Genomic DNA, 72089 nt, shown 5'->3' with positions numbered 1-72089 from the left:
TTTATATGTACATTTCAATATTTTTTGGATAAAAAAAAAACAAGATTAGATATGTTATAACTAACAAGATTAGATCATTTATTAGATCAAATAGTTTTTTGCAATTTTTTTGAATAAAGACAAAAATTACAAAGTATTTATAGTTGTTCTATGATACATAGCACATAATCTATATAAAATAAAGAATCTTTAAGTGCCTTATATAGAAAAATACTATTGTACAAAGAGATATTGAAAGTTATTAGTAGAAGAAACAACAATGACATAGATGGATATTTTTAATATTTCGGTAATAAAAAAAGATATTATTTGAGGCTTCTATTAATTCAAGTTAAAGATCCATAGTTATTTGACCACTTAAAGATTATTAATAAAAATTTCCATTCAATATTTAAAAGTGTATGTGCAACTTTATTAAAACAAGACTAGATTATCTCTAAGATCTAAGATCCTTCCAATCTATAGCAATATAAATCTCGGTATAATATAAGATAAATTAGAGCAAAAAAAAATCGAACAAAACTAGTTAAAATAGAATATGAAAGATAGAACAAAGTAAAAGAGAATGGAATATAAAAGTGCAAAATCAAACTTTACTAAAAAAAAGGTTCGCAGTCATATATGATCAGATATCCAAATAGTACTAATCACTTTTATTTATAATTTGTCCAATCATTTTAGAATTTTTTAGAATATTCTTAATAATAGGCCTTAATTATATAGTCATCTTAAGTCTTTTTTAAAATGTTTCATAGTAGATCCGATATAGACCATCAATATAGCCTTAATTTTAGAAACTTCTAAAAACTTCTAAAAACTTTTCAAACATGGCTCCAATTACCTAACTCTATGCATCAACAATGCAAATATCTTATCAATATCCGATTATAATTAATTTCTCTCTGTTAATGCAAAACGTCCTTATTTTACTCCCTATGGTATTTTCAAATTGTTTCTTAATAATGAGTGAGGTTCTATGCAGGTTCTCATACTAAATAAAATTTAATAATGTGGCTTTTATCATATTATATAGTAAATTATACATTAAATATTTTTGTACATTATTTTCATATAGTAGCCAAACCTCAATATAACAATGCTCTATTTGTCCATTGGTTTGAAGATAGAAAGCTATTGACATGGCAAGTTGTATATCCAATAGCTTGAATAAAGCTTATCAAAAAAATTTCCTGAAACATGGATCTCAATTTAAAATGATAATACAAGATAATCTATAGTGACAAAAGATATTATTAAAGAAGACTTGTGCAAATATTGGGTATTAATACTAGACTACACTATAGCAAAGTAAAGTTGCTTTGAGAGTCAATCCATAAAGATAGCAGTTGCAGTGTGATTGTGAGGTATCTAAAATAAATATATAATAAAATTCATAATTACCTGCTTCCAACATACCATATGTAGTGGAATTGGTTGAAATAGTCTAAAAGATGTTATGTTGCGTGCTTTATTATATTAGCATGACTCATAGGAGCGCATAAAAGCTTGAACATCAAGATCCAAACTTGCCAAAAATCATATCCTCAAGATCTATTCTATAGTCTTTTCATACCTTAGATGTCTAGATGTTAGAATGTCGTGACTTTCTTGAAGTATGCACGTTCAAAGTATAATATTATTAGATACATAAATCTTCTTTTTGAAATAAAACAAGCCATCACTAATATAATAATCTTGATATTATATATTATCCATCTTCAGCTAATTGATAATCATTTTGAAATAAACAGCTTGATGTGTAGCTTCTTTTATTTCGCTTCTCTAGTTAGATTTGAAATGACACTACTAATCATAGCAACTTCTGCCTTATCTTTCAATTCAATCTTTAATGGTCGTCTATATAATAAAATATCGAGTTAAATGTATTACCACTCTTCCTTATATTTAAGCTAAATATCAAAAAGATGTAATTGTTCTTATCAACAATAATGTCATGATGTCATATTTTTTAAATGCAAATCATCTAATAAGAACCAATGGTTAGTTCAAATAGTCACTAGTTGCTTCAACAGATAGTATTGCCACATCTTTGTAGTATATACAATTATTTATTGCTCTCAATCATGAATATAGTAATTGCACTCTATCCTTATGAGCTTCTATGATTTATATGCAATAAGTTAAAGGCCCCTATTAAAGTCTTGTTGAAAGACTGTGCTGATGGCAAAGTCTGAAGAATCAATATCAAATATACAAGGAAGGTTGGGATCAAATAATTGTAATATTAAAGCAGTAATGAGTGCCTCTTTCAACTTATCAAAGGTTATTTTTTACTCCAATTTCTATTCAAATAGAACACTCTTTTCCAATAAGCTTATTAATGAAACAACAATGTGTACAAATTACCAAACAAAATAGCAATAATATCCAACAAGGTCTAAAAATGAGCAAACTTTAGAAGCATCCTTGGAGGTTGGCCAATCATCTTCTACTTTTACCTTATCTTATTTCATATACATACTTTTGGAGGACACAATATGTCCCAAAAAGATAACTTCTAACTTCTAAGATTTATTCTTGCAATAGAAGCAATTATCTTATAGTCGACATAATACTTCTTGTAGATATTGTTTATACACTGATGTCAGGGCTGAGAGAATTTGCCTCAAGAAAACACTAGGCTCTTAGCTGTCATTAATTACTCAATTAAGCTTCAAAATAAAAAAAGTCCTAAGTTTATATATAAAATTTCCCTTTTTGGAGCAATTACACTAAATATATAAGCCTCAAGTAACCAACAATATCCAAAATATGATAAAAACTCTAAATCCTTAAATATCCTTATGGGATATTATTCTTGAACTTCAAAAATTCATGTCTTCCAATCATAATGTTCAAACACATTCAAATTTTACATGAAGTACCGATGTACTTTTGAAAACTACCACAACAAATTTCAACTACAAATTCATTGCGGATCTTAAGATATCACCAAAATCCTAATAATAGCTTCAAACTCTAGTTTTTATACACTTGAATGCAATTTTCTTCATATTTCACAAATTAAGTACTCAAATTCCACAAAATTTATATATATAGCTTTTTAATACAATAATCTATCTTTTTCAAAAAGTTTGAGCCAAAAATTCTTCTAGAAACTCAAGATATGGCTCCAACCATTTCTATAAACAAAATCACTTACTTACTACCTTTGATTTGGATGCACTGACTTCAACCCTCTATAACCTCTTCATCTAAATTCTAAATTCATTAAACAATATATAAAAAATATGGTAAAAAAAAGTGTTCTTTCCAACCCCAGTCGCCGATCCTTCATTGTTCTCTGTAAACATATGTTATACCCCAAAGAGTGAGAGTAGGTATGAAATTGATACTTTAACCTTTGAGCGCCAATAATTCCTTCATAAAAACTCCAAATCATACAAAATTTATACCCAATTTATATCCAAAATCCTAAACTTGATGATTCTAGCCTCTAAAGCTCAAATGACTTCAAAAGACAAACACTAATCCCTGATACGGCCTTGGGCAGCCTCCTTGAAGCCTATTGGACATGGCTTTCGACCAATAGGAATGAAGGTCCCCATTCCTTGCCTTCATCCAACCATTTCTTGCTTTCATCCTTCTCAATAAGCCTCCTATTAGTTAAAAATTTCTTCTTTAGACTCTAATCTCCTATCAAGGCTTCATACTAAACATTTAGGTCCTATAATATTTTTAAATGTTATAATAAAAAAAGATACAACTCAAAATAAAATTTCTTAAATCCAATCTCTTTAAAATAATCTATTAACTATTCTAACATATACCAAGACTTATGAATATATTATATGTTCTAATTATTTTTTACATATTATATATAATCACAATACAACACATGGAAGGTTTTACTATAGATTAGGATTTTATTGATGAAGACAACTTCATACTTATCTACAAAATCTCAAAATAGTTATTCATATGATCCATAAAAGAGGTTGGAGCATTGATGAGGCCAAAAGATAAAACATGCCATTCAAAATATCCATAACGTGTGCAAAATGCCATCTTTTGTATATCTTCTTTTGCAATAAGTGTCTGCCAATAGCTACTTCAGAGATCCAATTTTTTAAAGTTGATTATACTTTGAAGTTGGTTAAAAAGATGTCACGGCCATAATCATGTAAGCTAATAATTACATATAGAAATAGGTAGAAGTAAGTAAAAGTAGGTAAAAGCAAGTTAATTTTATAATATTTAATATGGAAGCTTTTTAGAAGCTTTGTAGATACTGCTTTGACTTCATAGGTGTCTTTAATTGACTTTTTGGATTAGAAACGTGGTCAACAAGTTGGCCATGTGCCACACATGTTGTTAGCTTGAAGATCAAGCTAATTATGTCGCCCACACGTAGAAAAACTTGCCTTGTAAGTCAAGGCATGTGTCCTACAAAGTCAACACATATTGGAGGTCCTATAAAACGTCACCACGTAGCTCCTAGTTAGATAGTATATATATAGACAAGAGTGAAGGCTTCTTCACTCTTGTCAACTCCTTTCTTGCTTCTAGTCTAGTTTCAAGGGTCTCTAGTTTTCTTGTCTTTTGGCAATAGTCATTCTAGTTTCTCTTTCAATATATATACTTGTTTATATATATTTTGTTACCTCTCTTTGTGTGAAGGCTCACTTATCTGAATTGTTTTTTCATCGAGTTCTTGTCCTTCACAGATTGACAAGAGTACACCTACAATATCAGAGCTTTGTCTAATCTTGATTAAGAGTAGATTACCCCTTTTTCTTGATAAGATATAAGCGTATTAGAAGTTGCGGATTACCCTCTTCTAAACTGATATTGTCCTTAGTATTTTCTTTGTCCGCAAGTCCTCTCTTCTATTTGTCTTGAGCGATATTAGACATCTTCTCTCTTCTAAGTGTTATCATGGCAGAACTTCTTGAAATGAAGAGTGCAATGGCACAAATGCAAGAGCAATTGAGGGAGTTAATGCTTGCGATGCATCAACTCAATTTACCACTACAAGGAGCAACAAGATTGGCAGGAAGTGAAGATATAGAAATAGTTGGAGCTGCTTCAACATCTGCACCAAACCATGTCCTTTCTCCTATGGTGGAACGCCCTTCAAATGTTAGAGAACCAAGAATTGCCATACCCGAGAAGTTTGATGGCACCAGATCCAAGTTTCGAGGATTAATCAATCAAGTGCAACTTGTGATTGAACTTCAACTCCAAAGCTATCCAACCCCAGGATCACAAGTTAGATTCATTAGTACGCTTCTTTCAAGTTCGGCACTATCATGGTTTTCATCTTTTTTTGAATGAAAAGATCCAATATTGGATAATCTAGAGGCTATTTTGGTGGAGTTTCGATCCATGTATGGAGAACATGATGCAATTCGTGTTGCAACCAATAAGATCCGTATTTTATGACAAGGCAATCGATTAGTAACGTTATATGCTTCACAATTTTGACAACTTGCAACTGATATCAAGTGGGATGATGCTGCACTTATTAGCTAATTTTTCTACCGATTACAATATGAGGTAAAAGAATTAATGCTCAACTTACCTGATCCTCAAACATTGAGTCAAGCAATTGACTTTGTTATGAAGTGCGACAATCGCCTTTTTGAATTCCGATCTGAGAACCGTACGAGTAGACCTCAACGTTACTATAATTCAATGGCAACACCAACATCTCTTCAACACATACATTCGGAAGTAGAGGATATGCAAATTGATGCAGTACGTTTCAAACCTCTTACTGAGCAAGAAATTACTCGTCGTCGTCAAGAAGGATTATGTTTATATTGTGGAGAACCAAAGCACACTGCTCAGCATTGTCCAAAGAAACGACGTAATCACAAAATGAGGAGTATGGCTGTGAAAGAAGATAATATTTCAGAAAACGAGTTTGTCGAGCTATAATAGGGACCGTGCGGCTGGAACCTTGCACAATTTCTAGTAAAGGTCCTATTCTCTCTTTAGAGCCCTCTCCTTGTTTTACATTAAATGTTATTTTAGGACCTAAACATTACAAAGTCTCTGCCTTGTTAGATTCAGGAGCCTCAGCGTGTTTTTTAGATGAAGAATTTACTAAAAGACATAGCATATCTTTAGTAAAGAAAACTAAACCTGTTCATGTAGAAGTCATAGATGGTCGTCCATTGTCTTCTGGAGATATTACTCACAAAACCCTTCCTATAGAAGTAATAATCAATGGTCATAATAGTTTTGTAGTATTTAATATTATTAGATCTTCCTCTAATCCAGTCATTTTAGGTTTATAGTGGTTAGAAAAATACAACCCTCAAATAGATTGGACTTCCCGAACTCTTACTTTCTCTAAAAGTATAACTAACAGTGTAGTTAATCAAGTAGAGAGTCATAAGCCCAGTTCAATTAAACCCATATTTATAGGTGCAAAAGCTTTCTTGCTTGTTGCTATGAAAGAATCACCATACATTATTTATGCTACACCCATTTCTACTAGTGAAAAGACTTCAAGTGGCATTCCAAGCCAATATCAAGAATTTCAAGATGTATTCGAAAAAAAGAATGCGGATACACTCCCGGAACATCGTCCCTATGATTGCTCAATTGACCTTCAAGAAGAAGCACAACCGCCATTCGAATCAATCTATAGTTTATCACAAAATGAGTTGGCTGAATTCAAGGAGTATATTGAAGAAAATCTAGCCAAGAATTTCATACGCCATTCTAAATCTCCGGCAGGAGCTCCAATTCTATTTGTGAAGAAAAAAGATGGATCATTGCGGATGTGTGTTGATTATCGAGGACTCAACAAGATTACCATCAAAAACAGGTATCCACTACCTTTAATATCCAGACTTCTTGATCAACTGAATCAAGCTAAGATCTATACAAAAATAGATCTTCGGGGAGCATACAATATAGTATGCATCAAAGAAGGAGATGAATGGAAGACTACGTTTCGAACTAGGTATGGATTTTTTGAATACAACGTCATGCCTTTTGGACTTACAAATGCACTAGCAGCTTTTCAACATGTAATGAATGATGTTTTTCGAGAGATTTTGGATGATTTTGTGGTATGTTATCTAGACGACATCTTGATCTATTCTAAGAATCCAAAAGAACATGAACTTCATGTTCGTCGTGTGTTACAAAAATTAAGAGATGCAGGACTCTATGCCAAGATAGAAAAGTGTGTACTCCACACTACTCAAGTAGATTTCTTAGGTTACATTATTTCAAATGATGGACTTATGATGGATCCTAAGAAAGTTCAAACTATTATAGACTGGAAGATCCCAAAAATGGTAAGAGATGTCCAATGTTTTTTGGGATTTGCCAACTACTATCGGATCTTCATCAAAGACTTCTCTCGAGTTGCAACTCCACTTACACGTTTGACTTGTAAAGACAAACTCCAATGGAATCAAGAAGCGGAAGTTGCTTTTGAATCTTTGAAGACAGCGTTTATTTCTACACCAATCTTGTATCGTGTTGATTTTTCCAAAGCATTCTTTATAGAAACAGATGCATCGGACTTTGCTCTGGGTGAGGTTTTATCACAAATGGGAACAGATGACAAACTTCATCCAGTAGCCTTTCATTCAAAAAAATTCTCAGCAGCAGAAATCAGTTATGAGATCCACGATAAAGAACTTCTTGCAATTGTGGATTCTTTTCAAGAATGGCCTCATTATCTAGAAGGCGCTTCTAGTCCAGTCACCATGCATACGGTGTCGTGTTGTAACACGAGTATACAGTGAAAATAAAAAGAAAGGGGAATTTTATTAATATTCAGTTACCTCGAATATTGGGAGCATCGACCAACTCGAGTGCAAATACTGAGTGGTCAGGTTCAGTCACTCCGTTATAGTCAGCCGGGGCATACTGAAATGCTCCATTCGATTCCAATAACGGGAGTCAGCAGGAAGAGAAGGACAAATTCACACGACGGATTCGAAGAGCCAATTGGATCCAATTTCGAGAATACAATCCGGATCCTCTTATCCAATATGAGACCTGAATTGGCCGGTCAACCCAATTACGGGAAATCCAGGTCTTACTACGGTTCTTAACCAATCTGACGCGAGGACCAATTTGACCCAATTATGGGAACATCCAGGTTACTACTCGACTCTTATCCAATATGAGACCTGAATTGGTCGGGCGACTCAATGTGGTCCTGATTACGGGATTCGATTCTGTTTCAGGCTGTCCTGTTCTCAGTGCCGTTTCAGGGAACGTTGTTTTCGGTAAATGGATTTCTTAAAGATAAAAACGGAGGAGAAAGCTCTGACGACGAGAGCCAATTTTGGATCCAAGCTTGACGGTGGGAGCCAATTCCGGATCTAAGACGGAAGATTGAAGAAATTCAAAGGATAAGTTTGGGGGGATATAGTTTTGAGAAAAAAGTTTTTGAAGGGGGGGTTTTTTTTTCCCTCTAGGAATCGGGGGGAGCTAGTTTTCAGCTTTTGCAAGGTTACCAGTTCGGTTTTCATTGGAGGTTTTTGAAGATCAAGGGGATTAGAAAAGAGGAGCTTCATGCTTCGGGTCGGGGAAGGAAAGACATAGAATTTGGATTTTTCTTCTTCGTAGAGTTTTGGGAAGACTGAGGCAATCGCTGCTGAAGTCAGTATTGTAATAGTGAATCGGGATTTTTAATGAAGTGGGTTTGAATACTCTTGACTGTTTTGTGAAATCGAGTTACGTCTGTGATTGAAGGATTAAAAGGGCGTCTATAGGATTGAGTATGCGGAGTGAATGAAATTTATTGGGTTAATCTAACAAGACAGTCAGTGGATACAAGATCGTAAGTACAAAGCGGTATTGAAGATTAACAGTTTGGGTTGTTTGGGGTTCTCTATAACGTCTAGAGTCCTACCGGCTAGGGCAAAAAGGACTTCGACAAGCAGTCAAAGAGCATCCATATAGATTTACGGTACATTGTTGCAGTCGTTTATATTCCAGCAGTCAAAACTGATAGACTGCTTGACTATCGACGAATCTCCATACTACCTTCTACAACCAGATGCCCGGCGCGTTCTCGAGCAGGAAAGCATGTAATACGACAAAAGTGGTGAACCCGACGTGAAAGCTTGAGGTAGATGGTATTGGATTTCGGTTGATTTTATCTTTATTTTATGGAAAACGAAAATAAAAATTTTGAAGGATTTTTGGGAGGAGTTTCTGGTGGGGAGTCTTCTAAAGGACAAGGTATGCACATGGATCCATCTATTGCTAGTTTGTTTCAAGCCTTCTCATTGTCAATGCAGCAACAGCAAAGCAATGATCGAAAGGAAGCTTTAGCAACCAAAGCATTGCAAGCAATGGTCAATAAAATTGATCAATTTGATGGGAGGAATATTTCAAGGTACTTAAGATGTTATGTTCCTGAAATGGAATTAAATCGGGTTTCTGAGAAGAAAATGGTTGCACTATTTGGACTTGCCACGATACCGGAGATAAGGGACCACATTACATCGATTACGGATCGTTATGGGAATTCATGGGAGGATTTTTCACATGCATTGAAAGACAAATATTTCTTAGAAGATGCTGATCGCATTACTAAGAAGCTATTTTTGGGATGGATTGAACGGCCCAATAAGAATTTGCAAGCAACAGAGCTACTAAGAGAATTTGAGAGGCAGTACTCTCAATTATCGAAGGTAGAAAAATTGACATTGGAGCCGAACAAAGTTGATTTATTTCTTCAAGCTGCTGATGGAGAATTGCAAGAGAAATTAGAACCCCTTCTTGAAGACAAAGAAGAAGATGAAGGATTGACAACGAAGTGGAAGAACGTTGAAGATGCGGTGGGGTTGCTTACAAAAAAAGAAAGGAGGAAGGATAGGAGCAATATTCCGAAAACAATACAAGCACCCAAAGCTCCAGTACGTACAACACCACCAACAATGCCTATAGTTCAATCTTTGACATCCTTGTCAAAGAAAGCAGATATGGGTATAGAAGAAATTATACGAGGAATGCGAGATCTTCAAATCAAATTGGCAAGACTTGAAGAGAATACTTCTATAAATAATTCGAAGAATGTTTCAAAACAAGGATATGTACAAAGATGCATTTGGTGTGATGATGCTTCACACACTAGAAAAGATTGCAATGAATTTAATAATATGATACGGCAGGGAATTATTTGCTATAAAGATGGGAAGATAGCATTGAAAGATAGAGAGGATCTTCTTCAAACCAATTTTGGCAAGGGAGGAATGAGAGCATTGGTTCAAGATTACTTAAAAGAGCATGAAACAGTAGCACAAGAAAGTGCAAGTTATGGTACTAGAGTAGATGATGAAATTGGTGGAAGTACGGAAACTAGTGAGTTTTGGGCTTCTGCCGTTTCTACAATGCAAGAAGGGAAATTACCTCGAGAAGCATTATTGAGAACTGCAGCTACAATACGAGGAAGAACAGGTTGGGAGGATCCTGTTGAGTCTCTTTCAGTTCATGCATATATTACTAAGAGCCAACATAAAGCTTTGATGGAAGAAAAAAGACGAGGAAATTTTGATGATACTAGAGAAGGAAATTCTTTTAAGAGGCAAACTCGAGGAGACAAGGCTCGAGAGGCAGCTTCACAAGAATTACCTATAAAGGATACCTCAGCAGCATTGGGAGAAAAAACAACGGAGACAAAAGATAAGGGCAAATCAATTGCTTATAAGCTACTTTCTGACATTGAAGCGGCAACAAATTTGAAAGGGGTGTTGGAAGAACATATATTAAATGCTAAGGTGGAATTCACATTGAAAGAAGTCTTGGAAATTGCAAAGAAGGAGTTTCATGATGTTATCATTGACAGCATTAAGCGAAAGAGGCAATTAATGGGCGAAACTGGAATGAGTCATGCTATTGACGCAAGAATATGTAGAGATGAAGAAGAGGTTGATATTGGTTATAATCAACCAACAAATGAAAAGAATGGGTATAATCAGCGAGTACATTTGGAAGATTCTAGTGACAAGGAAATGGAAACTTTGAGCCATTATACTCGAAAGCATTGGGCAAGGGCAACTACTGAGGTATTGGTGAAGGTAGGAGATATAGAAGAACCAATAGTTGCTTTGGTGGACCATGGTTCTGAAATAAATCTCATGTCTAAAGATCTTTATAAGAAGCAAAAATGGCCAATTGATATGGAACATGGATGGGTAATACGAGCAGCTAATAACACACGGGGCGAATTATATGGAGCTTGTCCAGATGTCAAAATTCGGATTGGGGATGTTGCGACGGAGCAACATTTCTTCGTTCAAGATACAACGTCTTATCCGTTGATTTTAGGACAACCTTATATCACGGCAACACGGATGGAAACAAAGGTACTTGACAATGGTTCTGCTTATGCAAGGGTACGGAGCGAAGATGGGAGGAAAGCTGTACAATTTCTAACAGTACCTCCTAACCATGAACGGAATCGAGATAGGTTGAGGGAGAAACCATTGCCAAAGATTGTTGAAGGATTTAAGGATTTTGGGGAGGTACCACTGTAAAGCGAGATTATGGAGGTACAAAAGAGGAGGTACTCTCGCGAGATGAAGGTGCCTTTGATCGGAGTTTTATTGGTATATTGGAGAATGGAAATATTATGTATAAGAAAGTTGATGATTTTAAAAGAAAAGAAAGAAAAAGATTATATAATATTGAAGGACAATTACGCAAGATAGGTACATTGCAAGATGATGAGAGGATTTTGGGTGTTTATGAAGAAAATGGACTGGAAGATTCATTGGAATTGATTACATCTATTGGATTAGGGGATAATGATAAGATTGTTGAGATTCATTCGAGAGAGGTTTATACCATGCTTGAATCTTTTCAAGCACCAGAAGTCACAGTAGAGACGAGATATAAAACGGCAGATAAGAAGGTAAAGCCTGTTGCCGGACCATTACCAGAGGATTCTAAAGAACAAATGGGAGAAGCATCAAAAGAAGCAAGTTTAAGAGATCCAATGAGTATTGGACATCAGTTTACTGAAGAGACTTTTGAAGAATTGAAGATTGGTTCTGATGGTTCTTTATTGCCAGAGGAAATTACTTGCTTCAAAAAGATGTTGGCTAAACAAGGTAGATCATTTGCCTTCGAATCTCATGAAATTGGGTGTGTGGATCCAAATATTATAACACCTATGGTTATCTTCACTGTACCGCATGTACCTTGGAATCTAAGATTGATTCCAGTACCGAGGGCACATTTACCTAAATTGGTGGAACTATTGAAAGAAAAGATAAAGATGAAAATATTGGAACCTTCATTTGCGCCGTATTCTAGTCGATGGTTTACGGTACCTAAGAAGAATGGGTCACTACGGTTTATTCAAGATATGCAGCCGGTGAATGCTGTAACTGTCAAGAGTCAGTAGGAAGAGAAGGACCAATTCACAAGACGGGTTCGAAGAGCCAATTGGATCCAATTTCGAGAATCCAATCCGGGTCCTCTTATCCAGTATGAGACCTGAATTGGCCGGTCAACCCAATTACGGGAAATCCAAGTCTTACTGCGGGTCTTAGCCAATCCGACGCGAGGACCAATTTGACCCAATTACGGGAACATCCAGGTTACTACTGGACTCTTATGCAATATGAGACCTGAATTGGTCGGGCGACTCAATGTAGTCCCGATTATGGGGTTCGATTCTATTTTAGGCTGTCATGTTCTCTGTGCCGTTTCAGGGAACGTTGTTTTCGGTAAATGGATTTCTTAAAGGTAAAAATGGAGGAGAAAGCTCTGACGGCGAGAGCCAATTTTGGATCCAAGCTTGACGGTGGGAGCCAATTCCGGATCTAAGACGGAAGATTGAAGAAATTCAGAGGATAAGGTTAGGGGGGATATAGTTTGAGAATAAAGTTTTTGAAGGGGGGATTTTTTTTTTTTTCTCTAGGAATCGGGGGGAGCTAGTTTTCAGCTTTTGCAAGGTTACTAGTTCGGTTTTCATTGGAGGTTTTTGAAGATCAAGGGGATTAGAGAAGAGGAGCTTCATGCTTCGGGTCGAGGAAGGAAAGACATAGAATTTGGATTTTTCTTCTTCGTAGAGTTTTGAGAAGACTGAGGCAATCGCTGCTGAAGTCAGTATTGTAATGGTGAATCGGGATTTTTAATGAAGTGGGTTTGAATACTCTTGACTGTTTTGTGAAATCGAGTTACGTCTATGATTGAAGGATTAAAAAGGCGTCTATAGGATTGAGTCTGTGGAGTGAATGAAATTTATTGGATTAATCTAACAAGACAGTCAGTGGATACAAGATCGTAAGTACAAAGCGGTATTGAAGATTAACAGTTTGGGTTGTTCGGGGTTCTCTGTAACGTCTAGAGACCTATCCGCTGGGGCAAAAAGGACTTCGACAAGCAGTCGAAGAGCATCCGTATAGATTTACGGTACATTGTTGCAGTCGTTTATATTCCAGCAGTCAAAACTGATAGACTACTTGACTATCGACGAATCTCCATACTACCTTCTACAACCAGATGCCCGACGCGTTCTCGAGCAGGAAAGCACGTAATACGACAACGGATCACAAGAACCTCGAATATTTTATGTCAGCACGCGTATTAAATCGTCGCGAAGCTCATTGGAGCATGTCTTTATGAAGATTCGAGTTCATCATCACTTATCGGCCAGGAAAACAACAAGGTTTGTCTGATGCCTTGTCTAGACGTTCTTATCTTACACCAAAAGAAGGAGATGCAGCTTTTGATCAACAAAGAATGATTCTCTTAAAGTTGAAACTATTTCATCTTTGAGCAATAAAATCAACATTGACTGTTGATTTAACTTTCCTCAAGCAAGTCCAGTTAAGTATGTCTTCAGACCCTCTTGTTCATGATATCAAGAACAATTCTTCTAAATCTCATGATCCATCTAAATTTGAATTCAAGAACAACCTACTCTATTTCGAAGGACACCTATATGTTCCAGAAGGAGAAGCTTATTTACGTGTTCTTCAAGCTCGTCACGACTTTCCAGCAGCAGGACATTTCGAAAATGGACTTTGGACCTGATATCTAGGGATTTTTGGTAGCCTCAAATGTGGAAGGCAGTTAAAGATTTTGTACAATCATGTGAAGTTTGCTCAAGATCGAAAACTCCTCGTCATCGACCTTTTGGACTTCTTCAGCCATTATCCATTCCAGAACAACCATGGTCTTCTGTTTCTATGGACTTCATCACGGATCTTCTAATCTCACGTTCTTATGACTCTATATTCGTGATAGTAGATCGTTTTACCAAGATGGCACATTTTGTACCATGTACAAAATCTATCACAGGTGAAAAAACAGCTAAGCTCTTTCTTGACAATATCTATCGCTATCATGGATTATCCAAGGATATTATATCAGATAGGGGAACTCAATTTGTATCAAGATTTTGGCGGACTCTTTTCAAGATTCTTAAAGTGAATATAAAACTATCTTCGGCATTCCATCCTCAAACTAATGGACAAACGGAGCGTGTTAATCAAGTTTTGGAGCAATATTTAAGATGTACCATTAATTACCAACAAGATGATTAGACAGCTCTTTTGTCATTGGCAGAGTTTGCTTACAATAACACGGTACACTCTTCTACAAAACAAACACCTTTCTTTGCTAATTATGGTTATCATCCATGACTTGATACTTTTGACTTTTCAAAAGTTGATAATCCTGCTGTGAAAGATTTGGCAATTCATTTATCAGAGCTACATGCAACAATGAAGGCGCAATTAAAAGAGGCTCAAGAACAACAAAAGGCCAATGCGGATGTCTATCGAAAGGGACAACCATCATTCGTCTTGGGTGATAAGGTATGGCTACTTCGTCGCAATATCAAGACCACTCGTCCTTGTGACAAGTTGGACTATCGAAGGTTGGGACCATTTTCTATTTCTGCACAAATCAATCCAGTTGCATATCGTTTACATCTACCGGAGTCAATGAAAATCCATCGAGTATTCTATGTGTCTCTTCTTGAACCATACAAGATAGTGGACATACCAAGAAGACGACAAGCTCCACCTCCTCCTATAGAAGTGGACAATAATGAAGAGTTTGAAGTAGAAGAAGTCTTAGATTCAAGGCGACGCCGAAATAAATTAGAATATCTTATCCATTGGCGCGGATATGGTATTAGTGAATGCACATGGGAGCCAATAAAAAATCTTGCAAATGCAGCAAAGGTGGTGGAGGCTTTTCATCGATGACATCCATCAAAATGAAGATGAAAATCTTCTTTATAAAAGAAACAACATCTAGGCAAGATAACATTCTACTTTCAATTCTTGTTCATAGCTTCGTTGTAGTAGTGGCGCTCAAGAGATGGAGAACCAACAACCAACGGATTCAACTCAAGAGCCTTCATTTGCTGACCTGTCGAACGAGACATTACGATTGTCACAACCTTCAAGACGACGCAATCGAGATGAAGATCTTCAAGAATGACATGTTCTTCCTCGAATAGATGGTGAGGTACAACGCGTTTGGTATCACGATTTGGGAAGGGACTCTCGATGTTTGGTGATTTTTCTAGAAGTAGGAACAACTCCTGATGGTGTTCCAAATATTCTATTCGAAGGAAGTTACGAAGGCCTCAACAATGATCAAATAACTAGGTGGTCTTTCCGCCCTGGTATGAGACACTACCAATGGTTGAGAGGCCCTATCAATCATCTTCGAAGAAAACAGAGATCAGAGTATGTGGCGAATATAATTCGTCGCATCATAGATTTCCTCAACATATGATGACCGCTCCTCGTGGAACTCGTCTCTAGAAGGGGGGGTAATGTCATGGCCATAATCATATAAGCTAATGATTACATATAGAAATAGGTAGAAGTAAGTAAAAGTAGGTAAAAGCAAGTTAATTTTGTAATATTTAATATGGAAGCTTTTTAGAAGCTTCGTAGACGCTGCTTTGACTTCATAGGTGTCTTTAATTGACTTTTTGGATTAGAAACGTGGTCAACAAGTTGGCCATGTGTCACACATGTTGTTAGCTTGAAGATCAAGCTAACTATGTGGCCCACACGTAGAAAAACTTGCCTTGTAAGTCAAGGCATGTGTCCTACAAAGTCAACACATATTGGAGGTCCTATAGAACATCGCCACATAGCTCCTAGTTAGATAGTATATATAGAGACAAGAGTGAAGGCTTCTTCACTCTTGTCAACTCCTTTCTTGCTTCTAGTCTAGTTTCAAGGGTCTTTAGTTTTCTTGTCTTTTGGCAATAGCCATTCTAGTTTCTCTTTCAATATATATACTTGTTCATATATATTTTGTTACCTCTCTTTGAGTGAAGGCTCACTTGTCTGAATTATTTTTTCATCGAGTTCTTGTCCTTGACAAAAGATCATCTACGTATAAAAGTAGATATGCATTTTTAACAATCTGTTTATTGAAGCCTTGAATCATACCAAAGATAATATCATATCTTTAGTCATAGGTGTAGCTCAACCTCAAGGTTTTTTCTTTATACCTCTCATTCAATATATTCTTTCAATCTTTTGCTAGATATGTACTGTCTCTTTTGATTATCTTGGTTTTAATTCCAAGTCAATTAGCAATTCTAATCAAGATACAATCATCCATAAAGTCGTAATCCATAAATACTTGACATGGCTATTCTCTTAGTCGACTTGTTAGACACATTAGTCAATCTTTTTTATAGTTTTCTTAGGCCTTACAATTTGTCTTTGAAAGATAGCAACTATTCCTAATATTAGCTCTCAATGCCTTTACTAAAGAATCTTCTTTTTCTACTCCATTTTCTTATTGACTTAGTAAGTCTTAAGATTATGAATCCAGCTCGATTTATTAGTGCTTGAATTTTGACATTTTGAACAATCTCTAATTTGGTGGCCTAGCTTTTGATAATAAAAATACAATTCCTTTTACACCAATATTTGTTGTCTTTATTGTATTATTAATCTTTATATGGCATCAATCTCTATTGACATTGATTATTGTACCATAATATTGAATAGCAACATAAGACTTTATGCAATAGGTTATGCTCTATAATTTTTGAAATCTATAGCATTGATCCTCTTTGCAATCTTAATTGCCTCTTCAAATATTTGTGGATTCTTTAATTCCACCTCTTGCTACATCACAAGTTTCAAATCTTCTATAAATTGATCCATCATATTTGCCTCTCAAATATTACCAATTTTAAGATATAAAAACTTGAATTGGGAGATATAATCTTGTACTAATATAGATTGCATAAGATTAGCCAATTAATTTCATACTATCTTCTCTTCATTAATGGATCAAAATTGACTCCTAAACTTGGTCTCAAACTCCTCTTAGTTACAAAATCCACCTTGTGCTCTATAATTTTGAGCTCAATATTGCCACCAAATGATTGTCGTACCTCTCAAATATTTAATTGCATATATAATTCTTACAATGGTGTTAGTTACAAATAGTTGGAAGTATTTTCCCATGCTGAAGAGCCATTGGTATATATCTTCTTGCATTAAAGTCCAATAGTATGTATTATGCTTACTCAATTTTAACTTAGTAAATGTCAACTCTTTTATCATGGAGGCTTCTATTTATCCTTACAGAGTAGTTATTTGGACTAGGAGGTGTTGTATTTGAGTCTCTACCTGGGATTGCTTTGCCATATTTTTTATGTTGTAATTTCTTTACTAAACTTTGCTACTATAATGCCTTCTTCCTTTTCAGCTGACTTCTTAAAAGTATGTCATGGTAGCTCCAAAATAGTACTTGATGTGACTACAAAAATGACTTTCAACTAAACAATGGCTATTAATATACTATCAAAGAACATATTATGACTCACTCTAATACCAATGAAATAGGACTAGATTATCTCTAAGATCTAAGACTCTTCCAATTTATAACAATATAAATCTCATCACAACATTGGATAATGTAGACCAAAATAAAACTAAATAAAATTAAACAAATGGAATATGAAAGGCACTACAAAGCAAAAGAAAATAGAATAAAAAATTACAAAATCAAATTTTACTAAAAAAAAAAGGGACTATAGCCATCTCTATTCAGATATTCAAATAGCCCTAATTAGTCCTATTTATACTTTTTTCAATCATCATAAAAAAATTTAAAATTTTCTTAATAGTGGCCCCTATTTAAATAAACACCTTAAGCCCTTTCTATAATGTTCTATGGTAGATTCTACATAGACCACTTATTTAACTTTAATTCTATAAACTTTCCAAACATGGCTCTAATTACCTATCTCTATGCATCAACAATACTAATATCTTATCTATATCTCATTATATTTATGATTACTTAAAGATGACAAAGACTAGAAGCAATACTTAGAAGAGGCATCAAAAATAAAAAGTAGATTTTAATTAAGGGTGTTGTTTGTTATTTTATTATTTTAAAAAAAATTAATAAATCTAATAAATCTATGAATTTTTTTTTGAAAATGCATCTTATATAAATCTTTTTTTTTGTAAAAAATAAATAATAAATAATAATAATAATAATAATAATAATAATAAGAATTAAAAAGAATAACAAATTAAAGATTTTAAGATCTTTTTACTAAATAAGATTTTATGGCACTTCAGCAAAATGCTTGCAAATTTTTCTTCAATATTATTATTAAAAAAAAAACTACAATTCAATAGTCAATAAAATTGATATATTACTAAAAAAGAATATAAAATATTCAATAATTAGAAGCAAATTTAGAATAGTATGTTCTATAGTTGAATCTTGAATAAAAAAGTACATACAATGGTATTGTGTCTTCTATAATTAAAGAAAATAGACAATTTTTTTTTTGAATAAATTTGGTAGGACATTTGTCTACAACACTTTAACAACTAAAGTTTAATTGATGCAAAAAATTGTGGTATATATTCTATCATAAAAAATTATCACATTACTACTCAAGAAAAGAAAAGACCATCCATTCTTCATTCAAGATTTTTTTAGACTATAATAATGACTCTTTTTGTTCAATTAATAAGAATTCCAACTATATTGAATTTATTTGCAAAGCTTTGTTTATAATTTGGAATAAAATTTTAATATAGTATTTTTATTATTCTAAATCAATTAATTATTCTTTTAGAAATATTTAAAAGAGTAATATTAAACTTTGGTAAAGATTTTTTTCTATAAATTTCTAGTAATTATAAAAAAAAAATTGAGAGAAAATTGTTACAACATCTTTTTGACATTCAATATTTTAGCTTATAATAAAGATCTATATATTAAAGTAGAATAGGAGATTGAATTTGGAATTACCTAAAACAAATAGCAAGTTTGTTTATTGACTTCTTCAAGTATAGAATGCAAATAGATGTTCTAGATAATGGCGGTGTATTTGTATCCTTAATTATTGTATTATGATCAATTAATATTTCTATTTTCTACTTATCAAATTTAAAAATAATATAAATTTTTTGCCTAATAATGTAATTATACTCTATAATCAAATAGTTTTCAATTGACAAATAATATCATCAATGGATGCTATTTATCCAAGGCTAATAGAAGATGGTATAGCAAATGATGGCTTCTTAAGAAATAAAATCATTTTATTACAAAAAAATGATGATGAAAAAGAAATTAATCAAAAAATTCTAGCTATCTTTCTTTAAAAAAAAATAAGAATATCTAAATATCAATGAAGTTGTTTTTGAAGATGGTATCAACAATAATAATGTTTATTTAGCCAAATTTATTAAGTCACTTAATTCATTTGAAATGGCTAGATTAAAGCTTTGTTTCAAGATTAGATCTCTAATGATGCTACTAAAGAATATTGCCACTTAGGAAAGACTTTGCAATGGAACTTGATTAATAATTACACAACTAATAGATTAAGTTCTTAAACCAAGAATTCTTAGAGGTTAGTTTGCTAGAAAATTAGTATTCATTTTGCCAATTAGATTAAATTTTCCAACAAAAGAACTTCTATTCATTTAAAATAAAAAGTAATTTCTAATACATCTTGCATTTGCAATAATAATAAGTCCCAAAGACAATCAGTGAAGCACAATGGTTTGGATCCATGAATAGTTATTTTTATTTATAATCAAGTTTATATAGTATTTTTTTCAATATAATTCTTTTTATTCTATTAAGATTCTTTTTCTTCAAAATAAGAATTCAACTTCTACATTCAATATTTTTTAATTTTTAATTAATTAATTATTAATTATTCTTTTTTATATTTTATAATTTATTCATTCATAGTTTCAAAATTTGATTTTAATACATTCTTGAATGCTTTAACATAATTTTTTCTTTTTTATGGTTAAACTTTAAAAATAGTTTCTTGAACAAAATTAAATTTTTTTTTGCATATTTTCCATCATATTGGTACAAATTCCAGTAATTATTGCTATTTTATGTGCTTTGTTGTCACAATAGAGCTTGTGCTACAAAGAAAAAAAAAGCCTAGGTTGATGTGGCATAAGCTTTGATTTAAAGGTGAACCAAAAAACTTTAGATTTAAATTTTGATTTGCATTGATTAACTATTTAGATTAACTTATTTATTGAGAATCAATAACTTCATTTTTTAAATTTTACATGTAGCAATAGATATTTTATAAAAAATATATATATAAATTTATTATAAAATATATTTATAACATTTAAATGAATAAAATTAAATAGAATATGTTAAAAATTAATATTTTTAACAAAACAATTAAATTTTCTTGAATACACATTAGATTTATAAATACCTATAAATATATATCATGGCTATTAGAATTTATTATATAAATTTTATATTTTAAGAAAACTATATTAGAAGCAATCTATAACTTAACACTTAGGCCATAAGTTATATAGTCTTTATAAAGCTTCTTTAAGACCTTATTAGAGGTTAGTATATTTGGAAGCAAGAATAATGCATTTTTCATTCTTGTCAACAACTTGCTTGTATTTGAACCTTGGTTTAAGACTCTCTAATTTCTTCGTATTTGGTAATAGCCATTTTAGTTCTTTTTTATATTATATCTATATCTTCTTTAATTATTTTTTTCCTTCTTTAATGATATGTGAGTATATTGTCTTTCAAAGTTAACATATATATAGAAAGAACAATATTATTACATTTTTTTTTGACTTCTATAAAATATATATATATATATATATATTTATATATTTATATATATATATATATTTATATATATATATATATTTATATATATATACATAATTATATATATATAAATATTGATTTTGGTAGTTTTTTTTTCTTCGTATTTTTTAATTATTAATTTAGAAAAAATGATTAGAATAATTTTTATTATATATATATATTTTAAAATATAGATTCTAAATTATTCTAAAAATAAAACATTTATTTACATATCTATAGTTGAATTGTAGTATTTTTAAAATAGTTATATATAAAATAAAGTCTTTTATTTTAAGGTCTCTTCTATTACATAAATATTTTTTTATGTTTTTTAACACCATTATGGAAATCTAAATATTTAAGATTAATCAATGATACCACATCATATTGATTAAAAATATTATTTTAAGAATTCAATAAATAAAATAGGAAATGGTCTTAATTGTGAGTAACGATTGAATTTATAAAAATAAATCATACTCTCTCATTATAAGAATCATTTATGATTAAAATATCTAAGCTATTGATATATGTGTATATATATATAAATAAACATGTCTTGTGGACTAAACTATAAAATTGAAATGTAAATATAAAAAAAATATGTTTTAACAAATAATCAAATTTATTCTTAAAAATATTTTATCAAAAAAATATTATTTTTAATTATATGTGGTATTAAGGTTTTGATGGAATTTTTAATTCTATTATATGTGTTTTTGTGTTGTATAAAATTTCTTTAAGCAATGTAAAGATGGTTCAAAATAACTTTTCCTTTTAATAATTCTACCATAAATTTTGTCTTACATTGGTTGTAAGTAAAATTATTAATAAAAGAGACTTATTATTCATATAAATTAATACATATATCAATAATTTTTAAAAATAATAATAGTAATAAATATATTATATTTTTATATTCAATTTATATATATATTTATATTTTTTAATATAATATAAACCAATAAAAATTATGTATTTATGTATTTATGTATTTAATATTAAGATTTTTTTAATTAATTATAATATTTATTTTTATTATAAATATAAAATTATATTCTTTTATTTGATTATTAATTTATTAAATAATTTTTATTATATTATATATTATTTTCTAATTTGTTTTATAATTTGTAACTATATTATTATTATTATTATTTATCTTACAAGCCTTATTCTTTATTAAAGACATAAATTTAAAAAATGGAAAGAATTAATATACTCTTGTATCACTGAAAAATAAGAAACAATTATTCAAAAATTGTATAATATTATGACTAGAATGGATTTTGCTAAAGACAAAAAGAACAAAAAAAATGTTGACAAGAACAAGGAATGCTTCACTCTTGACTCCATATATACTATTTAAGTAGGAGCTCCATGACAACATTCTATGGAACCTTTGATATATGTCCAATTTACAAGACATATGTCTAATTTAGGAGACAAGTTTCTTACATATACATCATATGGCCAACTTGTACCACAAGTTATCAATATGTACAATACATGGTCAACTTATTGGCCAAATTTTTAACCTATTAATTATCTACAAACACATATACAGTCAAATCTACATCTATAAAGCTTCTGAAAAGCTTTCGCACAAGATATTATCAAATTTACTTACTTCTATTTACTTTTATATAACTCTTTAATGTCAATAAATATGTATGTTTGTAACACCTTTACATAATTGTTGTATTTTATGGTTGTAAATGAATTGAATTAAATTACAACTTTCTTAAACACAAGCTAGTTGTTATACCAATTACCCAATTGTTTGTCTTTTTATTCTTATTTTTTTAATTAAAAAAATATTATATAAATAAATAAATAAATAAATAAAAATATATATTGAGTTATATTATTAAAATATTATATTCTTAAGTAATGTAGTAAAATTCATCAAAAGTAATATTTTTTAAAATAGATTATATATCATTTTGTATAAATATAAATAAATATATACATAAATTTGATTCATAATACAATATATAAATAATATTTTTATTATATTTTATTTTCTTGATTTATTAAAGAAATAAGACATCTTTTTAATATAAAATATTTACATATGTGGATAATATTTTATTTATTAAAATAAAATAAATCCATATCATTTCTCTCTCTATATATATAATTTATATATTGCAATAAAAGATAATAGGCATTAAATTTAATATTTATGTGATGTTGTAAATATTTCTACTATCAATCATGGACATATAGTTGAATATTATAATTTTGGTTGATATATATCTTACAGTTTGTAATTTATTTATTAAATTTTATCTTTTTATCTTTTTAATTTAATTTTATAGGAATCTAGGTTATAATTGTAAAAAATTATTATTATATAAAAAATTGTTTTAACAAATAGTAATTTAAAGTATTTTATTTAATGTTTTTACATTATTTAGGTATCAAAACAAATATTTATATCTTAATTGCATCTAATAAATCTTTAAATAATAAAACCCGCTTACTTAATGTTTTTGAAATTTTTGATATAATACTATATTTCTGTGGGATTTTAACTGAAAAAAAATTATTATTTTATTGAATGATGTTTTAAAATTTTGAATGAGGTATTATCAAATTTTAATTAATATTTCTTAAATATTTTTAAATATATAATATTTTGAAAGTAAATTTTAAACATGTAAGTATTGAAATACTTTTTCCTTAATAATAATTTATATTAATAATATTATGATCTTATATAATTTGAAATATATATTATATTAGCATCAAAATGAATGTATATATTTTTAAAGAGAAAAAAGTCTACTCAGAAATATACATAAATTTGAGATTGTAATATATATGTATGTATATATATATTTATATATATATGTATGTATATATATATATATATATATATATATATATATATAAAACGATTCTGGTGCAAATTTTTTAGTTTTTGAATTTTCGAAATTTTAAAATAATTTTAAATGTAAATATATCTGGAAAAAATATCTGATCTGATCTCTTTGACTTAAAAAACATACATAAAAATATCATTGTTATATCTTTACACAATGTATAATGCAACAATGTAAGGTATAAATAAAAGTTATATGTATATATATGTATATATACAAAATAATACGAAAGGACGTTGATTACCTAGACACACAACATGCATATAAACAAGTATATACACTTTTAGAATATTCTGTTAATGACAATGTGCATCAATTATATTTCTCAAACATTGAAAAGGCCTTGCAAAAAGGGAAAGAAATAGATCGAAGGCATTAAAATCCAACAAACCATGTTTCTTTCTTTATTTATTTTTTAAATTATTTTTTTCCCGCTATTTGATGCGATTGAAGCAATGGGGTCAAGCAATGTGGGTCCGATCCAATAAAATACAGGCTTTAAGCCTTTTCATATGAAGAGCGGATGCATTACCTTTTTTGAGCCCAGGTTCACTTTTAGCCTCCATTTGGCTTTTTGTTTTCGCAGGCTTATGTTTGTTCATCACCAAGTTTGCAAGCGCTTGCTTTGAGTCTCCATAGCCAGTCATGACAGCTGGAACCGGATCTGCGTCACTTAGGGCTTAACTCGAAGCTGTGAGTGGTGTCCGTCGGGGGAGGGAGACTGGGGAAGAGGTGGAAATCAGAGTTGTTGGGTGTTTCGATTTTCGTCAGGATTTGAGGTTTTGTCTGTGAGAAAAGAGATTGAAGAGCTGGACTCTTCTCACGTGAAGCCGCTTGCCTTCCTGACTTAGGAGGTGGAGATATGGAGGACGCTTTTGCGAGATCCACCGAAGAGGTGACAATGTCCTTTAAGTTTTCGTGGATTTCGGTTTTAGATTTGCGTTTGTCTCCCCTTGAATCGATTGTTTCTGGCGGTCCTGTGATGGTGATTTTGGTTCACATACAACTTTTGGAGTGGCGCGATTTATGATTTATGATTTAAAAAAAAAAAAAAAAAATGTTTCGGGAGTTTCGATAACAAAAAAATTCTTGATAATTTTCTCACGTCCACCCCTTTGCTCTTCTGTCTGAAACCCTGGGTCTTCTCTGGAATACACTCTGGGACTAAATTTAACGAAAATGAATTCAGTGATGAAAGATTCTGGATGCAGTGAAATGAAGAGATCGATCCTTAAACTTTTAGATCGAGGTCGATATAAACCCTCGCCGCAAATGGATTTTTACGATAGCCCTAAATTTCAATGATAGCCATACTAGCCGGATTTAGAATCAACATGACCGCTGGAAATCTATTTTTCTATAGATTCAAACGTTTTGCAGAATTGTCTGAAATTGAAAGATCTGGATTCAGGTGATGAATTCGTAGTTTCTCTGTGACAAAAGTGTGTGGCAGCTAAACTTGGACACATGAATACTTGGCGGAATTGAGACGCATTTTAATTAGCCTCAATACTTGTGTACTTTGTGCTCCTGATACGAATCAGGTTCACATATTTTGTGCCTGCCATCTTGCAATGTACTACACCTATTGTAATATTTGTGACAACTTCGGATAGGAGAATGATAGGAATGCTGGAGGGTGTTTGTAAAGAATGTTATGAAGTAATGTTATCTTTCGGTTGTCTCCGAGGTTTCACTGTCCGAGACCTTTAGGTCTGTTGGCAGTAAGAGAGGTGTTATGCCTCCAGCCATACAAATTTGTTTGTCTTACAGTCTCTGACAATTAAGAGCAGCAGGAAAGCACGCAATCATCTACGAATAACCTCCGTTAGCATCAAAGCTTATTTTTAAATTCAATGCTTGGGTTCGTTATCATCTTTTTCAGAACGTTCATCTAACATAATACACTACGAAAATCGCATTATTTACACAGGTCTTAGCTTTCTTCAATGTGGATCCCGCACGAGGCCTCAATGACACCCAGGTACCTCATGGAAAATGATGTTTATTGTCATGAATTTGAAGCGTTGTAGGGAGCAAGTTTCCTTCTGATAGTGCTTTCAGAAAGGAACGCCGTGTTGCATCCTCTTTTAAAGACGGTTGCTTGTCGCAGGTTGAAAAGAATCGGGCGATGCATGGACTGAATGGTACCTCACTATTCGCTGTTTTGTTTTGGTGCAACGTTGTATGTCAGTATGGATTTAAATCATGCAGTGTAATTCCTGTCATCACATACGAGGGTTAAACTTGTGTTTTTTCAACACTACAGATATTGAAGTAAGTATATAATTGTCGATCTAGAGACTCCATAAGATTGAAATTTGTGTTGCATGTGCTGGATGTATTCATCAGATCTTTTGGAAATTAACCTTGATTGTCGTTGGGTGGTTGGATGCATATGTGGACGTTCGACATATAGTCCTACCAGTTGAGGAGGGTAAGTTGTTCTTCATTGTCTCTCATGTTTTCTACTATTTAGTTATGGTGTGTACTGTTTTAGCTGATGTTTTAATATGACATTCATCTATTTAAACTCATGTAAAAATGAGGTATGGTTAGAAGATTTGCAGTCACAAAACACAAGTAATCAAGTAGCAACTTGTTTGTTTTGTTTTGGCTGAACAGGCTCTCCTTTTTGGAAACTGGTGTTGAAGCAATTCGATGACCTGCTGGTGAAAATATTAATCGTTGCAGCAATAGTTTCATTTTTTCTAGCTCTCGTAAATGGCGAGACTGGTTTCACTGCATTTGTTGAGCCTGCAGTAAGTATAAATCCCATTTCAAGCAAAAACCTGTTACTTTCTTGTTTGGTTCATTTGGTACTCTATCAGCCAGAAACATGTGAGAAGGGTTGTGTAATTTTCCACTTGACTTGATGCAGGTAATTTTACTGATACTAGCAGCAAATGCAGCAGTTGGTGTTCTTACGGAGACTAATGCAGAGAAGGCTCTGGCGGTACATATTCCTTTATTCCTCGTATAGAACTTTTCTTTTTATGTGTCATGATCAAACTACCATGTGTAAGTTCAAGTTATGATAATCTCAAGGCTTTATGAGACGTCGGTTTTTAGTGTATACTCACCACGAAACTCGGTGTTTACTTTGGCAGGAATTGAAGGCATATCAGGCAGAGGTTGCAACAGTCTTAAGGAATGGTGAGACATGAGGTGCTTTGCCACTTGTATTTAGAGTTGGTCCTTGAAATCCATTATTTGACTAAAAGGAACAATGTCTGGAGGAGACTTTGAGACCTTTGACCTGCCTATTAGCTGTTCTCATTGGATTTCATATCGTCACGGATGTGAAATGTGTAATCACCATGCCTTGGCATTTTTGGGACAGTGAGGGTCCAACTCGTTGCCTTGCAACTTAGAGTGGGTGTGGGTTGTTCGATTCAGGAATGTTATCCATAATTCCGGCATCAGAGCTGGTTCCTGGGGACATTGTCGAAGTTTCAGGTGAGATAAATTCTTAAAACACTTAGTCGAACATGAATGCACGTCGAAGGTCTCATTATTTGATGTTCAGTGTGATTTATGTTGAAGGTGCTTACAAGTTCTCTTCATGTTTATGTATGGGTGTTTTCTCATCACTGGGCGTATTCGTTCGTTTGAGTGACTTGTCTGAGTGATTTCTGATCCTCTACGGTCTATCTTGTAGTCGGTTGCCAAGTTCCAGCAGACTTGCGTATTGTGGAGATGTTCAGTAATCAACTACGTGTTGATCAAGCCATCTTGACAGGTGCGGGCTCAGCTGTTTATGCTTTCATTAAAAAAATTAATATGCATTTCTCATGAGAGTGATATTGAGGCTCTACAAGTTTGCTGAATCCTACTACTATCTCAGGAGAAAGCTGTTCTGTTGCAAAAAGCTCGGAGCGGACTGTGGTACAGAAGGCTGTATATCAAGACAAGACGAGCATTCTCTTCTCAGTATGTGTTAGAATATCCTTATGTGTAACCTATTTTTAGTCGCCGCAAATGAAATTAGCTGCCACTCTAAACGACTTGATTGTTAGGGGGAACAGATTTCCAAACACTCAACATAGTTTTTTATTAAGTAAATTGATTGAATATGTTTTTAGGTTGCTAACGATGCTGCCGTGCATTTGTAGGGTACAGTAGTGACAGTGGGGCGAGCAAGATCAGTCGTTGTTGGTGTCGGCTCAAATACCGCAATGGGAAAGATTCGAGATGCCATGTCAGAGTCCGTGGCTGTAAGAATATACATCTCCTTGCAATCCAAGAAATAATCATTCTCTAGATAATCTCAGTGCTTCTTGTACTGCAACGTTGGTGTGTTAAATCTTTTTTGACTATGTGTTCACATTGTGGCTGGAGGCGGAATTTCAGTATTTGAGGGATATTGTCCAATTGTGGCAAGAGTGCACTTGGTAGTGATATATTATATATGTTATTTTCGTGGTTTTGCAGGAGATGACTCCCTTGAAGAAGAAACTTGATGAGTTCGGGTCATTTCTGTCTAAGGTTCGTGATGATTGGAATGTTTTAAGGCACACAATCATGCATCTAGTAGTTTTTTCTTGTCATGTAGTGCAATGAGTGCATCTAAGTTCAATCCGCACATTGCGCTGCACACGTATTCTTACCTGCTTTGTTGTGTTTCATAGTTGATGTTGATGTTGAGTTTGTATATCAGGTCATTGCAGTAGTGTGTGTACTAGTCTGGGTGGTAAACATTGGTCACTTCCGAGACCCCGCTCATGGAGGCATCTTGCGTGGAGCCATCTACTACTTCAAGGTTCCATACTAGTCTCAGATAATACAGATTATAATTACCAATTCTTTTCTGGTATAAAGGGACTAGACAAATGATGAAATTGGAGTAGGGTTTGTAGGCTACTCAATACTTAAATGTGTCAGTTTTAAGCTTGCACCACTTGCTTTTACGGCTCTTTGCTCTGAAGGTCCTTCAATATCCTTTGGAAGGCACCTGTATCCTCACCACAACTGGGTATGTATTTTGTAATTACTTACGTTTTTGCAATCGTGTACCAAGTTGCGTATCATTCTGTGAAGTGTCACTCGTCAGGATTTGTTTGAATGGATACTGATTTTTTCCTTCTCTTTCTTTTTTCTTTGAGGGAATTTAGATTGCCGTTGCACTAGCAGTTGCTGCAATTCCTGAAGGTCTTCCGGCTGTGGTGACAACGTGAGTGCCTCTACTCCTTTTTGCTCTCATTCTTAGAAACTCCAAATTGAAGCATGCACTACAAAGAGTGTTATGCCTCTCTGTTCATAGAGATTACCCTTCATGTAGTTGCCGTAGTGGCAGTATTAATATGCAATTCTTGGAAGTCCTGTCTGGGTCTTCCAAATGCACTTTCAACTCTTGGGATTGCACTTTGCCCGGAATGCCCTTTTCCTGGGATGAACGTCTGTCAACCTCCATCTGAGGAGGATATTTCTTGCGAGAGAGTCGTAAGACATGTCCTGCCCCACTTGGCCAATTACATTCTAGGTGCAGCTGTAGGTTGAACATCTGGTTTCTGGTAGTTGAAGCTCTTATGCTTAGTGTTTTCGGACTTCCCTTGGCCTGCTGTTATTCTTAAGTTCACTTTAAGTCGAAACAGGTGCGTTAGTGGGATGTAAACGTATATTTTCAAATTGTAATTTTTGATCAGGATGTACCTCAGAAGCTTGTAAATGTGTTTTCTTTGATCTCCAGCTGCTTGGCCCTTGGCACCAAAAGAATGGCTAAGCTGAAAGCGATTGTGCGGACTTTGACATCTGTGGAGACTCTTGGATGTACAACAGTAATTTGTAGTGACAAAACTGGCACATTGACAACGAATATGATGTCGATCTCGAAGGTCAGTGCATTTGATCTATGATACATTTTTCTTAACGTTCCTTCATTTCAGGCTCCGTGAAGTTACTTCTGTTGAACTTTGTGTGCAAGTCAAATGGTTAGTATCTTCAAGTGGTTCTGAGCAACCTGAGCTTTGCCAGGTATGTGTGGTGCGTTCCGCTCATCGAGGGCCTGTTACCGCAGAATACAATGTCACTGGCAGCACTTATGCTCCTGAAGGCATCATCCTGGATGGAGCTGGTTTGAAGGTTTGTAACTCTATTTTCTGTTCTTGTTGGATAAGCCTCTGAAGGTCTTGTAACTACCTAGGAAGGATCGCTGATACCAATTTTCAATGTGCAGTTGGAGCATCCAGCGGATTTACCGTGCTTGTTGCATCTCGCAATGTGCTCTTCGCTTTGCAACGAATCATCTGTACAGTACAACATAGAACGGGGAACTTACGAAAAGATTGGGGAATCAACAGAAGTGGCTCTTCGCGTCCTTTCTGAAAAGGTAACGATGCATTTCAAGTATTCGTTAATTAAAGTTCGTAACCGATTTCCGAGGGTTTGACAACCTTAGTTGGGTGCGAACTATGAATTAGGTGGGGCTGCCAGGATTTGACTCGATGCCCTCAGCTTTGACAATGTTGAGCAAGCAGGAGCGCGTTTCTTACTGCAATCATTATTGGGAACAACAGTTTAATAAGGTATAGTTTGATATGTGTTTATGCAATTCGATTTCTATGTTACTTGGAATGTGTTAATTCGCGTAAAGTCAATGTTCGCTTTTATTATTTTTACAAGGACTTCATGCAGCATTAGCGGATACGTAACTTGCAACTGTGCGTGCTGATTTTCTCATCTTATGTGATATTCTTGTGTCTTCTACATATGCATAGCTCTCCGTACTGGATTTTTCAAGGGATCGTAAAATGATGAGTGTGCTTCGTTCACGGAAGCAGCAAGAAATTTTGTTCTGCAAGGGTGCTCCTGAATGCATCTTATCAAGATGTACTAGTGTACTCTGCAATGACGATGGGGCTGCTGCACCCATGACTGCTGAGATACGTGCAGAATTGGAGGAGAGATTGTACAGGTATCCTGTCTGGTTTGCTTTTCCCTTTTAGGGTTTTTATTTAATTCCTTACTGATGTAAAAGATGTTTTTAGGATCTTCGAAATTGAGAGGATCGCCTTCGTAAACTGGTGTTTCTGGTCTGTGTACAGTTATGGGCAGAAGGAAACTTTGAGGTGCTTAGCGCTTGCACTAAAACCTATGCCAATGGGCCAGCAATCATTGACCCTAGCGGACGAATGTAATCTTACTTTTGTTGGACTGGTATTATTCACATCTATATTGCTTTCAAGCACTCATGTTGTCCCTTAATTGATTAAGAACTTATATTTTCGACCTCGTAGGTAGAAAAGGATGATGTTCACTGGAAGTAAGAAACTCTGGATTATTGTTGTGTCCGTGTATAACACAAATTTATTGAATGTGTCCCTCTTTTCAATTTTGAATATTGTCACTGGCTGTTTCGACTTTTTCAAAGTTGATCGTTGTTTCTGACCTTTTTGTTGGAAGGTCGGTATGATGGATCCACCAAGAGATGAAGTAAGACATGCAATTGCAACTTGCAAGTCTGCGGGTATTCGTGTCATTGTGGTTACGGGAGACAACAAGGTACATTTATGATGGTATCATGCCTCTGTTTTCACTCGTCTTTTCAGTTACTTTGCCCTTGTCCTTGAAGATCTGAGTTTCACGTAATTCACTTTTGATGTGATTTACGATGGTGATGATTAGACTTGATTTTGACTTCATGTTTTTTTGTAGGCTACAGCAGAATCAGTATGTCGCCGTATCGGAGTCTTCGATCCACTCGATGACTTGACAGGAAAATCTTACACTGCCACAGAGTTCGAAGAGCTGACGCCTTCGCAGCAAGCAGTAGCAATACAGAAGCTATCCCTTTTCTCAAGGTAAGTCCCTTCTGAGGTCAATGCTGCCCATTTGTTCTGAGTGTCGAATCAATCCAAGCCTTTTTGGGTGTCAAATTTTGTTTAGGATGCCAAGTTTACCCATGTCGTGATGAAAGGTCTCTGTTCATTTAGAGTTTAATATATGAGTGAAGTCTTTGTTTTATGATTCATTTTTTTTTTCTATGCAGGGTGGAACCTTCACACAAAAGCATGCTAGTGGAGGTACTCAAGCGTCAAAATGAGGTGGTAAGTATCCTGCTGTACAACATTCACACATGAACCCACTTGTTAAATCTGAGGGATGACAGTCTTATGAACGCCTTATTTTCTTGGGTCTTGTAATTCTTTTGTATATATAAGGCAATTACAGTGTATTTGCTGATGTACACATATTAAAGTGACCCCTTGCAAGTATAATAGAAGATGTGGATTGTTGTGTGGTCATTGAGGTAACTAATGTTTTGTGCTGGAGCAGGTAGCCATGACCGGCGATGGTGTTAACGATGCTCCAGCCTTGAAGAAGGCTGACATAGGAATAGCTATGGGTTCTGGGACCGCAGTTGCTAAGGTATTGATAATATTTATTGACGGTTGTTAACATGATTTCTTTCAAGCTAAATGTCCTTTTGTGTCCAAAAATATCCTTTTGTGTCCAAAAATATCCTTTTGTTTGGCGTTGTATTATCGAATTTCATTTGTTTAAATCGACTAATTTCTGTCATGATACGAACACTTCTGTAATTACACAAGTATGCAGTTTTTATGTTTGCAATTTCACAAGTGATCGCCAGCAGTTAAGTGTTTTTGCGCTTAGATCTTTTTGCCATACTAGAAATGGGAACTGTGTGGGCTGTGTCCATCCATTCGCTGTGATTATTTCAGTACTTATGGACGTAAAGCATTGTCATTAATTCGACTTCATCATTTTACAGAGTGCTTCCGATGTGGTTCTGCTGGACGACAACTTCAGCACTATCATAGATGTACGTCTTCTATCTCCGGTTTACATGGCATTTCTGTTCTTTGGTTTAACGTGTCGACATGTATTTTTCTGAAACCCTTCGTGCTTCGTTGTTTTTTCTGAGGTCATTAAAATATATCTTTATTTCTACAATTCGATGCAGGCTGTCGCAGAAGGTAGAGCCATATACAACAACACAAAACAGTTCATCCGCTACATGGTTTCTTCAAATATTGGAGAAGTTGTGTGCATCTTTGTTGCTGCTGCACTAGGCATGCCGGAAACACTAGTCCCTGTAAGCACTTGTCATAGACCTCCTCCATAATGTTGTATGCACACAGGTAGTGCGTACTTTCTCGTTTTAGTACTTGAACATAAGAATGGTTGTCTCAGTTTTTCACTTGCTGAATCCACTTCGTTTGTCCTTCGCTAGATCTGTGTCATTCTGTTGGTTTCTGCTTGACCATTTCTGTTGAAGATTCAGGGATATCCTTAACTTATAAATGTACTTAACAGGTACAATTGCTGTGGGTTAATCTAGTGACTGATGGACTACCAGCTACAGCGTTAGGGTTCAACAAACAGGATCGTAATGTCATGATGGTTCGCCCACGCAAGGTACAGTAGCCATGTTTACTATCATTGTCGTTTTCTTTTGGTGGATTGCATGAGTATAATGAGCATATTCGGCTCATTTTCCTAGAATAGTCGGCGTAATGCCTTTGTGCCCAGTTGTTAAACTAATCCAGGTATACATTGAGTGTGCGTAATTTCTCAGGGTTTTTAGTGTATTTGTGTGATGTGGAGACTTCAACTGGTTGCTAATTGGTGTTGATATTTTGAAACAGATGGATGAATCCATTGTAAATGGGTGGCTATTTTTTCGGTATGTAGTGATTGGAGGTAAGTTAGTTTCGAAATATCTTCTTTTTCAAGGTAACTTGCATATCTTGACATAATATGGTAGTTTATGCTACTGATTGTATCTGATATTACTATTTTCTGTTGCCTATTTCAGCATATGTAGGTTTGGCAACGGTGGGAGGATTTGCATGGTGGTTCTTGTATTACGAAAATGGTCCTCAGCTGCATTGGGCAGAGTTGGTAATATTCTTGCCTTTCTACGATCGAAGTATGTGTGACATAATTGTAGAATGTTCTCAGAAGTTGATAATTTTTAATACGTGCTTTTTGTCTACGAAACGTAGCAATTGGTATTGATCATGGCAGATTATAAGATATAAAGATGCGATCAAAAGATTCAGATTCCAATTTTCGAAGCTGATCAAAACTGGATATTTTGGCAGGTCAAATTTGATTCTTGTGTTGAAGGGCAGGCTCGTTACTCTTGTAGCATCTTTCAAGATCGTCATCCCTCCACCATCTCCATGAGCGTACTCGTAGTGGTCGAGATGTTCAATGCACTGAACAATTTGAGTGAAAATCAAAGTCTTTTGTGAGTCGACTCCAGTGCTTTGTGTGCCATTCACTTCCAGTTAATGCGGAAAAATTCATGATTTTGAGATGATGTCTGAGCTGCATGACTTAGAAGTGTTAAGATTTAGTGTCAATGGCAATACTTGCACATAATTTGCTTAAGAACTAATGAAGTTGGTTGTATGTTTAGGGTTTTGCCTCCTTGGAGTAATCTGTGGCTGCTTGGAGCCATTGCTGTTTCCATGATTTTACACATGCTCATCCTTTATGTTCCTGCTTTATCTTTAATGTTCTCGGTATATTTTAACTTACTCTTTCTTTCAGTTCAATGTTGCTACTAGTGACGTTACATTGTTTGCATGTTTTACAGCTTTTTCTTGTAACATTAAGGAAAATGTCTAGTTTATGCACCGTACAACTTTCCTAAGTAGTTGGAAGAACTTACCTGTTGTCACAGCTGGAAATCTCTGTAGCAGTTAGCCGTGTTCTAAAAAAATATATTTAGACATTGTTTGTCAAGTACACAAGTCTCTCCTTTATGCACCTCTGTAGTTTTCGAACGTGTAACATACCGCCTGCGATTTCCTCTTCAATAAGGGAATCAAGTAACCATTTGAAGAGACTTTGAGAGGGGTTTTAAATATTTTTACGGCTAGCCATCATTTGTGTGCAAGCTTTCACTTTCTGTTCTTGCCTTTCGATACTTAGACTGGTTGTCTGTGTAGGTGACGGCGCTGACATTTTCTGAATGGAAGGCTGTATTTTTGTTTTCATTTCCCGTAAGTAACTCTCTGACCTAGAATGTTAGGTTCTTTAGGTCAGCATCAGGTGTTTACTCTCAGTGAGGTGCCCAGTTGTAGTAGTTATTTTCCTTATGTTTTCCTTGTTTTCCTCATTTTTTTACCTAACCTACGGATTGTTCTGTCGCGCAGGGTGTCGAAGTTCTAATTCATGCATGCATTGGTTCCTTAATTAATGTTTTGTGAATGAATGTTGCAGGTTATCCTAGTTGATGAGCTGTTGAAAGTTTTCTCCAGACGTGTAAGAAGTAAGCATCCTATATTCCTTGCTCATTATGTCCAAGCACTGATATCCTGCCCCACATGCTGCTGGTTTTTCAGGAATCAATGCCTGAATTTAATATTTTATTTTATTCCCTCTGATTGCAGCTTAAGTCCAGGCTTAACAATATCAGCAAAATTTTATGATAGTTTTCTTGATCAACACCCTTATAAAGATCCTAATGCTCACGTTCTAATTTTGCAGTTCAAATTCCGACTTTCAGAGTCAGAACCGACTATTTGTTACCAAAGAGTCAGACACGGCAGCAGTAGTTGCTCTTCTTGAAATTGTAAAGTAGTTTGGTGAGCAACAGATAACGAAGCATGTTTCTTTCGATTTAAAACCCATAGTTTAGATGATCGGCTTAGTTCAGGCGAATTGTAGGTTTGTAACATCAGATACAGCTTTTGAATATCAGCCATTCATTTCCTCATGCCAACATCAATAAGATAATCGTTTAGAACTTCTCTTCAACTTCGTCTTCCAAGTAGCATACCCATAGGATCACCCTACAGTTTGTTCAAGGAACAACCCAAAATTTTCAACTGAAGATGTGTATCTTGGGAAAGAGATGTAATGCAACAAAATGAAAAGAGATATATTTTTTAAAATTCAATTTAACTTTTTCCCTGATTAGCTTCTTGGGTTGCCACCAGAAGATCTCTCTAAAAACATTTAGTGATTCATGAAGCAAAATTATTTTGATATCATTTGAGAATAGATATCATTTGCACTACATGACGTTATTTTGTTTTCTAACGTGACCATGACCATAGTACAACATTTTACGTCTGATTTTGGGTCGACCACATTTTTGTATTTCTTTCCATAAGTAGTGGAACAGTTTACTCCTTTACTCAACGTTCTGAAAGGACCCTTGATGCATGCTCCAGAATCGTGTATGGTATATTAACTTGTGTACTCGTTGAAAAGTAAGGTCTTGTTATTGTCAACCAAAGTTCTGAGTTAGACATTAGCTGCTCAGAAGGTGTTAGGTTTGATATATGCACTTACCGTTCTAGCGGTCGGATTGCCTACAGAATTCCCAAGTAATGTTTTTTTTTTACTTTTACTGGGGTCTTTTGTAAATCTTATATCTGATGTCAGAATGGATGGACAAGCTTTGTGTGGCAAATCAGTATGGAGAATTCCGGGCACTCACATTAGGAATGGAAAAATCTCCTCATTTGAACATAAACCGTGCCAAAATCTACAAAATATCTCCTGAAGTGAATTGGAGGATGAGATGTCTCCATGTAAGCAACCCAGGCACTCCCTCCGTCTAAGCCACCAACCTCACCGAGTCACCATCTGCCGAATTCCTCCACAAATTGCATTCCTCCAAATTCCTCCGAAATCTGCTTTCCAACAGAATTCGTTGCTAAACCATCACAACCAGAACCACAGGACCTATCATACACCTCTGTTTGATTCTCCTTATCCATCCTAGACCGCCCAAACTCGGTCCTCTAGAAAGCATTCTCTCGAGGGTTTCATCCTCACCGTGAGCTTAGATAGAGGAGCCATTGCCTGACGTGAATGTGTTAGCAGTCACCTACGATCAGGTGTGCACTCTCGTGCTGGGGTCTTTCTTGAGGTTGCCCTCTCTTGCAGGTTGTTCAACTCAATGGCAGCTATGGCGTGCTCCATGGGGACCACAGTGGCGCCACGCGCCATGGTGGCCTTGGAATCCACAACTTCAAGCTTAGCCAACTACAGAGTGAGCTTTGTTGGGCCTATTAGCCGCAGGTCGGCGTTGGTGGCGTTCGGAGCTGGTAATGGGAGCTCTAGAGTGACCATGGCTGCCGCGGGGGCTGCAGCACCCAAGAACAAGGGTGGGAAGAAGGAGATTGACGAGTCGTTGTTGACCCCTCGGTTTTACACGACCGACTTCGACGAGATGGAGCAGTTGTTCAATGTGGAGATTAACAAAAACCTGAATGAGGCTGAATTTGAGTCCTTGCTTGCTGAGTTCAAGGCTGATTACAACCAAACCCATTTCGTCCGGAACCCCGAGTTCAAGTCAGCCGCGGACAACATCCAGGGACCATTGAGGCAGATTTTTATTGAGTTCCTTGAGCGGTCTTGCACTGCTGAGTTCTCTGGGTTCTTGTTGTACAAGGAGCTTGGGAGGAGGTTGAAGGTAATTGCCCCAACTCTTGAATTGCGACCTATGTTGTCTCATTTGGTATGTGTGTTCTAAACTTGTTTGGATAGAAATGCCCTGTCAATCTGGCGGTGAATGTCTACATTGGATTCCGTACGCTATCTTGGGTAATTACGCACAGCTTTCTTGCTTCTAATATTGGAGTGTTTTGGGTGACTTTCCTCGATTGAATCATTGAAATGCACAACACAAATCTAAGATCTAAGTTATTCGTTTCCTCATGACACCCCATTTTCTTCAAAAGTATGATTTGGAGCCCTTAGGGTGATTCCGTCTGCCTTGTAGGGCTAGTAGCATATTCGGGTATTTGTGTTGATTACGAACTGATTCTAATACGGAGGAACTGTCTTTGATGTTTTACCTCATCAGAAGACCAACCCTGTTGTGGCTGAGATTTTCACCTTGATGTCAAGAGACGAAGCCAGACATGCTGGGTTTCTGAACAAGGGACTGTCAGACTTCAATCTGTCTCTGGACCTTGGATTCTTGACCAAGACAAGAAAGTACACCTTCTTCAAGCCCCAGTTCATCTTCTACGCAACCTACCTGTCTGAAAAGATCGGGTACTGGAGGTACATTACCATTTTCAGGCATTTGAAGCAAAACCCCGAGTATCAGTGTTACCCAATCTTCAAATATTTCGAGAACTGGTGCCAGGATGAGAACCGTCACGGTGATTTCTTCTCTGCACTCATGAAGGCACAGCCCCAGTTTTTGAATGACTGGAAGGCCAAGCTCTGGGCTCGTTTCTTCTGCCTCTCTGTAAGTATTTCGTTCTTTCTGCTTTTCCAGTGTTTGATGTGTCACCACGATCGGACCCTGACACAATGGGCATTCTTGTCAATCTTTAAACACTGCAGTGTAATTGAAGAACTTCAATGACTTTTGCTGTAGTTGTAAGATCCATTCCATACCATTGTACTGATAAGTATGTTGGTGATTGTACGCTTAATGACTATGAGCTTTCTTTGAAAACGCAGGTCTACGTCACCATGTACTTGAATGATGTACAGAGAACCTCATTCTACGAGGGCATTGGTCTCAACACCCGGGACTTCGACATGCACGTGATTGTTGAGGTAAGTTTTACACTTCCTTGCCGGTCCTGTGCACTTAATGAACTTTAAGTATTGTCCATGGCGCTGAATTGTTTGAAGTTCTGTTACTTGCTCAGCAGTTAATGGGATTCATAGATTTCAAGTGTGACCTATTTAACACTTCTACAACTATGACACTGCGCAGACAAACAGGACTACAGCCAGGATCTTCCCTGCGGTGCTCGACGTTGAGAACCCAGAGTTCCAACAGAGACTCGATAAGCTCGTGGTGCTTAATCAGCAGCTCATTGACGTTGGAAAGTCTAACGCACCCGCTGCCCTGAAGGCGCTTCAGAGAGTGCCTGCCATTCTTGGATTTGTGAATGAGCTTCTCGCTTTGTATTTGATGAAGCCTGTAGACAGCGGGTCGGTGGATCTCGTCGAATCAGAACCACAAATGGTTTATTAAACTATGACTTGACGAATTTTCTAGATCATGACCTTTTAGGTTCCAAGTTTGAATCTTGAGGGTGTTCGCGGAAGAAACTTGGCAGATTGAACTTGGGCATCTTGTTCTAGTGGGGAACAATGGTGCGGGTTGGAATGAAGCAAGCGCTGCATGCTTTGATTGTGTACACATATTGGTACGAATAGAACCATGAAACAAACAGCCGTTGTGGCATTTTTAAATTCATGCTTGTGGTGTGTGCGGTTTTTCCTCACCCAACTATTGATATCACTTCTGTTCCTCATTTTTCTGTCTATTGCTAATGACATGTACTTCATATTACATGCCCATATTCTCCGTACCGTGCCCAGTCACCGATTGTTCTCTGCCTTGAAACTGAATGCGTACCACTGGAAACACATTTCAATGCAAGAACAATGGCTGTTAACAATTGATGGCAAAGAAGTGAGTGCTGGTACCTTGGTGACATTTTTTGCGTCACAACGTGAATGCTAATGCAGCCGATAGATTCAACAAATTTTCCATTGATGTATCTCTGTAAAATTACCGCTAATTCTAGAAAACATTTGGTCGTTACATGATAGATAATACGTTATTTACACACTCTTTAAAAACTATATCGTTACACTGTTGATAATCTTGTAACCATGAAAAGTGGACAGGTATAATTACATATAAAATGCACTCCCACTTCTGAAAAGAACGGTAATCACTTTGTTTCTGTATGTGTAAACTTTTTAGAGCATGTACATGTGCTGAACTCATGTGTACACAACTGTTCAAAACATTTTCCATCCAACTCGTTTCTGTATGTGTATATGTTTTAAATAACACAAATGAAAAAACAGTCTTACATTGTCTATGTGTTTGGACTAATCTAGATGCATATATTGTATTATTGAACTACCTTAACAATCTTATTTGGAAATTTGAAAATTATTTCAAAACATTTAATGGGAAATTTTTGGAGGATGTTTTTATCATATATTCAATTAAAATTATTTTTTGTAATGGAGTAAACTATGATTCTATAATTTTATTAAATTGTAATAGTCATCAATGATTATTAATATTTAATTTCTGTTGGTATCAATTGAAAGTACATAAAAATTGAGTATTAATATATTTTTTAATATTACCTGGTTGGCTTTATCATTATGTTATAATTTTTTAAAAACTGTTAGTTGAATTTATTACTTTAAAATTAATTTTAATTATTTTTTTTGCCTAAATTCAGAGAGGTATTTTCACTTAAAACACTAGAAATGTGTAATATGTTTTTACCATTATTTTATTTATAACTTGTTGTATCTAAATAAAATAATATTGGTTTAATAAAATAAATAGACATTAATTTGTGTTCATATGTATATAAATATATTCACCAATATTAATTGAAAATTGTACAACATATTCATCAATGATAAAATAAGAGTAATTTTTGAAATAGTACCAAAGTTTGTATTGATTACATTAAAAAGCTTTTAGTTTTAATTTTATTTTATACTTTCAAGGCTTTTTTTAAAAAAAAAAATTAAAAAAATTCTAAATATTATTTTGTTATCAAAAATATTTATTAAGACGTTTAGAGAGATTTCAAAATATTTAAATAATGATTTGATTAATAAAGTAGTTTTAAATAATACAAGATATTTTTAATATTTTTTTTGAATTTTTAACTTTTCTTATTGTATGAGTCTTATGGCTATCAATTCTTTATTATTGTAATTTACATTCTACGGTTCCATTCAACTTATTTATTTGTTTAGAAATTATTTTTTAGAAATTATTTGAAATTATTTCAAATTCAATTTGCTTAGGAATTTTTAGACTTAATCATTATTCTTGAATAAATTGTTCTCAAGGTATATGTCAATTTTAAACTACCAAATTTTAGACTAGTCCTAGCTTTTAATATATTTTGGAGACTTTTTGGAATCAAATTCTAGTTTAATCAAGTTATTCAAAGGATATTTTTATTGAAACTTGAGTTGCCAAGTTTAAAATTGGCCAAAGCTTCTAAGTACCAAAGTCCAAATTATATTTCCACTTAGTAGATATCTAAATTTCAGACCAAGAATTACATCTAATACCAAAGTCCAAGTTATATCTCCATTGAGTAGATATCCAAGTTTTAGACAAAGATGTACATCTAGTACCAAAGTCCATATTAAAAATCCTCAAAGAATGTCTAGATTTTAGACTAAGAAGTATTTGTTTCTTTCATCTTGTTTTCTTTAACTTTCATTCTTTTGACTTTGGTAATTATTTTAGAACTTCTTTCTAACCAACTTAAAAACCTAAGTTAATAAGTATTTATGCCAAGAAACTAATATATATTGCTAAAGAGTGCCAAAAAAGACAATAGTTATCAACTCAATAGGCAATATGTTTGAAGTAACTTCAAGGGGACATAGAACTCTTTAGTCATATGAAATAGTTGTAATTTTTTTAATAAAAATTATTTCAAAACTTTTAAGTAATCTTTTTTATAGAATAATTCTTTTCTATTATTTATGTAGTCTAAACTCTTCTATTACTATTCTAATATTTATTTCAATAATTTTTATCATTAATTTAAATAAAAAGCTTCTTAGATTATATCAGTGAGATATAGACTTATTTTATATTTTCATACCTATAGTGATGTGATCATTTTGTATTAATTTATTTGAGAAGAAGCTTTAATAAAGAAAAAATGATTTTTCTTCATCATCATAGAAGAAATAACACCATGTTAGAAAACTTAGACTAAAGTATTTTATTTTTTTTAATTCATATAGAATTTATAAAAAAAAATACTATAAAAGAGATTATAACTAGTATTTATTGAAGCAACCCACTTAGATCAAATGGATTTTTTTGTCTTTGCATTTTATTCTTCACAATATTTTTATTCATTTTGAAAGTTTTAATATATTTAAATCTCTAAAATATCTTAAATTTTCATTTATTTATTTAAAAAAAATTAATAACAAAGTTTAATGAAAATTTTAATTTTGAGCTTTTAAAAACATTAGGATTCTATGCCATTTTTTTTTTAAAATTATCTTTTAATAGATAAATTTAGTGGAATGAATAAATATATTTATATAAATAAATTTAAATTAAAAAAACTTAAAATAAGGTTATTTTCTTGCATCTTATCCTTTATTGCCAAAAAATTGAGGTAATTTAAGATTCTATCATAGATGCACATATATAAGTATATATATATATATATATATATATATATATATATATATATTTAATGTTGAAATTTATTTAAGTTTAAATCAAAAAATTATATGTTATAGTACATAAGCAACTCTATTCTAATAGTTAAAGTAAAAGAATGTAAGTAGTCCAAATGGTTCAAATTTCTTTTGTATTCGTTCCAAAATTTTTTAGGTTATATATTGTAAATCTAAGAAAAAAAAAAGACTTAGGTCTTATCAATCTTAAAGATGCACCTAAGGCTCTATGTCACGGACACAAAATACAGACTTGAAATCTAACAAGAAGTTCAAGAAGAAGTGACAGAACTAGATTAAACAGATGAGTACAAGAACAACACCAGAAAGGTGAGCTAGAATTCCAAGAGATGTGTTGTCGAGACTGAAGAACTCTTCAGCCTCGATCCCTATATATACTCCTACTTAGGAAGCTTCTCGAGCTACTTCTATTAACTAGGAAGCTTCTAGAAGGTTCCAGAGACTTCCTTTCTAGAAGCTTCTAGAAACTTCTCTCTAAAAGGTTCTAAAGGCTTCTCTTCTAGAAAGTTCTAAGGAATATGTCCCTAACATCACCCCCTCCTTTAGCTTCGAGGTCTCTGAGAAGCAATTTTGTTGATCAATACCAACGCAAGAAAATGAAGATCTGTCGATAACTTGTGCTATGAACTCCAACTGTTGTTCATAAGGCAAGTGGTTCATCGACCCTTGAAGCCAACGGTAGTGGCCCACACCTTCAACTTCTGACCAAGCATGAACTTCCGTGTCCTCATTGTGAAATTGTCCTGCAAACACGCCTTCTGGTTGACCATCGTAAGCAGGCTCGATCTCAAATACGATCACCAGTGATCGGTTACTCGGTATCCTCCGTCGTCGTCGTGGTACATGTAGTTCTTCATCTCGAGGTCGCCTTCGTGAGCTACTCGGTTGCGATACTCTGACTGGCATAGTATCTATCTCTTGGCTATCCATATCAAAAGATCAAACTACGATCTATCTTGGAGAAAATAACTACATCAACTATGAATTTTGCTGGTGCTCTCCCCTTTTCTTATATTGTTGGGAGAACAAGCTTCAGAAAGAAGCTATCATCGAATTGATTTAGGTTTATCGGGATGTCGTTGATGAAACTCCTGTACCTTTTGTGGCGCATTCGCAAGATTTTCAGCTGGCTCCTACGTTCGCTCATTAATGTCATAGCCGCATCAATGAACAAGATATTCTAACTTTCCCCACCTTTGCCGTGAATCCAATACCTTTTCAACCTCGTATTCTTCGTGGTTCTCGATTTCAATACTAGGTGGCGGACATTATACTCTTCCAGGAAAAGATGATTCTCGATAAGGTTCCAACAGAGAAACATGAAAGACTGGATGTACCTTCATAGAAGCCGGTAACTCCAGCCGGTATGCCACTGGATTAATTTGCTTCTGGATGATAAATGGTCCCAATCTTCGATAGTCCAACTTATCACATGGTCGCTTGATCTTGATATTTCGTCGAAGAAGCCAGGCTTTGTCTCCAACTTTGAAAGTAGGTGCTGGATTCCGAAATCTATCTGCAGACGTCTTATAGGATTCTTGAGCGGATTGTAATTGAAGCTTCAACATAGTTTGAAGCTCTGATAGTTGCTTCGCAAATCCTTCAGGTGCTGGATTGTTATTTGTTGACGGACTCAATAAATCAAGCTTCGGATGATACCCATAGTTGGAAAAGAATGGTGTTTGTTGAGTCGACACATGGAGGGTGTTGTTATATGCAAACTCGGCTAGCGGTAGATATGCAGTCCAATCGTCTTGCTAATAGTTGATGCTGCATCGTAAGTACTTCTCCAAGACTTAGTTCACCCGTTCCGTTTGGCCATCAGTTTGAGGATGAAAAACTGAAGAAAGCTTGATATCCACCTTCAATATCCCAAAGAGAGATCTCCAAAACTTTGACACGAACTGGGTACCTCGATCTGATATGATATCATCTGGTAGTCCATGATATCGATACACATTATCGAGAAAGAGTCTTGCTGTGACTTCACTGGACGATGTCTTCTTACAAGGAACAAAGTGTGCCATCTTCGTAAGCCGATCTACCACGACAAAGATGCTGTCAAATGAGTTTGATGATGGCAAGTCTGTGATGAAGTCCATAGAAATTGAAGACCATGGTCGACGTGGAATTGGCAATGGCTGTAGAAGTCCATAAGGGCGATGCCGAGGATTCTTAGAACTTGAACAGATGTCACAAGAGAGGACAAAATCTTTCACATCCTTCCACATTTGAGGCCACCAAAAATCTCGAGAAATAAGCTCCAAGGTCTTGTTGAATCCAAAATGTCCTGCAGCTGGAAAATCATGGCGAGATTGAAGAACTCGGAGTCGTGCTAGTCCTTTTGGAATGTACAATCGCTCTTCAAAGTATAAAAGATCTCCCTCCACCTTGAACTTGTCGTCATTGGTATGTTGCTTGATATCAATGGCTACTGAATCTTTAATGGTCATAGCACGTACCTGGTTTAGGAAGTCAGTATCAAATGATACAATAGTAGCACAAAGTTGAAATCTCTCTGGCTTCAATAACGTTATATATTGTTGATCAAATGCTGCTTCTCCAGCCTTTGGTGCAAGATACGATCTCCTTGATAAAGCATCGGATAGTCCTTGCTGCCTTCCAGGTCGATAAGTGATAACAAAATCGAATCTAGATAGCGACATATTCCACCGAGCTTGACGCCGATTTAAAACTCGAGCCGTCATGAAATACTCCAAATTCTTGTGATCCGTATATACGGTTACTAGATATGCAGCTCCTTCAAGAAAGTGACGCCATTCTTTGAAAGAATCCACTATAGCAAGATGTTTCTTATCGTGGATCTCATAATTGATTTCAGCAGCAGAAAACTTCCGAGAATAGAATGCAACTGGATGGAGCTTCTTATCTTCACTCATTTGTGAAAGCACAGCTCCCAAAGCAAAATCTGAAGCATCAATTTCTAAATAGAAGGCCTTTGTAAAGTCTGGATGTACCAAAATTGGAGCTGTAGTAAATGATGTCTTCAAATCTTGAAACGCCTTCTCCGCCAAAGGTCCCCATTCCAACTTATCCTTGCATGTTAATCGAGTGAGAGGAGCAGCAACTTGAGAATAATTCTTGATGAAGATCCGATAGAAGTTAGCAAAACCAAGAAAGCATTGTACGTCTCTAACCGTCTTCGGAACCTCCCAAGACATGATTGCTTCTACTTTCTTGGGATCCATCTTCAAACCTTCTATAGTCGCAATGAACCCCAAAAATTCCATCTCCGTCTAGTGAAATAAACACTTTTCTAATTTGGCATATAGTCCTCGCTTGCGTAGTTTCTCCAAGACCAAACGAACATGCTCCTCATGCTCTTCCTCGTTTTTAGAGAATATTAGAATATCGTCTAAATAGATGACAACAAAATCATCGAGGTGTTCTCGAAAGATGTCATTCATCATATGTTGGAAAACCGCTGGAGCATTGGTAAGACCAAAAGGCATGACATTATATTCGAAATGACCATACCTTGTACGGAATGCTGTCTTCCACTCATCTCCTTCCTTGATTCGTACGAGATTATAAGCTCCCCTTAGATCAATTTTTGTAAAGATCTTTGCACGTCCAAGTTGTTCTAAGAGACTAAAAATCAAGGGTAATGGGTAACGATTTTTCTTTGTTACCTTGTTGAGGCCTCGATAGTCCACACACATCCGTAATGATCCATCTTTCTTCTTCACAAATAAGATGGGTGCTCCAGCTGATGATTTTGAATGACGAATGAAGTTCTTGGCTGGATTCTCGTCGATGTACTTTCGTAACTCTGCCAACTCCGTTTGCGATAGATTGTAGATTGTGCCAAAAGGTGGTTGTGCTCCTTCTTGCAAGTCTATGGCACAATCATATGGTCGGTGTTCCTGTAGTATGTCGGCGTTCTTCTTTTGAAACACGTCTTCAAAATCTTTATATTGCTCCGGTATACTTGCTGTTGAGATCTTCTCCTCGGTAGTTGGAGCCGCATAAATGACAAATGGAGTGCCTTCCTTAGATGACCTTATAAACGCTCTTGCTCCAATGAATAAGGATTTCTTTTTTCGAGGTTTTTTACTAGGTTTTTTCTTGGGTGGTTTTGTGGAAAAAGTCATCTTCCGCAACCTCCAATCTATCAATGGATTATGTTTTTCCAACCAAGAAAGACCAAGAATAATAGGATTTGATGGGGTTCTAATAATATTAAAAATAATATGACTACTATGGTCTTTAAACGTTACTTCTATAGGTTTTGATTTATGGGTGATGCTACCAGACAATAAAGGTTGCCCATCTATGACCTCAACATGAACAGGTTTTGATTTTTGTACTAAAGGGATCTTATGACGCTTTGCAAATTCTTCGTCTAAAAAACAAGCAGATGCTCCTGAGTCTAGTAGTACTAAGGTTCTCAGTTTTTGAGGGCCGATAAACAGAGGGATTGTAAAACAAAGTGCAGGTTGGGCAAAAAGAAAGGAACCTGATTGTTGTTGGGATATTTCATTGTCCAGCCGTACGATTCCTACTGTGGCTGGGCATCCTCGTTTTCCTGAACAAATACTCTCCTAGTCTTGACTATGCCTCGATTTTGCTTTTTTGGGATAATTTTCGACTTTTTGGCCTTCTCCACCGCAATACAAGCATAAATTTTCCTCCATACGTCGTTTTTTTTCTTCTATGGTAAGAGATTTGATACGTACCGCATCAATTTGCATGTCTTCCACCTCTGAATGCGAATTCACACTGCTTGTCGACATAGTTGGAGCATGGCGAATTGTATATTGTCTTGAGTGTTGGTCTTGGCGACGTTGGAATAGGCGATTATTGCACTTCACAGCTTGACTAATGGCTTCATTGAGCATTCGTGGATCAGGAAGAGTTAACAGCAAATCCTTCACATCATCTCTTAAACCCCAATAGAATTGACTCATCAACGCTTCTTCATCTCAATTGATGTCGCATACTAATTGCATGAAATCCGAAGCATAGACTGATGTAGAACGCATCCCTTGTCGTAGCGACCGGATCTTTGTTGTAGCCCATCGAACCTTATTGTGTTCACCAAATGCTTCCGCAAATGCTTCCAAAAAGGTTTCGAAGTTGTTTAATATGGATGATCGTTTCTCAAACAAAGGAGCAAACCATGATAGAGCTTGTCCCGTAAGTAAGGTTCCAACAAGCCCAACACGTGACTCCTCCGTTGGATATCGTTCGGGCTGTAAAACTGTTATCAACCTGATTTGATTGACGAATCCTCGAAACTTGGAACATGTTCCATCAAACTTATCTGGAAGGCTAACTCGAGGCTCCTTATGTTGTAGAACTAGTGGTTCTTGTCGAACCTGAGGTAAAGTTGTTTCTCCAAGTGCCGAAATTTGAGGCTGGTGTAGTTTAGATTGTGCTATCCCAGATACTCCATCATTATGAAGCCTTGCCACCACTCCTTCAATCTCTGCAGTTCTTTGTGATAACGTAGCGAGGGCATTCATAATAGCATCTAACTTAGACTCCGAACTTTCTGTCATACTAGTGTCTTGACCTCCGGCCATTCTAAAAGAAGGACAAAAATGACCGTATAAGAGGCAATATTGGTTTATAGGAGGGTAATCCACAACCTATAAAACGCCTTAAGAATTTCAAGAAGAGGGGTAATCCACTCTCTCCAAGAAGAATAAGACTCCAATATTGTAACAGAAGAAGTATCAGTTTAGAGGAGGGTAATCCGCAACCTCTAAAAAATACTAGTATACCTTCAAGTAGAGGGGTAATCCACACTCTACTAAGAAAGAACTAGCTCTGATATCTCAAGTTAGTGTAGTCTTGACAAACTATCACGGACACAAAATAAAAACTTGAAATCTAACAAGAAGTTCAAGAAGAAGTGGCAGAACTAGATTAAACAGATGAGTACAAGAACAACACCAGAAAGGTGAGCTAGAACTCCAAGAGATGTGTTGTCGAGACTGAAGAACTCTTCAGCCTCGATCCCTATATATACTCCTACTTAGGAAGCTTCTCGAGCTACTTCTATTAACTAGGAAGCTTCTAGAAGGTTCCAGAGACTTCCTTTCTAGAAGCTTCTAGAAATTTCTCTCTAAAAGGTTCCAGAGGCTTCTCTTCTAGAAAGTTCTAAGGAATATGTCCCTAACACTCTACTATCTAAATAGATTGTATAAGTCAATCATCCAAAATCTCATCATCTAAAATTTTCTAAAATATTAATTGTTGCATGCTAAATCTTTTGTTGAAATCAATTAGTTGTCAAATGTTGAATAGAAAAAAAATCCAATTATAAATAAAATATGGGATTCTAAAATATTATAAAAATTTCATGTAAAGTTTAAGCATGCATAGTATTATTTATTTATTTTATTTTTCTCAAATATAATAATGAAGAATGGAATAGATTTTTTTGGTAGCATCTACTTTTTTTTCTTATAAATACTCATATTTATTCAAATAAAATAGATATATTATATTCCAATTGGTTCTATAGAGTAATTTTTTCTTAATTTTTTTAATATTCTATTATATTTAAATAAAACGATAAGAATTACAAAATATTTTTCTAAATGCATAGTTATAGAAAGTTTTTATCTATTATCTTCCAAGTCCATAGAAAGATCTCAGAAGCATAAAAATCACACTATCAGAATTTAAAGATTAGGATAGGTTTTATAAATTAGAAAATAATCTCTCTCTTCTACATTAGTTTTTCAACTTAAATATCAATATGAGGGTATTGAAAAAGATGGTTCATCTTGATTAGACATATTAAGATTAAGTTATATTGAATTGGTACATAATTTAAAAGGTTCAATATAGCTTTCTTTTATTAAAAACAAAAACTCCCATCTTCACAATCTAAATAATTAAGTTGAATGTTTTTTTTTTTTTTTTTTTTTTTTTTTGTTAAGTTTTTAGATAGTTCCAAAATAAATTAATAAATAAATAAATATCCAAAAACATAAGTAAAAAAAATATAATTTTTTTTCTTTTGCCCAATTGATAAATTTTACATTTAATCCTAATAAAATTAAATTTCAAAATTAACAATTTTTTTAAATTAGTAAGATTTATGGTTTTAAATTCTAGTACATAGAGAGACAATGCTTATATGGCTCACATGGCATGTTAGAGTTGCAATAAATAAATATAAAGAAAGAATCATTCTAAATGATACTCAAAACTATCTTTGCAAGTCTAATCAATAAGATACTATATTATATAAGTTATGGAAAAATTTAGAAGCTCAACGTTTTTGGAATTAGGCTACTTTTTTTTGTTGTAAATTAATCTTTTGTCTTAGAAAATAGAGGCCATAGAAGGCTTTTTCTTTTTGAAAAAAGTATCCTTGTAAAGGCTCTACTTTCTAGATTTAAGAGATAATGCACTATATGATCTTTTTTAAGAGAATTGTGAAAATGGACTATCTCAATTCAATGAAATAAATCCAAGGTATAAAACAATTTCCATACTAGGAAGATGATACAATCTAGTTTAATAGAATACGGCCAAATACTTTACAAAGTCATGTATAAAGCATTTATTAACAGCTTCAAAACAAGAAAAAAATTCATAAGATAATAGCACAAAATTTAGATGGCAGGTCTGGTTAGATTTAAATCCAATATGATAATCAAATGGAATTCAAAGATCCTCCAAAGCAACCTAACAATTCACAATATTATAGAAGAATAGCATAATGGGTTATTTTAGTTATAGTTTGTTGCTCTTGTATATAAGTTCAAAAAAGAAAAGAAAACAAAACAAAACAAAAACAAAACAAGGGTCTGTTCCTCATTTCTGCCACCCGGGCCTCTCAAAGCTTAGGGGGAAATGGGGGTCGATGTTAGCGACCTCAGCGGTAGTAGTTCTTCCCCTTCTCTACGTCGATGTGTGAACTGGCAGGAGTTTACTCCAAAGCTTGGTAGCTGCTCATTCATTTCTATGTAGCATATTTCTACACAACATGCAATTCACGCCAGATTTTACTGAACATTTCAAAGCTCCGACTGCAACTTATACAGTGTAGACAATCAGAACTAGATCAACCTCAACCTAACCAACATACGCTCCAGAAGTCAAGCTTACTTCTCTTGCGACAAAACATCAGCTGGAAACGTTTGAATGTTGCATTTCATGTATTCTCCCAGAGAAACATTAATTAAATTAAAATCATGGAGCAGGAAAGTTGCTATCAATTCCTTCAATCAATCAGCTACGAGACGTGGTATTGTCCTTGCTGATGTTCTGTTCAAGTGATAGGGGAGAGGAGGGAGTAGGAAAATCATAGGCTGATGGTGATTCAGATGTCGTACCCAAAATAAACTTCCTCTTTGTCTTGTACACAAGTAATGCAGGAGAAGGCGCAGCAGAAGGACTGACTAGACCAAAATTATTTCCAGCATTGCCTAAGCTTGGTGCAGCACCCTCCACTCTTCTAAAAACAGGACCTGAGTCTCCAGCATCTGCAAAATCTACTACCGCATTCTTGGATGGATCTCCCACTGACATTGTCACATCCTGATGGACGTCTGCATTTGTACACCGAAGGAGATTCAGTCTTAGAAGCGTGGTTTCGAAGCTGGAATGTTCCATCTCGCCATCGGTAGTATTCAGGAATTTCTTCAATCCCGTCTCAAGCAGGTCGGGCTTACCATGATTGTTGACCCCCTTCCCATTGCAAGAATTCATCAGAGTACTACGGGTTGGAGAACAATTCCCTACATTTTCCCTTCTAGTACAAGCTTTTCCTTTACCACTTCTAATCCCTCGTGCCATGGTACTCTCTTCATTTACATACATGGTCTTGCTTCCTAGATCCATTATCCCACCTTCAGCTAGTGTAAATGGTGCAGGTATGAGGTACTCACTCTCTTGCCAATTCCTTCCTTTACCACGTCCTTTCCTAATTCCCTTCTCTCTATCCCCACCTCCAGGTTTACCTACAATAGCTGAGGTGCTAATTACCCCACCACCCAGAAATTGTTTTGGCGCTAAATTCAAATCAGTAGACAAGTCTGCTATTTTAGCCGAGAGCTTCCGGCAATAGTGACACCTGTATAGAGGTTGTTTCATCGCAGCCATCCAACCCTTAACTCCAAAACCCTTCCGATGTTTGAAACAGTTGAAGCAAAAGCTGCGCGGACATGTTTGACAGCTCAACAGTGTTTTAGTTGAAGGACACCAAACACAATACCGTACTCTTGATGTATTGTCAGCCTTGTTTTGCTCAGCCCAGGCTATAGTACCAAGTACAAGCTGTCGGTTGTATTTGAGTTTCTCACGTTGGACCACCATTTGGCTCATGGTGCGCAGATGCTCCAGCTGCTTCCGCAGCTCCTTGGTCTTCTCCAGCATCTAGCATGAATAAAAATGAAACGCAAGAAACCACAATCCATAAAATTAACCAATCAAGTTATTATTTCTAAAATAACAATAACAACGGCAAATGAATAGCAAAGACGATCCACCTTCTCAGAAGACATTGGTAATAGTTGCTGTGCTGGTGGAACAGGAGGTAGAGAGCCCATCTTCTCACGAGCAGCATTTTCCTCAAAACTTGCATCCTTGTTGAAGATACCCTGGGATTTTGACAATTGCTCCTGCAAGTTTAATACTATCAATTACTGCAGTTATAACCCAAACGTACTGTCCCTGCCTGAAAGGATATTCAAACCTTGCATGTTGCATTATTTGAACTCGAGAATTCCCTCTTTAAAGAAGCAAGACAAGAAATCCAATTTGCAACTTCAAATGCTGTTCAAACACTTACATGCAAACTAGATGAGAACTCCAGACATCTGCATATGGAATTGCGAACTTACGTGGTGTACTTCACGTAGTAGTGAACCGTCATGCTCTGCTCGCTTGGCACGCCAGTACACAAATGCTTCCCGCATAACACGTAGAGGCGCTACACCTGCAAGCATTGCCTCTTCAAGAATTATAAGTTCTTTGACTTCTTTGACAAACCTGTCTTCAGTTAAGCTCCTTAAAATCTGCGAACCCTTGTCCGTCATAGCAGCATCACCAGCCAATTGATCCACTACAGGAAGAAGCTCCTTGCTTTTCTCAGGCTGTAGATCCTCACTGCTTTTGCATTCATGCTGGATAAGCGTGGGTAATGATTCTGAATGTTGATTATGAGCAAGACCTCCGACTTTAAATTTGGTCTTCTTCGGCTTCTGTCCACATTCAACCACATGCGATATAGATTTACACGTCTGAGCTTCGATCTTATCTTTAAAATCTCTTGTTCCGTTAGAAACTTTCTGCTGAGGGTCATCTGAGACTTCATCTTCGGATAATTGAGTGCAAGACTCATCCCTTCTACGTTTCAAAATGAAACGTATACCTCTGAGCCTACATGCATCCTCGATACGCTTCCCGTTGACGCTCATCACACTATCTGTAAAATCAGCAACTTCTGTACTTGAATTTTTGCCCCGCCGGAGTTGCTGTACGAAACTTACATCTTGGTGTGAAATGCTTTGCCTAGGAGAGCCTTCGTGCCTGCAGTCTGTAGAGGAAGCTGTTGAAATGCTGCCACCGGCTGCGCCGGAAGGGGTGGCTTCACTGCTAATACTACAGCTAAACATTAAATTATCCTTAGATGTGGGAGTTGTGCGCGCATGGCGAGGGCAAATGGAACGGACACCTCCCGCTTCCTGATCCGGTTGCCGCAACTGAACAGAAAAGGTGGCAACAGGATGATCATAATTTCAGAGCACGAAGCAAGTGCCTCTCGCAAAACATGTAGTAATTTAGATATTTTATACCTAAACGCCATCAAACGACGAGCTACATCGTAATTGCAAGCAAGACAAACAACAAGAGAACCAAAAAAACGGAAATGAAATGGTTTGGAAAGGGCCAACTCGAATGTAAGTTACAAACAAAGCAGTGTAAGCAAACTTGCCTCTAATAACGCCGCCTGGCTTGCTTTAAAAGAGCTACGGTATGGTGCTCTACAACCCTTAACTGAACAGATGCCCTTATTCATCCCACATAAGCCGCACCGATCTTCTTGTTCGTGAGCCCTTTCCACTACTGCAGTAATACTGTCAATAGGTTCCCTCACATCAGGGTCGACAGATGAAGTTTCATTGGTATGAAGAGCACAAGTGACATGAGCCCACTTCTGAGTGACTACTGTAGGCTTCAAAGCGCCGCCTTTCTTTGGACACAAAGCACAACTGCAGCATCAATAATATCCAGTTAAACGCTTAGAGTCAGATCCGAGCTCATTCCAGCTTGAAGGTGAAAAAGCTCCAATCACAGAGTACTAAAAAAGTGTCTACAGAAATAGGTGATCTCAGAAATGTCATGAAAAGCCACAGAAAAGAATGTAAAAATTAATTGTAATAATTGAAAAAAGTGAAGAAAAAAGAAAAATCTTGAAGTTCACTGTTGGTAATGAATTTATTAGCCACCCTTAGCCAGTCATAGAGCAATACTGAAATTCCCTGACTAAATTGAAAAACGTCCCCATGAAGAATCTGTACAACCACACATACATATGTGAATACGAAACATAAATTCATTATCACGTTGAAGACTCTAATGCATACCTAACACTAGACTGTATTGTGCCATCAGCCACCTCCTCACAATTGCGACAATACCTATATGCAGGTGCAATAACTCGACTCTGGTCATCATGAAGCTTTCCACGGGTGCCAGAGCATGATTGATGGACATGTACAAAGCATTGCTTGCACGTATTCACCTGCAAAAACATATCATGTGCTAATGGCTTGAGGAACAGGACGGATGATCTAGTTACTAGCAGGGTAATTCAAAAATACATTCTGTACAATTGTTTGCTAGTCCAATAGAACCCAAAAAGCAGGAGTAGAAAGATAAGATGATTATCACGCTTGCAACTTAGGGCCAGCTTCATGCTATCGCAAGCCACCACAAGCAAATATTATCTCTACCCTCGTGAAAAATGATTGAAATTTGGGTGAAAAGACATTGAGCAAAACTTTAAGGAATTTCTATTTGGAAATAGATTTCTGTACACATCTTGGGATAAATTTTTCGATAGTCACGTTTGCAGGCCTGTCTGACTTTTAACTTAGGAAGTGGCGCTGGTGAGGGATTCAGTAATTCCTTACACACAAGAAGTGGAAAAGCCTCAATGCACGGCAGCGCTTGGGAACTTCAAAGCACAAACGTGAACCGGACAGGGAAGCAACCTTACCGGCTTATTCTCCTCAACTTTCCCCCCGTTACATATGCAACAGTCGTCACTTGAGTTCAGCAAACGAGGGTCGAAAGATTTCTGTAATGAGCGTTCACTTGGCCTTTTGCTCACAGTATCTACAACAAATTTGCAAGTGTTCTTTTCATTTTCTGAAGCCCATGTGTGAAGTCGTACTGTACTGGCTGGAGAGGCAGGTTCTCTCTCAATGACGTCACCCTGGATTGATGAAGACGCTACAGCCCCTTCCCCGGCAGACCAAGTGTGCCCAGATCGTAATATTGATGGATTCAATACAGGTACATTTTCTGGAACTGTAACACCTAAATTGGCTTGGTTAATACCTGATGGGGAGACGATTCGTAGAGAACCACCAGGTATGGAATGTCCTAGAACATCCGCAGCTGGAATTGGATCCAACTGGGTTGCCTTTCTCTCGAAAAACTCAATGATCTCTTCAAACTTGTCTTCAGAAATCGGCTGCTTTAAGCCAACACTAGCCAGCTGCTTGTTCCATGCATGCAGCCATCGTTCATCTTCATCATCCATGTCATAATCTGACGGCCGCACAGTGTGTGATCGCGCTAAGATCTGCTAATCATCATATATAGAAATATTCTTTTACAAAGATGTTGAAAAAATAGAAGCAGTTAATTGTAGGCCTACATGATAGATAATACAGGTTCACTGATGCTTACGATGCAAATCAGGAAAACAAACCTAAGTTTCTCAATTACGCATCATGAGTACAAAAAATATAAGATGCTTTTGCAACCCAACCTTCCTTCTCGTCTCAACTTCTTGCTGTCTGTTTTCATAGTCAGCAACAACTCGAAAAGATGGAATTGCTATTATGTGTTTCTCCATTTCCCGGCTATTCTTGCGAGGTCTCTTTCCTGCAGTTGGAGATGGTGCACCATTCCCTTCATCTTGATAAGACAGCCAACGCAAGAATGCACCATCATTCGTCTCCTCAAACCCCTGGTAGAATAGAAACATAAGAATCAGTTCATCTCCTGCAGGGTTTGGACCCGCACAGTTGAAAGGGTTCCTTCCAACCAAGCATATCCCCTGCTCTTCTTGATTCAACGTACCTAATAGCATCGCAACCTTCCGGATATCCAAAGCGACTTAAACCATCGTTTTGAAAGTTCATTTTTTAAATTATATCAGTCGAGCTACCATCTTACATTGCTCAGAATAAGAGATAAAAAAAAAAATTATTATTATTGTAGATATAGATCTATGAACTTATCACATGGGTTGTACAACCGAAAACCCATTCATTTACCCAGCGCAAAATTGGCCAACACCCTATCTAGAGGGCAATCTCAGGACAATGAAGGACTACAGAGAATTATAAAACAAACAAGACGTGTACAAAGTATTTTTTTCCTAATAATTCCACGACATACTGAACGTTCAAACCTGTGAATATGAAGAGTTGAGATTGAACATCTGATTTATTTCGTCTTTTAGACATTGTAAGATGATATACCCAGACCCCTGCCATTTGAAACTACAATTCGCAAGTTCGACTCTGCTCTTACCTCGTCGCGACCTTCGATAAAGACGGGGACTCGATGATCTGGATCTATGTGTCGATTGCGCCTGCAGCGATTACCACTATCTTTCTGGGTCTGTAAGGGCCACTTTCTTTCAACTCCTGATACATGAAAGTGAGACTTCCCTTTTCCTTGAAGAGATTTCTCATGATTGTATACTCGTGGCCTGCTCTTTTTCTTCCGATCTAGAACCTGCAGCCATTCTCAATAGAGATGTAGAGCATGAGGATACTAATCAAACTTCACAATAAAAAGTTATGATGGAGAAAAGGTGGGCAGTACATGTACGCCAGATATGTACACGTGCGTGAACACAAAAAACAATAATAACAGCTGTAATAACTACAATTATAATAATATGGAAAATATTGAAAGCTCTACCTCTGTGCCTGCCAACTGATTGTGAACAGCCCTAATCAATTGTGAAGCACATGGCTGTCTTCCGTTCTCTTCAAGGTCATCAAGGTGTCTAATGCGACCCTTGAAATGAATAGAGTCCTCATCCCGAAGATCGTCAAGGTGTCTTTCTTTAAACTTCCTTTCTAGTAGTGACTGTACCTCTCTTCCCGTCTCTTCAGCGACTCCAAATCCTGCTTCAGTAACTTGTATAGTTTCCAGCGAATCTGAAAGAGTAGCATCGTTATCCCGTAAAAATACTTGCCGAAGTCCCTCAGAAATTGCATCAGGATCCATACTTAAGAGCTGGTCACCTGGAACACCAAAATTACCCGATTCTGTTACATCAAGGGCAACCTTTCCAACAGGACCTTCGAATAGACTTTGATTTGTATTTTGTCTGCATGACCTAAAATCAACTAAATTTGATAGAGAAAAATCCTCAGATTCATAACTGGCTTTAGTAAAATCCAAACCTTGCTTCATAACTTGGCATTCTGAGTACGATAGTATTGCCATCTGTGTCTCGGGCATCTTAACTGCACGAATATTAACTATGTGCTGCTCTATTTCCGGATGGTTATCAACATCACTAAAACCTTCAAGTCTCCTCAGCTTGTGTTTCTGTTCTGCTCTCTCATCTGCAAACCTAGAGTGTGCAACTACTATTAGGCTGTTCATGCCGTTACTTTCATTAGAGTGAATGCGTTCTTCAACACGAAGATTTCTATAGACATGCAGTGATGAAGTGGTTAATGTTATTTCCGCATTTTCAACACAACTCTTCTGTGGGCCATTTCCAGAATCTTCACCTTTCAATCGCTGCTCTTCAGATTCAGCATCCTGATCCATAAAACTATCGATCATTTGAACATCACAGAGATCATCCTCTTGTTCTATTAGAACCGCTCCTTTTGTGCCTTTTACATGATTTGGACCCGCTTGCCAGGAAGGCCCTGCAACATCCCCCGCATCTAAAGGTTCAAACCCACCCTCAGCGCAGGCTAATATAACTTCCAAACTTGCAGGAGCAGCATGAGATTCTTCAATCACCACGAGTCCATCAAGAGGCACAGATGAGAAGGACTTTTCTGCTAAGGCGTCCATTTTCAAATCGTCTTTGACATCATGTACAGCTTGACATTTAGAAATGTCCGACTCCTTTTCCAGCATAACATCCTGAACTTTTTTATCCGTCTCTGGTTTCAACAGCAATTTTCCTGCTGAAGAAGTTTGAGCATTGCATGTCTTGTCCTTATGCCCTTTCTCAAACATGGCTTTCACATATTCTGTTTGCTTAAGGTCTGCTTCCAAGGAACATCCAACGGCAGTCCTATCGTCTGTTCGATCGGACCTACCGTCACCTAGAAATGGTGGACTTTCCAAATGCCCTGGAACAAAGCATGGCTCTTTGTCTAAGCTCTGCCCATCCAAAGGTAAAAATAAGGAGAAATTTTCTTCAGTGACATTAGAATTCAATGGGAAAGCTTTTTCCTGTTTAGAAAACAAGCGCTCATCATTAGACATATCTGCTGGTTCTTTAAACACAAGCCCTTGCACAGGAGCATTGCATACCATTAAATCCCTGAACCTTGTGGCGTCAATAGGTTCGATTTCGATAGTTTCCGATACACCATGGGTTCCACACTTCACCTGAGCATCGTACATGTTATCCCTTAATGTCTCTTCGGAATCTCCTATTACATCCCTAAGTTGGTTCCCAACCGCTTGGCAGGAAGACTGCAATGTCGTCCCAAGTCTCATAGAATCCATTTGACCTTCAGCACATAAATTTTTAATCTCCAGACTTTCTAAAGAAGCTTGTGAAATGTCGTCGAACACTGGCCCATGGGAAGGATTGGCTAACGCAGAGTCATTCGGCATGGGGATGAAGTTCAGTTCGTTATTTCTGCCTCTTTCAGGGTAAACCACTGGATCTCCACAAAGCTCTGCATCCATTTCGACCACGATTCTTCGCGCCGGAACATCTTCATCTATTCCTGTCAATGAGGATGTTGACAACGCAGCAGTTTCTGACAAGCCTGTACAATCTTTTTTTAGCAAATTGACTGCCAGCTGTAATTCACGCACAGCAAACTTGCTGGAAGCTTTTTCAGAAAATTGGACGTTCAATATCCTATTGTGGGTAGGCACAGAATTGGGCATCACAACTTCAGCCTGTGAATCGTCTTCTTTTGTTCTTGTGGCCAGTAATGCGGGACCAACGGCAGCATCTGACGAGTCCATAGCATCCCCATTCAATACACTCTCTGCAAATCGTGATTCATGTAAAGCAAGGGCTCGTGATAATTCTTCCAAAAGTTCAAGTTCGGACATCCTCTCGTCAGTACATGGAGAATCAGCCAACAGAAAACTTTCTCGATCCAACACAACTGTCGATGGAACATCCTCTTCTTTACTTCTCTGCTTAGATGATGCTGGGACCACAGCCGCTTCTGATGAGCCCATAGTATCCTTCTCTAAGGGAATGTCTATGAACCGTGATTCATAAACAGCAAACGAGTCAGAGGATTGTATCCGAAGCTGAGCATCTAATACTCCCTTGTAATTACATGTAGAATCAGCCACAAGGGAACTAAATGGTCCCAAAACCTCTGTCTGTGAAGCATTTTCTTCTAATCTTGTGAGCAATGGCGAACCAGGGCGAGCAGAAGTTTTTAACAAGTCACTTTCAGGGATGTTGTTCGGGGATCGGGAGTCATGTACGGCATGGTCTCTGGAGGATTCTTCAAAAAGGCGGAAATCCGATGTTTTCTTATCAATAGAATTTGGAGCAGGCGGTGGAAAATTTACTCTTACTGAAACAGAAGAAAGCAGTGGAGTGGTCTGAGTAAGTAGTGACAAAAACCCGTTTTTTACTTCAACGGATTGTGACAGCAAGTTAACCGATGAAGAATGAGGTTCCGTATTCCCCGCATTTTTGTGCAGAGTTCTCTGGGAGTGGGAACCACCCAATTGAGCTTGCAGAAGTGAAGCGTAGGAGACATGCGGGACGTTGTCACCAACAGTGTCTTTAATTGATGATCCAGAACCATGTGTGCGTGGTGCACTCTTCTGAACTACCCAGGATTCTGGCATCCCCTTACCTGGACGAAGCCTCTTCTCGCGATGAGTTCGCGGAGTTGAGTTTCCTTTACATACAGCATCATTTCTGTCGCCAAAGAGTGCACTCCGAACTGGAGGAGGGCGTTTCTCAGCCAAAAACATGCTATTCTGCGGTTCAACACTTGGTGGTATACCTTGCTTGTCTGGTTCTGCCCTATTCCGTGAGGTAGTACAAGGCCGAACCCTAGACGCACTGATGGCACCTTCTATTAGACTTCTGAACGAGAACATTGGCGGTGCGGAATCATTTCTAGCATTACAGCCCTCCACATTATGACTCGCTAGAACAGCAGGGCACACTTTGTCACTTGTCCTCATGGATTTTAAAAGCGACAGAGGAACCTTATCAATTTTTAACTCCTCAGTCCGCAAAGCTTTTCTTCCCAAACGACCTGCGCCAACACTTTTAGGTACAGTGGTAACCTGAGAGTTGCGTTTCTCCAAACCTGTCGCATCCATTCCTGTGCCTCTGCTGTGTCCAACATCGGATTCTGCGAGGGACCCTGCAGAAGCTCCAGAAGTATCTTCCCTAGAACCACTTGTCGAGTTTTCCAAGAACCGACCTTTTCCTGCAGCAGGATCTGCTTTCACCTCTAACTTTGAACTTGATATTAGATTGCCACCTCCTGGAAGCCCACCCTCGATGCATTTTGATAGCAAATCCTGATAACCAAGTTCACCCATCTTCTCCAGTGTTTGCTTTAATTTCTACACACAATTTTTCAAGACTGTGGAGGAATGGGACCTGTTAAAGGCATCGATCCCTCCACATCGCTAAACTAAACCATTAGTCCCTGCATAACCAGTTCGGCAGTAAACAAATTTAACGATGAACAAATGTTCTCTCAGTCCTGCCCTTACTCATCGATCATAACCAGATTGAACTCCTCTTCACCACATTAGAGTGTAATACCATAATAGACCTCACATTTACCAACTTTACGAATGACACACTGAATGACTACCATCAGAAAAAACATGTGATTGCATCCCCGTTCAGTACCATGCATGGTAGACGAAATCCATAGAAGCAGAAAAATTCAAACTCACTGTCAGCATGGGAAGCCTGCACCTCATCTACGACCTTCCAGAACAACACGTGCCTTAGCTCAAATTAGGGCGAGACATAGACCTCGCAACAATACAATTTGAGTCTTCATTGCTCAAGTAGCCGAACCAACAAGCCGACAAACAAATCATAAATCCAACACCCCCAGCCAAGAATCGTACCAACTTCATTGTCACTCCAAGCTCCTCTTTCATACCGCAGATTCAAGTTAAACTCAAGATCGTGCAACTTTTTCTAGAAGGCATACAATATGACTCCAAATTGAATTGATTGTAAACTCACACGCCCCGCATCCCCCCCCCCCCCCGTCGTTCTAGCGCAATAATAATGCCAGCTACTCACCTGTAAAGTGAGAGAAAAGAACAAGAAACCTCCTGCTTTTAAAAAACCTCCATTCAAAAACCCAAGGATTTCTTCCAGCTACCGACCTCTGTACGTAGGGTCAAGAATGTGAGGTAAGCAAACGGCATTACTCACCGCTCTACGGCGCCTAACTAGCCATCACGTTGATTGCACCAGCCCCACTCATCATAAACCAACATTTTCATCTCATGTGTTTCGTTGAATATACGCGATAATAACCTTGACAAAAATTCGAAATCAACAGCTCTCTAACCAAATTTAGTTATCCTCAACACAGAGAGAAAGCTCAATTGACTTTGGAAATCTTCAATGCTTCATCAAGATCCTTGATCACATATGGCCCTGGCACCTGCTAAATATCTCCACAGAAAACCACTCCCCAGGCAGCGAACACACACAAGCCCTCGCCCTCAGAAACCCTTGAATTTCGACCTTCACACCCTGACCCAACACCTTAACCCAGTATGTTCTCCACCATTTCGGAAATCATCTCCGCGCGATTGGTTAAACCGCTACATTCACAACCCAACTTAACCTCCACCACACCCTCAAGTCCAACCCTCATAGCCCAGGAGAAGTTCAGTGCGGCTCCAAAAACTCACAAACCCATCAGTCAAACCCGACTTGTTCGTTACTAATCCTGGCGACAACATCGCTCGCTCCAAATCGTTACGTCCCCAAAAGTTTGCAACCATCCGAAAAACAGACTAAACATGTCCCCAGAACCTGTCATTAGTTTTCGGGGTACCAGGATCGCCTCCTTTGGCAATAATGAGCTCCAAGTCGGTTACCACGACTCCCCAGACAGCGCGAATGACTCGGGGAACACAAAAATAATTTGTCGGGGACACTTGAAAAAGTAGTGTGGCCCAACACGCGATCCCAGCAAAGGGATGCTCCCTGCAATCTTGCGTGCGAGAATCTGTGGCCGCAACTTCTTCGAACATCTCCATGGCATTTCTGGAATTTTCAGAAGTTCTAACGCCGTCCGTAGTCAACTGGTTAGTTTTTCTTTTTCTTTTTCTTTTTTACTCTTTTCTTTTAACTTACTGGTGTTCTAAGGTTTTCTTACACAAAGGAGTGCCGGAGGTTGGCAGTTGTCTTGTTTGTGTTGAGAATGTTTAGAAAGACACAAGAGTAATAGTAAGTCATACACACACACAAGTAGTAGTAAGTCATACACACACACGAGTAGTAGTAAGTCATACACACAAGAGGGTTTCTAAGGAGAGAGAGCTTTACACACACAAATCTATTGATCTGGTTGTGTCTTATATACAAGAAGAGAAAAGAGGAGAGGATAAACAATACTTCTCTACTAGACTCTAAATATTGTAGCTACAGTATTTACTGTAGTCTATAGTAAATATTATGGAGAGTGCCAGCTACATTCAATGATCTCAACACTCCTCCTCGCTCATCATAATATTTATATAATATAAAATTTGTACAGAATTACGATCTATATTTTTCTGTGATCTTGCAAGATCAAGAATTGTTGACTCATTAAAACCTTATCTAAGAAAACCTTATTTTATTTAAGGACAAAACCATAGATGAAGGAAAAAGAGTACAACATCATTTTCTTTAATTATTTAAAGAACTCATTAACTTTCATATTCAAGAAAAGCAAGTCGCCGCATACCAATGCTATAAGTAAGTCGACGATGGTTGCTTAATGGGAGAGCTTTGGTAAAGAGATTAGCAAGGTTATTTGTAGATTCAATTTTCTTAATTATAAGTGCTTGATCAGTAATCAAGTCATGAGTATAACTAAAATACTTTGCATTAATATGCTTTGTCCTGTCACCTTTAATGAAACCAACTTGCATTTGTATAATACAAGCACTATTATCTTCATGCAAGATAGTTGGAGAATGATCATATGAAAATCCAGAAGTTGTTTGAATAAATTTATCAATTGATCGCAACCAAATACATTCTCAAGATGCTTCATGTAAGGCAATAATTTCTGCATGGTTGGATGAAGTTGCAGTTATTGTTTGTTTCACTGATTTTCATGATATTACAACTCCATGTCTTAAAAATACATATCTTGTTTGAGATTTAGCTGTTGCAATATCAGATTTATATCGTGCATCACAATATCCAATTAATTTTAGATCTACAAATTTTGTGTAATATAATCCCAAGTCTTTAGTACTTTTTAAATAACGTAATAAATATTTGATGCCATTCCAATGTCGTAGTTTTGGACGTGTACTATGTCTTACAAGAACATTAACTACAAATATAATATCTAGTCTTGTAGATGTAGCTAAATACAAAAGTACTCCAATCGCTGGGAGGTATGGATATTGGTCTTACAATATTTCCTCCTCCTCCTCGTATGGACGGTATGGATCATGACCATCATGACCACGTCCAACCATTGGTATGGACAATAAATAAGCATCAATCATATTAAATCTTTACAAAATTTGTCTAATATACGTTAGTTGGTAGAGAAAAATGCTACCATCTGTAAGATGCATAATCTAAAGACCAATACAAAAGTTATTTTTCTTAGCATTTTTATCTCAAATTTATGTATAAGTAGGTTTGTAGCTATAACACATGCAGATGTAGTCCCCACTAGGTTAAGATCATTAACATATACAGCGATGATCACAAAACCAATTTTATCTCATTTGATAAACAAATAAGGGATTAGTGGATCATTTATAAAATTATTTGTAATTAAATAATCTAGAAGACGTTGATACCACATTCGTCTAGATTGTTTTAAACCATACAAGGCCTTACATAATTTAATACCACGATTTTGATATTTTCCTAGAACGGATTGATTTGGAGTTCTTGTTTATAAGCCATATGGAACTTTCATATAAATATTTATATCAAGAGAACCGTATAGATATGCAATAACTACATCCATCAGATGCATCTCAAGGGTGGCATGAACTGTCATTCCAATAATATATCGAAATATAATTGAATCCATGATTGGAGAATATGTGGATTTATAATCAATGCCAAATCATTGAGTAAATCCTTGAGCAAGAAGACGAGCTTTATAGCGGATTATTTAGCCTTGAGCATCTTGCTTGCATATTAATATCATTTTATATCTCACGGGGTGAGATGTAAGAGTGTCTACAATTGGACCAAAGACTTTTCTCTTACGCAAAGAGGCATAATCCTCCTAAATAGTAGTTTTTCATTTTGATCAATCTGAGCGACACATCCCTTCTTCAATGGTTTGAGGTTCAGGATCATCTTCCTTGCAAGAAAGGGCTTCTATAATCATATATGCAAATGATTCATCTACCGTAATAGATGGTCTGTCCCAAATATCATTTGTAGCACAATACAGAATAGATAATTCTTTACTCAACTTGTTCTTATTCGTTCCAATTCTAAGATTGTTTTTCATAGGAATTGAAGATACATTATACATGGATATATCATCATGAATTGGTAGTCCTGCAAGATGAGTGGCAATTTCTTGAGAAATAATATCAGAATTAGTTAATTTTATAGCTTTTTTCTTACGTGGTTGCTTATTTGGTCCACGAGTTCTTTTAGTTGTTGTTGTTATAACTTGAGGTATTGTAGTCAATGGCACTACAATCTGAGCAAGTGCATTGTGAGCCTCATTAATAGGAACTCTTGTAATTTTAAGTACATCATTGAAGCCATAAGGTGTTTCATCCGTGATCCGTTTTAAATGTAAAATCTTAGCAACTTCAGTTTCTGCCAAAGATGTCCTAGGATCGGGATTCATTGTAAACGTTTCTGGTGCTTCAAATATGAGTACTTTATTTCTTTGTTGATTGGATACTCTTCCTCGAAGAGATGAAAATATATTTTCTTCAAAACGGCAATTTTACAAATGTGTACGTAATAATGTGCCAGTTGATGGATCAACAATACGAATAATACTTAGTGAATTAAAACCAACATATATGCCTTCTTATAGATGAGCTCCAATGATACGCCGTTGAGGTTCTGGTATTGGAATCCAAGCACGACAATCAAATACTCGTAAGTGAGATATATTTCAAACACGACCCAAAATGAGCTCATGTGGTGAAACGATTTTAAGAAAAGAAGGGCGGAGGCATATTAATATTGCAGCATGTAAAACTGCATGACTCTACATAGATGCAGGTAGATTTGCGTGAAGGAGGAGTGGCTGGGTAATGAGTTGTATATGCTTTATAAATGACTCTACAAGTCCATTTTGAGCATGTTCATATGGAATACAATATGTCAACTCGATTCCTGTTACAGTACAATAGTCTTCAAAAGACTTTGATGCAAATTCTTTTGCATTATCTATACGCAATGTTTTTCTAAGATAATTAGGAAAATATGCCCAAAAGTGAATAAGCATAGATATAAGATTGGCAAATACCATGTTTCGAGTTGATAATAATGAAACATGTGATTGTTTACCTGATGCATCAACAAGGACCAAAAAATAATGAAATGGTCCTAATATTGGATTAATAGGACCACAAATATCACCATGCAATCTTTCAAGCATTGGTGGTAATTCTTGTGGAAGTTTCCAAATTGAAGGCCGAATAATCATTTTACCTTGCACGCATGCATGACATAATTCCATAGACTCTACATGTGCAGGCTTTAAATTATGCCCAATTATACATGGAATGATCTTTCTAAATAATGTGGATCCTGGATGTCCCAATTGTCCATACTAGAGAGAAACACGACTCTCTGAGATAGATGATGCAAAATTAAATATAATGGGAGGCTGAATCACAATTCAGTATAAACTATTTTTTGTAGCAAAAGCTTTTTCAACAACTTTATGGTTCTTCATAAGAACCAAAACTTCTTTTCTATTTAAAGTGGCGGTGGAGAGGTGATAACCATTAATACGCACATCTCGGTAGCTGATCAGACTCCAAAGTGCTGAGGGTGCAAACATCGCATGTTTACATTTTATAATGGAACCCGAAGGTAATTTTACCATCATTGTGCCTTCTTAGAAACAAAACGCATTTACTCCAGCCATGGTCATCATATTTTTAGTTTTCCAAGTTGAAGATTTTTTAATAAAAAATTATCTATCTCTCAAGATAGTATGTATTGTTGCAGAATCAATGAAAGCATCATTTGATTCATCATTAGAGGTTCTATCATTCATATAAGCCTCTAAGTCATCAACACCAATTGAATCCATAGATGCATCCATAGTATGAACTTTACGAGCCTCAGCTCGTAATTTCTTATTTTCTTAGAATATTTTAATAAAATATTTTGAAGTACGGCATGCATGTGCTCAATGTCCAATCATTCTATACTTATGGCAAGAACACATCTTTGATTTTTATTTTCTACTATAATTAATAGTAGAATGTTTATTCTTTCCATATGAATAGAAATGGTCTTGACTATGACTACCCTGATACTTATGAGCACGTTTCTCATGTTTGTATAATTTCTTCTTAGACTTTAAAATATTAAGTGCATGAGATTCTGGGACTATAGTTCCAATAGGACGAGCTTCTGCATTGTGCAAGAGTAGCTCATTTTGCTTCTCCACAAGAAGTAGATAGGACATGAGATCAGAATGACTCTGAAATTTCATGTTCATGTATTGTTGTGCAAGCATAGCAGATACAAGAGAAAATGTAGAGAGAGTTTTCTCAATCATTTCTTCTTCAGAAATGCTTTGTCTATATAATCATAATTGTGAGACAATACTATACATTTCACTATTGAAAGCATTTAAATTTGGAAAATCCAAGATACGTAAATGTATCCAATTATGACGTATATGTGGAAAAAAAATGGTCTTTTGATGATCAAACCTAGATTTAAGATTCTTCCAAAGTTGTGCAAGATCTTTCATTTCCAAATATTGATATTGTAATATAGGTATAAGATGACGACGAAGGAGAAGAAGTACTTTCCAACGAATAGCAAGAGATATAGAAATACTTATTGTAGGAGATTCTTCAAATATAATGGCATCCGAGAGTTGTTCTATAAATAAATTTATTTTTGCCATTTTTGTCCATAATAGATAATTGTTTCCATCCATAATCAATGGTGGAAATAAAAGAGCTTGAAAATGTTGGGATGCACTGGTAATAGTTGGAACCATAGTAGAAGCAGTTGAAGATGTTGAAGCACTCATTATAAATAAATCTGTAAAAAAAATACAAGATCAAGTAGAAAAGTTGAGTAAAACGTACCTTAAAATATAAAGTCAAATAAAACGATAAACTTGAACTTGAAAAAATAAAATATATATATATATATATATATATATATATATATTTTTAAGGAGAGAGTTGTAGATTAAGGCAACAGAACAGTAATAAGATGGTAGTAGCAGGCAGCGGTAGGTACGGCAGGGTGGCAACGACGAGCAATCGCAGGCAACGATGGGCAGCAATGGTGGACAATAGCGAACAGCGACGATGGTGGCAACAGACAACTGTGGTGGCGGTGGCTATAGTGGCGTTAAGGCGGCGACGGCGACGGGCGACAACGTCAGTGGCAACAGGGTGGCAGTGGCAGATTCAGCAGTAGTTTGGCTTCTATTTGGAGGCAGTTCGGCAATAGGTACAGGATGCAGCAGGGAGCAGGGAGCAAGCAGAGGGTGGAATTGGGCTGGATCAAGTATTCAGAGCAAGCAAGGTAGGGAGTGGAATAAGTGCTCTAAGCAAGCAGCTAATGTGTGAGGGGCTAGCAAGAAGAACAAGATCATGACATAGACACTGAGCAAGGGTAGCAACAAGTTTGAAGAGTCAAAGACTAAAGCAAAAAATTATGATAGTGTGTAGAAGAGAGTCGTGCTGATAACGTGTTGAGAATGTTTAGAAAGACACAAGAATAATAGTAAGTCATACACACAAGAGGGTTTCTAAGAAGAGAGATCTTCACACACACAAATCTATTGATTTGGTTGTGTCTCGTATAAAAGAAGAGAAAAGAGGAGAGGATAAACAATACTTCTCCACTAGACTCTAAATACTATAGCTATGGTATTTACTATAGTCTACAGTAAATATTATAGAAAGCGCTGGCTACATTTAATGATCTCAACAGTTTGCAATTGCACTCCTGACTCGCAGTGATTTACTTCCACCATAATGTAAACAAACACATCTTAATCGAATGCCTCTCTACAACCTTTACAGATTACTGGCTGCTTTAGCCAGTAAGTCAAAACACTCTTTCATTATCGTCCTGATTGAGTTCTCGATTTTTGGATCGAAGTTGACGTACAACAGATTCTTTAGATGTATATTTTTATATGTGCCTTTGTAGAGGATGCGGACATTGGATTATGTCTTCTGATTAAGGTAGCAATAATGGGATCGGGTCGACAGGAGGATGATAGTCTCATCATTGTATGGTCAGTGAATGTGGATAGAATCCTCATTCTGACTATTGATTTGAATGTATGAAGAATTACATCTTGGATACCGCCTTGGGAAGAGAGTTGCAAAATATCTGATATTGGATATACCATGAGTGCAAATGGCATGGGACTTATACGTTGATGTCTTGTAGGATTTCCTTAAGTTAGAGCATGCCCCCTTGTTAAGTAATATTCGGAGGTCTTTATTTTTAGGACACAAGGTGAGAGGTCATAATTTTGAGAAGTCTATATTTTTCAGCTAATCAAAAGATTTGAAAGTTGTAGTTTTTATTTTATTTTATTTTAATCTTAGCCCCTAAATATAAAACCCACTTAATAAGATGTCTAAAAAGATTATTTATGAGGAAAAAAAATAAAATTATTGTTATTATGTTTTTTACAATTAGTTTGTATCCTAATAAATGTAGTACTAAGTAAGTATTGTTTGTTGTTTTATTCAATCAATTTCAAGATAAATTATTTAGATTAATAATTAAAAAGAAAAAAAATACTATAAAATTTTAGATGAAAATAATATCAATTGCTTATCAAACATCTCCAAATAGAATTTAATCATTAATTTTTATTGTCAATTTTTTTACTAATAATAAAATAAAATAACAGATCCAACTTAAATTATATAAGAGGATCTCACTTTGACTGGTAGAAAACATTGTACCATAAATGTGTAATGCAGATCAATGATGCATGGATATTAATTGATGAATAACAAAATATACAATAGTATTAGATTTCAACCATCCATAGGGTGGATAGGTAGCTATGTCTATATTCTAATATTGTTGATCATACCAGTACATTACCAATACATATATATTTTTGTACTTAGGCAATACATACTGTTTTTACTTTATTTTTTATTTTATGTTGTGTTGTAGGATAGAATTTGAGACTGCTAGAAGGAAATCTTATGACAACAACATTAGAAGCAAAGAGCACAAACTTTGAATTTGTAGGATTCTGGAAAGATAATCAATAAGTTTATCAATGATTTTAAATTATCTATGATACAATGCATTGTTGCATTTAAATCTAGCTTGTCTGATCAGACACTATAGGAAGAAGTTTATCATGATCTAGTCATATTAAAATCTAATAGAAGAGTTCAACACTGGATATTAAATAGCCATTTATGTAGAGGACTTTAACACTGGACTTCAACACTAGAATATTGCAATATAGCTCCTAATTAGATAGTATATATGGAGGCAAGAATGAAACCTTCTTGACTCTTATTAATGCCTTTTTAGTCTTTAATTCTATTTCAAGACTTTTTAATCTTTTTGTCTTTGATAATAGCCATTTTAAATTAATATTATACCATCTCTGAATGATTCTACAATCTTTTCAAGTGCCATCAAAGTCTATTGATCTTTTAGTTTTCTAAGATTCATATCCTTGACAGGCAGTCTCAACCAAATTACTTGATAATGTGTAAGTAAATTTAGATCATCTTTAAAAATAATTATATTAGATTGATCAAACTACTAATCAAAGTAGCTTTAATATTTGACACCTTTGAAGGCCTAATTCAAGTTCTAAAGCTACTAATTAAAGTAATAAAAAACCTTAAATAAATAAATATATTGAAGGTATAAGCAAAAGTATGTAAAGAAGAATCTCAATAGTTGTCACAGACATACTCATGTAAGCCAATAATTACATATATAAATAGATAGAAATAAGTAAAAATAGATAAAAGTAAGTTAATTCTATAGTATTTGGTATGGAAGCTTTTTAGGAGCTTCATAGACACTGCTTTGACTTTATAGGTGTCTTTAATTGACTTTTTGGATTAAAAACGTGGTCGACAAGTCAGTCATGTGCCACACATATTGTTAGCTTGAAGACCAAGCTAACAATGTAGCCCACACATAGAAAAACTTGCCTTATAAGTCAAGGCATATATCCTATAAAGTCAACACTTATAGGAGGTCTTATAGAACGTTGCCATGTAGCCCCTAGTTAGATAGTATATATAGAGACAAGAGTGAAGACTTCTTCACTCTTGTCAACTCCTTTCTTGCTTCCAGTCTAGTTTCAAGGATCTCTTGTTTTCTTGGCTTTTGACAATAGCCATTCCAGTTTTTCTTTCAATATACATACTTGTTTATTTATATTTTGTTACCTTTCCTTGAGTGAAGGCCCATTTGTCTAAATTACTTTTTCATTGAGTTCTTGTCTTTGACAATAGTCTAAAAAAGAAATTTGATGTATCAACCTTTTATCCAATGCCAAAGCCACATTAACTAATATGTAAGCTTATTAAATTAGAGAGCTTACTATTTTATGAAGAATTGATTTAGAATTGATTACTAAAGCTCAACTTTAAAATAAAAGTATAAATTAACAAGAATTTGTAATAATAAATCAAATAATTTTAACCTTATTAACTTTATTAACAAAGCTAAAAATATATAAAAGATTTTTGACTCTATTCTATCTATGGATAATAATTTAAAACTATTAATAATTATATTAATATAATAAATTTAGCTTAATAAAATATTACAGATATATACCTTATATAATCATTATTTAAGTAGGTAAAATTAGATTAATTTCATAATATCATCTAAAATAACTTCTTAGAAGCTTCTTAGATGCTGTTTTGATTTTACAAATGTTTGTAATTGATTAGTAGGTTAAAAACTTGGTCAACAAGCTACCTATGTGCTACATGTGTTGGTAGCTTTTAGAACAAGCTAATTATGTGGCAGCCATGTACGAAACTTACCTTGCAAGTCAAGAAACGTGTCTTGTAAAGTTAATAAATTTTTGGAGGTCCTATAGAATGTTGTCATGTAGATCCTAGGTAGATGGTATATATAGAGGCAAAAGTGAAGCCTTCTTCATTCTTGTCAATTCTTTTTGTGCATCTATTTATTATAGATATATACATTTATTTCAATAGTTACTTATATGATTAAGTAGAAGTAAGTAAATATAGATTAATTTTATAAAATCTTGTAAAGAAGCTTCTTTGAAGCTTGATAGATGTAGTTTTGACTTTAGAAGTATTTATAGAATAGAAACTTATCCAACAAGTTAATCACATATTGATAGCTTAAAGAACAAGTTAACTCTATGTAGTAACTTGTGAAACAAGCTAATCATGTGGTGCATACCTAGATAACTTACCTTGCAAGTTAAGACATGTGGCTAGCAAAGTCAACATATGTTGGAGGTTTTATAGAATATTACCATGTAGCTCTTAATTAGAGAGTATACATGGAGGCAAGAATAAAGCTTTCTTCACTCTTGTCAACACCTTTCTAGTCTTTAGTCTTGTTTAAAGACTTTTTAGTCTTTTTATTTTTGATAATAGCCATTTCAGTTCAATATAATATCATTGTTGACTTTCTAGTTCCTTTTAGTGACACAAGAGTGTATTGAAGATTTTCTTTCTTTAAGATTTATATCCTTGATAGTTTGACAAGAGTGCTAATATATTGTTTCTGTCTTGTTTTAGAAGATAGTGGATTATTCCACTTCTGTTGTTATATTTTGAAAGTTACAGAGTACCTACCTTTAAACAAAAAATCTTATTTTCTAACACTGATCTTTTCATTACAAAAAGTAGATTATCCCTCTTCATGGAAATTTTTATTAGAGGTTATAGATTATCCTCTTTTAATTTAATTTTTTAGATTTTTTTGAGTTGTCTATAGAAGGAAAGATTATGGATGCTATTCCTAACAAAAGTGAGAATAGATTTGTAATTATTGTGGATCTTCACAAACTTGTCAATACTCTTAAGGCGAAAATTTCATGCATCACCAATGTCAATCATAGGAGTATTATTTCT

General features: G+C 35.5%; 3 protein-coding genes across 13 annotated transcripts; 2 read left to right on the top strand and 1 right to left on the bottom strand.

Annotated features, from left to right (window-relative positions):
* Window positions 1–24565: 24565 nt before the first annotated feature.
* Window positions 24566–35850, top strand: LOC112289016 (calcium-transporting ATPase 3, endoplasmic reticulum-type). The gene is made up of 34 exons (XM_024533890.2): window positions 24566–24870; window positions 25909–25959; window positions 26089–26122; window positions 26395–26412; window positions 26601–26737; window positions 26857–26931; window positions 27086–27131; window positions 27375–27434; window positions 27637–27717; window positions 27823–27908; window positions 28091–28192; window positions 28410–28463; window positions 28636–28737; window positions 29090–29148; window positions 29665–29809; window positions 29949–30056; window positions 30151–30303; window positions 30395–30499; window positions 30692–30888; window positions 31019–31130; window positions 31377–31475; window positions 31629–31774; window positions 31963–32020; window positions 32250–32342; window positions 32707–32757; window positions 32899–33030; window positions 33252–33353; window positions 33584–33638; window positions 33754–33839; window positions 34043–34191; window positions 34363–34468; window positions 34898–34951; window positions 35172–35220; window positions 35439–35850. Exons 1-34 carry the CDS (start codon window positions 24838–24840, stop codon window positions 35504–35506), a joined length of 3006 nt encoding a protein of 1001 aa, XP_024389658.1. The 5' UTR covers window positions 24566–24837; the 3' UTR covers window positions 35507–35850.
* Window positions 35851–36786: 936 nt separating this feature from the next.
* On the top strand, window positions 36787–39128 carry LOC112288601 (magnesium-protoporphyrin IX monomethyl ester [oxidative] cyclase, chloroplastic). Its single transcript, XM_024532965.3, has 4 exons — window positions 36787–37377; window positions 37771–38163; window positions 38382–38480; window positions 38644–39128. Exons 1-4 carry the CDS (start codon window positions 36862–36864, stop codon window positions 38905–38907), a joined length of 1272 nt encoding a protein of 423 aa, XP_024388733.1. The 5' UTR covers window positions 36787–36861; the 3' UTR covers window positions 38908–39128.
* A 10731-nt stretch (window positions 39129–49859) lies between these two features.
* LOC112288555 (uncharacterized) lies at window positions 49860–60967 on the bottom strand. Of its 11 annotated transcripts, XM_024532831.3 has the most exons (12): window positions 56810–60967; window positions 56319–56647; window positions 55923–56129; window positions 55153–55353; window positions 54717–54966; window positions 54373–54491; window positions 53738–53895; window positions 53086–53362; window positions 51992–52852; window positions 51638–51769; window positions 50483–51524; window positions 49860–50124 (listed from the first exon to the last, which is right to left on the bottom strand). In XM_024532831.3, exons 1-12 carry the CDS (start codon window positions 60141–60143, stop codon window positions 49991–49993), a joined length of 7044 nt encoding a protein of 2347 aa, XP_024388599.1. In that variant the 5' UTR covers window positions 60144–60967; the 3' UTR covers window positions 49860–49990. The 11 variants fall into 11 exon arrangements, 10 of the variants coding, with proteins under 10 accessions (XP_024388599.1, XP_024388595.1, XP_024388597.1 ...); XR_016505414.1 differs by having other exon boundaries at window positions 51638–51783; window positions 54373–54966; XM_024532827.3 differs by having other exon boundaries at window positions 54373–54966.
* Between the last annotated feature and the right edge of the window lie 11122 nt (window positions 60968–72089).

Source organism: Physcomitrium patens, chromosome 11 (assembly GCF_059467195.1).
Source record: "Physcomitrium patens ecotype Gransden chromosome 11, ASM5946719v1, whole genome shotgun sequence".
In the NCBI taxonomy this organism is placed as follows: domain Eukaryota; kingdom Viridiplantae; phylum Streptophyta; class Bryopsida; order Funariales; family Funariaceae; genus Physcomitrium; species Physcomitrium patens.
The sequence above is the reverse complement of the archived record's forward strand: the minus strand, read 5'-3'. Positions and strand labels throughout refer to the sequence as shown.

Bases quoted from the DNA above. Each gene is read 5' to 3' on its own strand.
- LOC112288555 (XM_024532827.3), bottom strand. From the start codon at position 60,143: ATGGGTGAACTTGGTTATCAGGATTTGCTATCAAAATGCATCGAGGGT. The intron at 55,354-55,922 runs GTAAGAGCAGAG...CTATTCTACCAG, and splicing joins TTATCGAAGGTCGCGACGAG to GGGTTTGAGGAGACGAATGA. The intron at 54,967-55,152 runs GTTGGGTTGCAA...TATGATGATTAG, and splicing joins AAGTTGAGACGAGAAGGAAG to CAGATCTTAGCGCGATCACA.
- LOC112289016 (XM_024533890.2), top strand. From the start codon at position 24,838: ATGGAGGACGCTTTTGCGAGATCCACCGAAGAG. The intron at 27,435-27,636 runs GTGAGATAAATT...TCTATCTTGTAG, and splicing joins GGACATTGTCGAAGTTTCAG to TCGGTTGCCAAGTTCCAGCA. The intron at 28,464-28,635 runs GTTCGTGATGAT...TTTGTATATCAG, and splicing joins TCGGGTCATTTCTGTCTAAG to GTCATTGCAGTAGTGTGTGT.
- LOC112288601 (XM_024532965.3), top strand. From the start codon at position 36,862: ATGGCAGCTATGGCGTGCTCCATGGGGACCACAGTGGCGCCACGCGCC. The intron at 37,378-37,770 runs GTAATTGCCCCA...TTACCTCATCAG, and splicing joins AGCTTGGGAGGAGGTTGAAG to AAGACCAACCCTGTTGTGGC. The intron at 38,164-38,381 runs GTAAGTATTTCG...TTGAAAACGCAG, and splicing joins CTCGTTTCTTCTGCCTCTCT to GTCTACGTCACCATGTACTT.